At 36.2% G+C, this 72,089-nt stretch overlaps 3 protein-coding genes and 1 long non-coding RNA gene across 5 annotated transcripts; 3 read left to right on the top strand and 1 right to left on the bottom strand.

Annotated features, from left to right (window-relative positions):
- The first annotated feature begins 28,612 nt into the window (after window positions 1-28,612).
- LOC139848357 (uncharacterized) lies at window positions 28,613-31,732 on the top strand. 2 transcript variants are annotated; one of them, XR_011759920.1, is made up of 4 exons: window positions 28,613-28,888; window positions 29,194-29,303; window positions 30,018-30,055; window positions 30,962-31,732. It is a non-coding gene; the product is annotated as an uncharacterized lncRNA (long non-coding RNA). The 2 variants fall into 2 exon arrangements; XR_011759919.1 differs by lacking the exon at window positions 30,962-31,732 and having other exon boundaries at window positions 30,018-30,700.
- A 4,623-nt stretch (window positions 31,733-36,355) lies between these two features.
- Window positions 36,356-41,404, top strand: LOC139848051 (pto-interacting protein 1). Its single transcript, XM_071837784.1, has 8 exons — window positions 36,356-36,577; window positions 37,216-37,322; window positions 38,045-38,295; window positions 38,445-38,571; window positions 39,068-39,341; window positions 39,835-39,967; window positions 40,066-40,152; window positions 41,058-41,404. Exons 2-8 carry the CDS (start codon window positions 37,241-37,243, stop codon window positions 41,187-41,189), a joined length of 1,086 nt encoding a protein of 361 aa, XP_071693885.1. The 5' UTR covers window positions 36,356-36,577; window positions 37,216-37,240; the 3' UTR covers window positions 41,190-41,404.
- A 1,357-nt stretch (window positions 41,405-42,761) lies between these two features.
- LOC139848579 (probable receptor-like protein kinase At5g18500) lies at window positions 42,762-45,655 on the bottom strand. Its single transcript, XM_071838305.1, has 7 exons — window positions 45,013-45,655; window positions 44,396-44,500; window positions 44,170-44,292; window positions 43,764-43,934; window positions 43,550-43,679; window positions 43,249-43,461; window positions 42,762-43,155 (listed from the first exon to the last, which is right to left on the bottom strand). Exons 1-7 carry the CDS (start codon window positions 45,633-45,635, stop codon window positions 43,069-43,071), a joined length of 1,452 nt encoding a protein of 483 aa, XP_071694406.1. The 5' UTR covers window positions 45,636-45,655; the 3' UTR covers window positions 42,762-43,068.
- A 3,431-nt stretch (window positions 45,656-49,086) lies between these two features.
- On the top strand, window positions 49,087-51,114 carry LOC139848777 (uncharacterized). Its single transcript, XM_071838475.1, has 3 exons — window positions 49,087-49,548; window positions 49,621-50,020; window positions 51,005-51,114. The coding sequence occupies exons 1-3, from the start codon at window positions 49,120-49,122 to the stop codon at window positions 51,112-51,114; spliced, it is 939 nt and encodes a 312-aa protein (XP_071694576.1). The 5' UTR covers window positions 49,087-49,119.
- The last annotated feature ends 20,975 nt before the right edge of the window (window positions 51,115-72,089 follow it).

Here is a 72,089-nt window from a genome sequence, read left to right as displayed (position 1 = left end):
AATCCCTAAGAAAATGATATTTAACACCTATGTGTTTAGTCTTTGAATGTTGCACAGGATTCTTAATAATTGCAATAGCAGCAGTATTATCAATACAAAGAGGAGAGAAAGAGATTCTTAGTCCGTAATCGCGAAGTTGTTGTTGAATCCAAACAACTTGCGAACAGCAACTAGCAGCAGCGATATATTCAGCTTCACACATGGAAAGCGCAACTGCAGTTTGTTTCTTGCATTGCCAGGTCACCAGCCTTTCATCTAAAAATTTACATCCTCCTGATGTAGATTTGTTGTTGATTTTGCAACCTGCATAGTCTGAATCACTATATGCTACAAGATCAAACTTGTCTTCGTTCAAATACTAGATGCCGAGATTTGGAGAATGTAACAGATAACGAAGAATTCTTTTGGGAGCTGTAAGATGAACTGTATTCGGATTAACTTGATAACGAGCACACAGACATGTTGCGAACATAATATTCGGCCTAGATGCAGTGAGATACATGAACGATCCGATGATTGCTCGATAGTATGTAGGATCAACAGGCTCCCCTTCACAATCTAATGAAATACCATGATTCACAGCTAGCGGGGTTGACACAGGACGTTCTTGAGTCATACCGAAACGTTCGAGTATATCATTTACATACTTTGCTTGATGAATAAAAATTCCATATCAGTATGTTCGACTTGCAAACCAAGAGAGTAGTGTAAGAGACCCAATTTGCTCATTTCGAATTCATCCTTCATAACCTGCTCGAACTCATCGACGAGTTCCTGCTTAGTAGAACAGAAAATAATGTCGTCTACATAGATCCGGACCAAAATGATATCATCATCTTTAACCTTCGTGAACAGAGTACAATCTACCGTGCCCATTTGATAACTTTTTTCGATCAGATAACTAGACAAACGTCCATACCAAGCTCTTGGGGCTTGATGTAAACCATATAGGGCTCTTCGTAAATGGTAAACTTTGTCAGGATGAAGATAATCTTCAAAACTCGGTGGTTGATTGACATATACTCTTTCATTTAGCTTGCCATAAAGAAATGCACTCTTGACATCCATTTGAAACACTTTGAACTTCATAAATGAAGCAAAAGTCAAGAAAATGCGAATAGCTTGCAATCTGACAACAGGAGCAAAAACTTCATCATAATCGAATTCAGGATCTTGTTGATAACCTTTAGCAACTAATCTTGCTTTGTTACGGATAACATTGCCATCTTCGTTAAACTTGCACTTCCAAACCCATTTGAGAACAATTACTTTAGCACCATGCGGCTTAGTAACTAGCTTCCAAATATCTAAACGATGGAATTGCTGAATCTCTTCTTGCATTGCCATGACCCAATCAACATGCTTCAAGGCTTCCTTTATTGTCTTTGGCTCTATTCTAGAAATATGACATGAGTACTCGTAGTATGCAGCAGCAGCTGTCATATGAGTATCAACTTGACTATCAAACTGAACTTGCCTTCTTGTTCTAACACATGCATTTGGATCTCCAATAATATTCTCTCTAGGATGAGCAACTGTAGTTCTGGGAACTGGTTGTGCGGGAACAGGTATCTTAGGTTGTAAGTTTGTAGTATCACCAATATCTTCATGATTATCAGAACTCTCACTTGAAATATCAGATCCGCAGGTATCGTACACTGGATCAACGTCTTGATCTGAATCTTGAACTGGTTCATCGACAGTGGGTAATGGAGTTAGAGTTGGAGTTGGAGTAGGTGCAGATACTTCTGGTTCATTTTATAAATCAAACAACATTTGTAACTCAACTTCATTCTCCGTCTGATCTGGAGCAAGATTAAATGAGTCAATCAGCTCATCATAGTTATAAATCCAAGGATAACTTTTCGGAGCATTCTTCATATGATTCCTCTGGACATCAACTTCAGACCATTCTTCAACACATCTTGTCTCATTGTTGAAAACTCGCTTGTTAGGAGAACTATACCCAAGAAATACTCCAGTAACCACTTTTGAATCAAACTTACTTCCTGATTTTCTTTTCAAGATGGTACACGGTGCACCAAATAGTTCTAGATGCTTCAAAGATGGTTTTCTCCCATGCAATAGCTCATAGCAAGTTTTACCCAGTCGTTTAACAGTCAAAACTCGATTCATAGTGTAACACGCATTTGCAACAACTTCACTCCAAAAATGAACAGGTAACGATGAATCTACTAGCATTGTTCTAGCTGTCTCGATCAATACTCTATTCTTTCTTTCAGCAACACCATTCATCTGAGGAGCGTATGCAGAACTGAACTGCATATTGATACCTTTTTCAATACAGAAATCTGCAAGATACTGATTCTTGAATTCTGTACCATTGTCGCAACCAATCTTTCTTACTTTTAAATTAAAACCTGTCTCTAATCGATTGATTAGCACTTTCAAGTTTTCAAAAGTATCGGACTTCTCTTTCAAAAACATTACCCAAGAAAATCTTGAATAATCATCAGTTTCAACTAGACAATACTTACTTCCATCAATGCTTTCAAAATGAATTAGACCGAAAAGATCCATATGTAACAATTCAAGTAGAGCAGAGATTGGATTATACTTCACCAGCTTATGAGCTTTCTTGCTCTGCTTACCCTTCTTACACGGAACACATTTTCCTGGAATCTGAAAAGATCGAAGATCAACACCTTCTACAAGATTGTTTTGGACAAGGTGATTCATTTTCCAAAAACTTAAATGACCCATGCGTTTGTGCCAAGTAATAGAATCTTGTTCAGTCGCTTTAGAAACAAAAGCTTGATGATGTTCAGCAGTTGAAGTAGCAACATTCATATCTAGCATATATAAAACAGCTTGTCTAGGAGCCTTCATTAAAATAATTTCTGGAGGAATCACAAACTCTGGTTTCAAGATGTAGCTGAATTCATCATCAAATGCTACATTGAAAGATTTTTCACAGATTTGTGAAACCGACAACAAATTGTTTGCAAGCTCTTGACAATAGTTCACTTTGTCGAAACTGACTTTTTCATTCTTCAATAAACCTTGAGCTGAAATGTGACCTCCTTTATCTCCAGCAAAAGCTACATAACCTCCCTTAATTGGGTATACATTCGAAAGAAGAGATAGCTGTCCAGTCATATGTCTCGAAGTGCCACTATCCACTATCCAGGTGTTGTTTGCAGGTACCCTGTAACAACCCGGAATTTTCCAACGTTTATTCATTAATAATTATTATTAATACATGCATTTTAATGAATGTATTTTTATACCATTACTTGTTATCGTATTTGACTTTGCATGTCCCGACTCGTCTTTGTCACACACGTACTTTTTACAAATAATATTTTCGAATATTATTTACATTCATGATTAATTATTATTAATCATTTTAATTAACTAATGCATGTGGTTAATTACATGGGCTTGGTTTATTTAATTGCATACTTACTTGGACTTGGGCCTTTATTATTGGAAATGGACTTGGAAGCCCACCCTACTCTCTTAATGGACTTGTAAGCCCATGCTTTATGCTAGTATTACATTAAGATGAGACTTAGATTAATTAGTGAATGAGGAATCTAGTTACTTGTATACTTACACCATTTTCCAACACCATTTAACTTTATTACCACTCTAAGCTATCACCACCTCCCCATGTATGAAAGAGATTTTGATCCCTTCCTTTTTTTGGCTCTTGGCCGTGAACTTCAAAGGGGAGGAGGGAGGTTTTGTTTTCAATCTTTGACTACTTATATACTAGTATTCTCTCACATTTACACACACATACTTGCACACTTTCATTTTTCTCTCATTTTCTCTCTACTTTGTAAGTAACAAGGCTTTAGTTTCTCTCTTTTTCTTCCTCTAAAAACCACCACCATCATCATTAAATTACTTTTTCTTTGTTGTTGTTTAATTACTTGTAGTTGTTTGTTGTTGTTAAGGATCAAGTTCTCTAACTTGTATCTTCATGTAATCTTGGTTACTTTCATCTTTTGTTTGTAAAGAACCAAGAACAAGAACCTAAACTTTCTAGTTTATGGTTCTACACTTAATGTTTTAAAAGAAATAAAGTTCATGAGTTTTAAAATCATACTTGTGTTCATGTTAGTAAACTTGAGGTTTACTTTCTTAAAGATCAAAGCCTTGGCTTGAATCTTTCTAAGTTTGAACAACCATGAACTTATTACTTGTAGATTTAATTTATTTCTTCATTTCATTTATTTAAAGTTGTGATGTTGTTAAATTGGTCAAGTATTACTAGTTAACCTTGATCTCATATTTCTTAAAACTAAAAGTTTACTTTATAAGTTCAAGAACATGGAAGTATAACTTTCTAGTTATAACTTCATATACTTATGTTGGATCTAAGTTTCTATAACTTAAGGTCTTCTAATTTTGTTGTAAATAAGAGCTTACAAGCTTACATACATTTTTCAAGTTGATAATCTAAGTTTCATAACTTATGGTTTCATTAAAGTGTAGATCCAAGTTTTGTAACTTAGGATCTAACTTAAGAACACTAGATCTAGACTTTCTAGTCTAGGATCTTTAAGATCTAGCTAAGATCTAAGTTCTACAACTTAAGATCTTGATTATTTAGTTTACTTTCAAGTTTGTAGCTTAATATTACTTTTGTAACTCATGTATGTGTCGGATCTAAGATCTTGATGTAACTTTAGTTTATCAAACTACATACAACACTTAAATGAGTTGTGCTACTTATCTTAGACTTACACTAGTGTTATTATGGTCAAACCTTGGTTAAGATGATGCAAACCCATCAACGAGTTGTACACTTTAAGCTATACGCATCAAGGATGAGAACCGTGATGAGCTTCAAGCACCAAGAACCCACTGGAACACCTTTACTTCCTGTTTCTGGAACTTATTAAACTACCTGGGCTACTATAAAGTTGATTATCAGTTAGTTCAGTTCTATTAGATGATCTTCCATTTAGACCTCATCTTAATCCGAGTTACGGTTTAGGATCTATGGCCTCCCGAAAGTCACTACACCCTATTATCGTTGTGCTGAAATTTCTGACATACTCGCACTTACATTGTCACCACGGTCAAACAAAGATGATTTTGGTTCTGGAAATTGGTCAGCCTCTAGGGGACTCATATACAGAGCCATGGCCACTGGTCTCACCTCATTTGAGTTTGTATAGAGGTCGTGGCGACTGAACGAAGTCAGCATTTATTTCAAACCCTAGTCTTGACTTAAAACTTACTTTACACTTTTGTTTAATGATGAATGATGATGGTACTTAAGACCTAATTTACATACTTTTAAACCTTTGGGAACGATTTACTGACTTAGTAACTTTTGACTTAGGTTGAGGACCTTCCGGACCAACCATTTGCTTACTATTTCCCGCGTATCGACTTTTACTACTTTCCACTGTGAGTTATAGCATCCCTTTTTACTTTAACTATTTTGAGAACTGAGAATACATGCGCATTTTACGTTTTACATACTAGGCACGAGTACTTAAACTTTATATATGTGTGGGTTATACAACGGCATAAACTTTCCCCTTAGCTCGGTAACGTTTAGTCATTGGTCTTTGAACCGGTAAACGCAAATCTTAGATATGGATCCATAGGATTTGACATCCCCACTCGGGCTAGTAGCGCTAGCATTTAACGGGTGTTTAATACTTCGTAAACATACTCACTCGCCAAGTATACTTTTAGGGGGTGATAAACGTTAAGTTAGTTACCAAGTGCCCACGGTTATACATATACTTTTCATACTGTTTTGAAACGTTGTTGAAGCACTGAAATCTCGTGGCCTACCTTACATTACTCTTATACTTAAACTATAGCTCACCAACCTTTGTGTTGACATTTTTAAGCATGTTTTTCTCAGGTGCTTAAGGTTTGCTTGCTTCCGCTGTACTAGTCATGATTTGTAGACACCCGCTGCGCTTATTAGAGATGTCACCGCATGAAATGTTTATTTTGCATTCAAACAATATTACTTTTGAAACGATGTATTTGTAATGACCCATGGGTCACGTACTATTATTGCTTGCTATTCATAGAAGCATACTTTTGGTTGTTAAATATTTGACGTTGGTTAAGACGTCACCTATATTCATGAATGAAAACTTATTTTGAAACCGCATATAGTATTTGACCTTGTAATGATCCTGTTGTTGATGATTCGTACACGATAGTTTTGTACGGGGCATCACATTTCTTATCAGAGCATTGGTTGTAGGGAATTAGTTTGCATTAGTGAGTCAAGACCCGACCGAGTAGGATTCACTAATAGGACTAATCTACAACTTGCTAGTTTACTTGTTTCTAAGGAATTTGCTGCATGCTGCTGCTTACTTTTACTGCTATATGCCGTATGCTACTACATGATTTCACTACTGCATGCTATTATCTGTTTTTGATTGCATGTTACTTATCGTTATTGCCATGCTAATTACTGTTATAGATGATCTAGACTGTCGTAGTTACTTTGCCTAATATGTGCTTGCTTTATGACTTACTGACATGGAAAAAGTTATTTTTCCTTGTTCAAATGTCGGATATTCCACCTGTTATCATTTTGGAGAGTGACTCAGACTCATCCGCCACCTCGCATGCCATTGTTGCCGATTCTCAGATCCCGTCGTCGACACCCTCCAGTGACTCAGGCGTTTCGTCCTCTGAAGCCAGTAGCCATGCACCCGACCCAGTAGTCACCTTAGACGGAGCCGAGGACCTACAGGAGATTCCAGCTCCACTTATCCTAGGACCCTCGGAGCCACAGCACCATCCCGGTGGTGCTGTGATTCCCGCGGAACTTGGGGAAGGTCCGGTCCGTAATGAGCATAACCATTGGTGCCAACGCCTTCCTGACAGACGTCTCGTGCCGATCCAGCCTTTCAGATACCGACTGATGATAGCCGGCTGAGCAGAGCCACCCATGCAACCACCCCCAGGTGATTCCGATGACTCATCCTCTGATGACTCCAGTGACGAGGATTCCGACGAGGATCCCGAGGAAGCACCCGTGCAGCCACCCTCTACCCCGCCGAAGAAGCGGTATCGTTTCGACGGTACTGTTATTCCTGGGGTTAACGGGGGGAGATCTTCTGTTAACGCACATGGATTGAGGACTAGAGTTACCGCCCGTAAGCGGCTTGTGCCGTATCCTGCTGATCCCTTCATCCGTAAGCCTTACCGCTATGCACCATCTACTTCTGGAGCCGGACCATCTGCACTACCAGCACCACCTGTACCGACTGCACCGCCTACCCTACCATCTCCCTCTGTCGAGGAAATGACGAGGGAAGTGGAGATCCTCCGTGCTCGGGTTACTGAGCTCGAGGACCGGATGTCCCACGTAATGGACATCCTACACCCACCATCACCATAGGACATTTGTATTAGATTTCATTATGTAATCTCATTTGTAGTTTCATGTATTACTTATGTACTGTACGAACATATGCGGATGTATGCAACTTATTATTAATGAATGGAACTTTATGTTGTTTAATCTTTGTACGGTGTTCTATTTACGTTACTGTATGATGACTTTGTGGTATCTGTATCTATTTGCGTTACTTAATTAGCATGTGTTGTGTTGATTCCATGCTAGATACCATATACTGTATTATTACTATTTGAATACTGGATTTTGACTTGAGTCAAAATTTTTGTTTAGAACATCATTGGCCAACGGAAGATCAACGCCAACCGCAGTACATATCGAGGAAATGATCGCTGAACGTGTGGCCGCAGCTTTAGCGGAAAGGAACCCCCAAGCTCCACCAGTTAACCAACCCATTCGTAATGGGTGCACATACAAAGAGTTTCAAAGCTGCAAGCCCCATAACTTTAGTGGTACTGAGGGGCCGGTTGGTCTCACTAGGTGGTTTGAGAAATTAGAATCTGTGTTCCGTGTTAGTAACTGCTCAGAGACGTACAAAACCAAGTATGCCTCGTGTACGCTGTCAGACGACGCACTAACCTGGTGGAACACACTGGCTCAAGCAAAGGGTATTGACGAGGCGTATGCTACCCCATGGGAGGAATTCAAAGGGGCCATGATTGAAGAGTATTGCCCTAGGACAGAGATCCAGAAGATGGAGATTGAGTTTGGGTAGTTGAAGGTTGTGGGAAACGATCTCGATGGTTACAACCGTAGGTATCTATAATTAGCCCTGATGTGTCCTACCATGGTTACCTTGGAGTTTAAGCGCATGGAAAGGTACTTGTGGGGACTTCCTAAGTCTATTAAGGGAAATGTCACCTCATCTAAACCACCAAACGTCCCGGAAGCAATGCGCATGGCACACACCTTAATGAACCAAATTATCAGCGATGAACCGGAGAAGGCAAAATCCGAATCAGGGGTTAGCAGTGATAAGCGTAAGTAGGACAACAACAAAGGGAGAGCCTATGATCAAACCCCCGCAAAGAGGCACAACGATGGGAGGAACCCAACCCGAACACTGGCTCAAACCCCAACTACAAGGGTACTCTACCACAGTGCAAGAGGTGCTACAAGCACCATACCGGGTACTGTAATGTTGTCTGTGAAAAGTACAAAAGGACCGGACATATTGGCAAGGACTGCAAGATCACCACCATGACTGGGAAGCCGAACCCTACTGGACCGAGAAAGTGCTACGAATGCGGACAAACGAGCCACTTCAGAAATGAGTGTCCCAATAAGCAAAAGGACGGTGGACCACCGCGTGGCAGAGCTTTCAATGTAAAGGCAAGGGATGCTCGTGAGAACCGCGACTTGGTCACAGGTATATTCACTATCAACAATCTATTAGCTTCTGTCCTATTTGATACTGGTGCCGATAGAAGTTATGTATGTAGACACTTTTGCTCTAAGAAAAATTGGTCGTTAGTTCCTTTAAAGGAGAGTATGCTTGTAGAAGTAGCCAATGGAAAACTTGAGAAAGTTGACCAAATTAGCCGAGGAGCTATTATCAACATAGCTGGTGTGGATTTCGAGATTGACTTAATACCCATTAAATTGGGAAGCTTTGATGTTATTGTCGGTATGGACTGGTTGACCAAGATAAGGGCCGACATTATTTGTGGAGATAAAACTCTTCGTATACCACACGGATACGGTGAGCCACTGATTATTTAAGGAGAGAGATGTAGCTCAAAACTGAATCTCATTAGTTGCATGAAAGCGCAAAAGATCATGAAGAAAGGACGTCTTGCTGTTTTAGCACATGTGAAAGCATTAGAAACCGAAGTGAAGAGCGTGGATGATGTACGAATTGTGAACGAATTTTCCGATGTCTTTCCGGAAGAATTGCCTGGATTACTGCCACCGAGAGCAGTGGAGTTTCAGATCGATTTAGTGCCAGGAGCTGCACCTGTAGCTCGCACACCTTATCGACTCGCACCTTCCGAGATGCAAGAGTTGCAGAGCCAATTACAAGAACTGCTAGACCGAGGATTTATCCAACCTAGTTTCTCGCCTTGGGGCGCACCTGTTTTATTTGTGAAGAAGAAGGATGGATCCTTCCGCATGTGTATCGACTACCGTGAACTCAACAAATTGACGATCAAGAATCGGTATCCTCTCCCTCGAATTGACGATCTTTTTGATCAACTACAAGGATCAAGCGTTTACTCTAAGATCGATTTGCGATCCGGTTATCACCAGTTGAGGGTGAAAGAGAGCGATGTGATGAAGACTGCATTCAGGACTCTTTATGGTCATTATGAGTTTCTCGTGATGCCATTCGGTTTAACCAACGCACGTGCCGTGTTTATGGATCTCATGAATCGTGTCTGCAAGCCATACCTGGATAAGTTCGTTATCGTCTTCATAGATGATATCCTCATCTACTCCAAAAGCGAAGAAGAACATGAGCAACATCTTCGTCTAGTGCTTGAACTCTTGAGACAAGAGCAACTTTACGCCAAATTCTCCAAGTGTGAGTTTTGGTTGAAGGAAGTCCAATTTCTGGGTCACGTTGTGAGTGATCAAGGTATCAAGGTTGATGCCGCAAAGATCGAAGCTATCAGCAAGTGGGAAACTCCCACTACTCCAACTCATATTCGCCAATTTTTAGGTCTCGCTGGTTACTACCGAAGATTTATTGAAGGTTTCTCTCTAATTGCACGTCCTTTGACTGCGCTGACTCACAAAGAGAAGAAGTTCATTTGGGAACCCGAACAGGAATCTGCATTTCAAACCTTGAAGAAGAAGTTAACCACCTCACCTATCTTATCACTTCCTGAAGGCAGTGACGATTTCGTCGTTTATTGCGATGCTTCGAAAAGTGGTTTTGGTTGTGTACTGATGCATCGCACAAAGGTTATCGCTTACGCCTCCCGACAACTGAAGATTCACGAGCGAAATTACACAACGCACGATCTCGAGCTTGGAGCCGTTGTCTTTGCATTAAAACTGTGGAGACACTATCTTTATGGAACTAAGAGCACTATTTTCACCGATCATAAAAGCCTTCAACACATCTTTGATCAGAAGCAACTGAATATGAGACAGCGTCGATGGATCGAGACGGTGAACGACTATGATTATCAACTTCGTTATCACCCTGGCAAGGCCAATGTTGTAGCTGACACTTTGAGCCGAAAGGAGAGGATGGCACCTCTTCGTGTTCGGGAACTGAACATCACCATTCATTCGAACCTCAAAAGCCAGATCCGAGCAGCCCAAGATGAGGCTCTTAAGGAGGAGAATATATCTCATGAATACTTGAACATTCTCGTTTCTCGATTTGAAGTTAAGGAGACTGGACTCCGATGCTATACCGGAAGAATTTGGGTACCTCGTTATGGAGATCTACGGAACCTTATATTAGATGAAGCCCACAAGTCGAGATATTCAATTCATCCAGGAGCCGGTAAAATGTACCACAATCTTAAGGAACAGTATTGGTGGCCGAATCTTAAGAAGGATGTTGCAACTTATGTCGGTAAGTGTTTGACTTGCTCAAAAGTTAAGACCGAACATCAGAAACCTTCTGGGTTACTTCAACAACCGTAAATCCCGTAATGGAAGTGGGAAAGGATAACAATGGATTTCATTACGAAACTACCAAAGACGGTGGGCGGATACGATACCATCTGGGTTATCGTTGATCGTCTTACCAAATCTGCACACTTTTCAGCCATGAAGGAAACAGATACGATGGAAAGACTCACTCAACTATACATCAAAGAGGTTGTATCTCGTCATGGTGTGCCCTTATCGATCATCTCAGATCGCGATCCCCGTTTTGCTTCCAGATTTTGGCATTCTTTGCAAGAAGCCTTGGGAACACGTCTCGACATGAGCACTGCATATCACCCATAGTCCGATGGACAAAGCAAACGTACGATTCAGACTTTGGAGGACATGTTGCATGCATGTGTCATTGATTTTGGAAAGGCCTGGGAAAGGCATTTGCCGCTAGCCGAATTCTCTTACAACAACAGTTATCATTCGAGTATTAATGCCGCACCTTTTGAAGCGCTGTATGGCCGCAAGTGCCTATCTCCTATTTGTTGGGCCGAAGTAGGCGAAACGCAAATCACCGGACCCGAGATAGTCCATGAAATAACTGAGAAGATTGTCCAAATTCAAGTGAGACTCAAGACGGCCCGTGATCGCCAAAAGAGTTATGCCGACCATAAACGTAAAGACTTTGAATTCAACGTGGGTGACCGTGTAATGTTGAAGGTCGCGCCTTGGAAAGGTGTGATCCATTTTGGAAAGCGCGGAAAGTTAAACCCGCAATACAGTGGTCCTTTCGAAATCTTAGAGCTTGTTGGACCCGTTGCTTACCGTCTGGATCTTCCAACTCAATTGAGCTCAGTTCATCCTACTTTTCATGTATCGAATTTGAAGAAGTGTCTTGCTAAACCGGAACATGTCATACCACTGGAAGAACTTACGATTGATGACAAACTCCACTTTATGGAAGAACCTGTCGAAATTATGGACCGTGAGGTCAAAACTTTGAAACACAACAAGATTCCGATCGTCCGAGTACGATGGAATGCCAAACGAGGACCTGAGTTTACCTGGGAACGAGAGGATTAAATGATGCAGAAGTATCCTCACCTTTTCCCGACTCCTCCATCTACCTCAGCTTAAAATTTCAGGACGAAATTTTCTTTAACAGGTGGGTAATGTAACAACCCGGAATTTTCCAACGTTTATTCATTAATAATTATTATTAATACATGCGTTTTAATGAATGTATTTTTATACATTTACTTGTTATCGTATTTGACTTTGCATGTCCCGACTCGTCTTTGTGACACACGTACTTTTCACGAATAATATTTTCGAATATTATTTACATTCATGATTAATTATTATTAATCATTTTAATTAACTAATGCATGTGGTTAATTACATGGGCTTGATTTATTTAATTGCATACTTACTTGGACTTGGGCCTTTATTATTGAAAATGGACTTGGAAGCCCACCCTACTCTCTTAATGGACTTGTAAGCCCATGTTTTATGCTAGTACTACATTAAGATGAGACTTAGATTAATTAGTGAATGAGGAATCTAGTTACTTGTATACTTACACCATTTTCCAACACCATTTAACTTTATTACCACTCTAAGCTATCACCACCTCCCCATATATGAAAGAGCATTTGATCCCTTCCTTTTTTTGGCTCTTGGCCGTGAACTTCAAAGGGGAGGAGGGAGGTTTTGTTTTCAATTTTTGACTACTTATTTACTAGTATTCTCTCACATTTACACACACATACTTGCACACTTTCATTTTTCTCTCATTTTCTCTCTACTTTGTAAGTAGCAAGTCTTTAGTTTCTCTCTTTTTCTTCCTCTAAATACCGCCACCATCATCATTAAATTACTTGTTCTTTGTTGTTGTTTAATTACTTGTAGTTGTGTGTTGTTGTTAAGGATCAAGTTCTCTAACTTGTATCTTCATGTAATCTTGGTTACTTTCATCTTTTGTTTGTAAAGAACCAAGAACAAGAACCTAAACTTTCTAGTTTATGGTTCTACACTTAATGTTTTAAAAGATATAAAGTTCATGAGTTTTAAAATCATACTTGTGTTCATGTTAGTAAACTTTAGGTTTACTTTCTTAAAGATCAAAGCCTTGGCTTGAATCTTTCTAAGTATGAACAACCATGAACTTATTACTTGTAGATTTAATTTATTTCTCCATTTCATTTATTTAAAGTTGTAATGATGTTAAATTGGTCAAGTATTACTAGTTAACCTTGATCTCATATTTCTTGAAACTAAAAGGTTACTTTATAAGTTCAAGAACATGGAAGTATAACTTTCTAGTTATAACTTCATATACTTATGTTGGATCTAAGTTTCATAACTTATGGTTTCATTAAAGTGTAGATCCAAGTTTTGTAACTTAGGATCTAACTTAAGAACACTAGATCTAGACTTTCTAGTCTAGGAACTTTAAGATCTATCTAAGATCTAAGTTCTACAACTTAAGATCTTGATTATTTAGTTTACTTTCAAGTTTGTAGCTTAATATTACTTTTGTAACTCATGTATGTGTCGGATCTAAGATCTTGATGTAACTTTGGTTCATTAAACTACATACAACACTTAAATGAGTTGTGCTACTTATCTTAGACTTACACTAGTGTTATTATGGTCAAACCTTGGTTAAGATGATGCAAACCCATCAACGAGTTGTACACTTGAAGCTATACGCATCAAGGATGAGAACCGTGATGAGCATCAAGCACCAAGAACCCACCGAAACACATTTACTTACTGTTTCTGGAACTGATCAGACTACCTGGGCTACTGTAAATTTGATTATCATTTAGTTCGGTTCGATTAGATGATCTTCCATTTAGACCTCGTCTTAATCCGAGTTACGGTTTAGGATCTATGGCCTCCCGAAAGTCACTACACCCTATTAACGTTGTGCTGAAATTTCTGACCTACTCGCACTTAAACTGTCACCACGGTCAAACGAAGACGAGTTTGGTTCTGGAAATTGGTCAGCCTCTAGGGGACTCGTATACGGAGCCATGGCCACTGGTCTCACCTCATTTCAGTTTGTATAGAGGTCTTGGCGACTGAACGAAGTCAGACTTTATTTCAAACCCTAGTCTTGACTTAAAACTTACTTTACACTTTTGTTTAATGATGAATGATGATGGTACTTAAGACCTAATTCACATATTTTTAAACCTTTGGGAACGATTTACTGACTTAGTAACTTTTGACTTAGGTTGAGGACCTTCCGGACCAACCACTTGCTTACTATTTCCCGCGTATCGACTTTTACTACTTTCCACTGTGAGTTATAGCATCCCTTTTTACTTTAACTATTTTGGGAACTGAGAATACATGTGCATTTTACATTTTACATACTAGGAACGAGTACTTAAATTTTATATATGTGTGGGTTATACAACGGCATAAACTTTCCCCTTAGCTCGGTAACGTTTAGTCATTGGTCTTTGAACAGGTGAACGCGAATCTTAGATATGGATCCATAGGGTTTGACATCCCCACTCGGGCTAGTAGCGCTAGCATTTAACGGGTGCTTAATACTTCATAAATATACGCACTCACCAAGTGTACTTTTAGGGGGTGATAAACGTTAATTTAGTTACCAAGTGCCCACGGTTATACATATACTTTTCATACTGTTTTGAAACGCTGTTGAAGCACTGAAATCTCGTGGCCTACCTTACATTACTGTTATACTTAAACTATAGCTCACCAACGTTTGTGTTGACGTTTTTAAGCATGTTTTTCTAAGGTGCTTAAGGTTTGCTTGCTTCCGCTGTACTAGTCATGCTTTGTAGACACCCGCTGCACTTATTAGAGATGTCACCGCATGAAATTTTATTTTGCATTCAAACAATATTACTTTTGAAACGATGTATTTGTAACGACCCATGGGTCACGTACTATTATTGCTTGCTATTCATAGAAGCATACTTTTAGCTGTTAAACATTTGACGTTAGTTAAGACGTCACCTATATTCATGAATGCAAACTTATTTTGAAACCGCATATAGTATTTGACCTTGTAATGATCCTGTTGTTGATGATTCGTACACGATGGTTTTGTACGGGGCATCACATACCATGGTTCCCTGCACATCACATTAAGAGAATTAATTGATAATGGGAACCCACGCCCGGACGGCAGTAGGTTGTCCATTAACACCGATAGCTTGAAATTCCATCCATTTCCCGTTTGAGTCCGATGGAATCTCATCATTAGAAATTGGAAACTTAGACAGTTTAGAAGTAGCAATATTGCTCTTCTGGATTTTTACATTTTGCTCATTTTCAGAGCGATTCACTCATGGTCTGGTACGAGAAAAGTATTTTCGACGACTAGCTTCTTGCGAAGGCGATCGTGCCTTTGGTTCAAAAGCTCTACTATGATCACTTGATTTGGCAACTCTTGCCTCAGTATCCTGTTTAGGAACCTTAATCTTTACAGGAGAAATTGACCTATTGAAGTTCTTTCTCTTATACTCTCCATATACAACATTTATCGTATGATTTTTAACACGAACTTCATCATTAACAGGTGAACCTGTTTTATGAGCATAAGATGATCTGTGATCATCATATGTGAGGTCAACCTTCTGTCTGGGTGATCTATATCTTCTAGGAGAATTAGCAGCAATATGTCCAAAAATAGCACAATTAAAACATTGACGAAACTCCCTATGTCCTCTAAATTCATACACATTATTAGAGTTTGAAGATGATGGATCTTGTGTTCTTACAAACACAGGAGAATCATTTGTTTTATTTCTTGGAACAGGCTTAGGTGTAACAGGAGGAACCGGTCTGTTAGCAAATCTAGGATTTCTTAAAATTTTAACAAGACCTTTCGGTGTTCTAACTCTACTTGTCTTAGAGTTATCTCCTAACCCAGTTTTCCTATCTTTCTCATGATCTAGAGCACCTTCAGTAGTATCATCAGAAGTTGTATTCTTAGTTGAACTACATTTTTTATTCTTTTCAACATAATCTTCATAACTAGAAGGGATACAATCTTCTGGTCGACTGTCAACTACGTTTGCATTAACAAATGTGTTCTGAAAAGGAAAGGATGCAGAACTATATCCAATACCCTACCCCTTGGTGTCATTAAGTTCCACCATTAATGCATTCCATTGTGACGTACTTGCCCAACACTTCATTTTAATTGAAATTGCTTCTAAATCAGCTTTAACGCACTCATTTTCTTTCTTTAGTTCATTAATTGTGTCAACACGTTTAATTAAAGCTTGATTTATGTCAAAGTTATAACATTTAAGATCGTGAAGTTGTTTTTTATAAACTTTGATCTGCTCTTTCAACTCATTTTCAACCTTAGTGGTGACATGGTCCGCGTGCCATTTTTCTTTCATCTCCGCATATGCCTTTGTTAAATTATATATTGTTATCTTAGATTCAGCGCATTTAAGACATTCAATAACAGTAGATGGATCAGAAGATACCTGTTGAGTGTTATTTGATGAAGAAGTCTCAGCCATAAATGCAAAGTAATTTGTCTTCTTTCCATCATCGAGCTCATCTTCTGATTCTGACGAGTCTGTAAGGAACTCTGATGTATCAGCATCTTTACCCAAATGAATCTGTTCAAGTCTATCCCAGATATCCTTAGATCTTGTCAAACCAGAAACTTTTTTAAGATCACTTCCTGATAAGCACATCTTTAGTAAGTCAACTGCTTGCTTGTTCAATGCTTCAAAATCAGCTTGATCTACTCCAGTATGATCAGTTTCATTTTCAACCTCTGAGTCTGACTTCTTGTCTGAATCATCAACTTATGTACTTACACTCTCCAGATCTGAACCTTCACCCATAAGAGCTAACATCTCTAATTCAACAGCAAACATTCTACCCCATTCGTCTAGTTCCTTATCAGCATCAACCAATGTCTCTTCACTTTGATCAGCTTCTAGACTTTCTTCAAACACTGAGGTATCACCATATTTATCCTTTCAACTGTTGAAGTAGAACTCCTCTGACGATGTTGGTGAAACACTTCCAGATTCAGGTGTACGAGGAACTGAATCACGTGCCTTCTTGAATTTGTCTTTAACCTGTTTCAAAAATCTTCTCTTTTCGAATTGTTTGAGACAATCTTTCAGCTCTTTCAGCACGAGTAGTAAGCTTCTCAACTAAATTTTGATCAATAACACAATCTGCTTTAGATGCAGTGATCTTTGTCATGTTAGCTTTAGGTTGTTGATCATCTACATTCAATTTGATAGACCAATCATCATCATCTTCATGAATGACAACCAAAGCTTTGTTAGGAGTCTCAGCTATTTCAGCTTCATTTACTTTATCAGTAATGTAGATCCCACGCTTTGTAGTTTGACTCTGAGAACTGTAGTTCTGATTCTTGAACGGATTACGATTACCATGCTTCTTCTGTTTTGTGCACTGTCTTGAAAAATGACCTAATTCTCCACAATTGTAACAAGTAACAGTATTTGTATCAAAACCCAGTTTTGTATCTTTGGTCAGACTGATCGGTTTTCCAGTTCGCTCTTCGTAATCTCTTGCTCTTCTCACAAGATTTGCCATACCCCACATAATATCCATCTTTTCTGCTTCATCTTTATCAAGTTGATGATAATCTTCTGTTGTTAGATGAATGTTACCCACTCGATCATCAAGATAACTATCATAAGAATTAACCAGGCTTGACAGTAAAGCTATATCTTCACTAATCTTTTCTTCCCCAACTTTCCTTATGTTTTCAATCTTAAGTGCAGAAAGAACATCTGATGCAGTCGGTGTAGATGACTCTGTAGTGTTGGAAGTAGGCTGTGATTGAGTATTGAGAGAACATGGTGAAACTTGTGGTGGATACGAAGGTTGTTGAATAGGTGCACTGCTAACATTCAAACCATACATATTCTGATTGTTCGTAGCAAAAGCTGTTTGAAATGGTGCATGAGCTGACTTAGGCGGTGTGTAACCATTTGAACAATACATTTTCGTGTCTTGAACTTATTTTGACCTCTTGACTTCTTTAACAACTCTAATTCTTCTTCCTGAAGTCTTGCAATAAACGAGTTCACTGTAGCAGTAGCAAGTTTTCCACTGGTTTTCATAGTTAATACAAAACTATTCCATTCTAAAGGTAATGCTCCAGCTAGACATGTTACTTTGTCTTTTTCAGCGATTGTCACATCATGCTTGTGTAGTTCAGCTAGCAAATGACGATATCTTTCAACCAATTCCGTAATAGATTCTCCGACTTTCCAGTGAAAACGATCAAACTCAGCTATCAACTCTAAACCTTTTCTAGTTCTGTAAGATGTATTTCCTTCATTAAAAGTACGAAGTGCTTCCCATATCTTGAATGAGTTATCATGACACAAAAATTGATGGAAAATCGGACCATCAAGAGCACTTGTCAAGTTACAGTACATCTTTTTCTCCAAGTTACACTCTTCATGTTCTTCCGAAGGCATATTATGCAACGTATACAATTCATTTGTAACAGGTGAACATGGCCATTGAAATTCGGTTACAATGTACTTCTAAAGCTTCGCGTCCTGACCATCAGACCAAATCTTAAATCTCGACTTCCAAGTGGAATAATTATCCATATTCATTAACCTCGGACATTTCGTACCACTTCCAGATTCACTCTCAGCAAGGAGTAATCGTTGAGTCATATTCGTAATACTCTGAACTAACGGTGCAGCTAACGCATAATTGTTTGAATTAAACATCTTGAAAAAATTTACCAAAGGTAAACCGTGCGGTTCAGAAGATCAACCGTACGTGTGATAGTATCAACCGTACGTGTCACTACTTAAGCGTACGTGTGACTAAACTAATCAAAAGAACCAGTCACCAAACCTCAGACGTGCGAGTCAGGATCACCCGTGTGATTACTCGTACGTGTCACAGTCAACCGTTTGATCACTCGTGTGATCAGACTGTAGTCACTTAAACTAACAAGGTTATGCTAAACCGTGCGTGTGAGTTCACGAGTGATATCAACGGTCTGGTCAACTGCGCGAGTGAGCCAAAAATTTTGGCCCACTCGTATGAGCTGCTGTTCACCCTAATTCACTCAAAAACCCTAGATATTGATGTTAAACCTCAATTTCTTCGTCCACAAGCTGGATTAGCACTAAACTAACATAAACACACTCTCTAATCATAATTACACACGTAAAAATGATTCCTTTTTGATCAAAATCACTCTTAAATTCAAAAACCCAAAATAACAAACTCTTTAATCACCAAAGATCACTAGATGATGTTGAAATCACAACCAAACGCTCTGATACCAATGATGAAACATGACTAGGAACTTCGAAATCAACAGGTTTAATTCACACAAGGCCGGAATTAGTGAATCAAACCATTCTAGTGAATATGTGAAGCTTTTTGGGATTAAATTAGTCAAATCACAACAAGGATTGTGTGATTAGATTAATTCCTAGAGCTATTATTCACCTCTGGAGTGATTTGGGTTGAGAGAGAATCGGATAAGGCTACCAGATCTGAGTGATGTGTGTGTAATGAGAGACTTGACCTAAAATGAAGAACATAACACTTAAAAACCCCTGCTGTTGAGTCAACCGCGCGAGTCAGCTGTCACTCGTACGAGTGATCTGTCTCAGCCGTGCGGGTGATCACTCACTCGTGTATGTATACTCAGATTAGCTTTGTGACTCAGCTCAGCTCAACCGTGCGTATGAGCTTGTCAGCCGTATGAGTGAGACTTCACTCGTACGTCTGACAGGGTCTAATAATGTCAGACATCCTTATCGAGTTCCTACAGTACCTGTAACCACATATAAACACAGATAGGATAATAACGAGCGATCATGGTAGCCGAGCGAGAATATAGGGCCTGTTATCTATTGTTTTTTTAACGATGTCCGTTTCGCATATAGTTAGTGCCGTTGGGTTCGCCTGATTTTTTCGAGTTGAACGGTGGTCTCGAAAAAATTTAACTCGCACCGAGCGAGAAGATATGGCCCGTTAAAAATTCGGGTGGAATTACTTTCTTTTATTTTAATAAAATTACATATTTACGCTTTCTACCCCTATAAAAGTGTAAAATTTAGGGGCCGTTTTGTAAATTGAGCCAAATTTCAGGGACCGTTTATAATGTGAACGCAAACTCAAAACGAAAATTCGGTAAAACTGAAACTACAAATTTTTGGGGGACTTTTACAAATTTTTGGGGGACTTTTAGCATATAGGTATAATATAATTATAATAATAATAATAGAGTTTGCTATAAAAATGAATATTTATATTTTAATAATAATTATTAGTAATGACAAATGTCTCTTAAAATTTTTTAAAAAATTAAAATACAATTATTATATGAAGATTGTACAATATGTTTTAAAGTTTGTACATGTGTTCATGGGGTGTTTTGTAAAAAAAATTGTACAATTTGTTTTAAAGTTTTTACATATGGTCATGATGGTGTTTTATTATAAGATTGTACATAATGCTTCAAATATTGTACATATAATTATGAGGGTGTTTTTACCCTAAGGTTGTACATAATGCTTAAAATATTGTGCATGTGGCCATGTAGTGTTTTATTATAAGGTTGAACCTAATGATTCATATATTATATAATTAAACATGGAAATTCAATTAAAATCCTTTGAGTGGATTTCACATCGGCTCAAGAATAGAAAATTGGAATGGCTTGATTGGCTCTCCAACCCTTTTTTTTGTTGTATAAATTAGTTTGTGTATTGTTGCATACTCTGCAAAGGTATTTATGTTTTGTATGTTACTGTCCCAGAAATAATGTAACTGGGCTAGAACTTCGTGTACTATTGGGCTGCCTAGCTCTTTCGTGGTAATACAATACAATTCTTGTTTCTTGAAAAAAAAATATATAATTAAATATGTTAATATTTTTATTAAATACAATTAATTATTTACATAAAGTACTTATTAAAAAATCATTAGATTCATCATTTACATTCACTTATTAGTACGGAGTATCAATCAATGTATTTTATAAATTTTTCAGTCAAACTTACTTTAAATATGATTCTTTTCAACCCGCTTTAATATGTTTGATAATAATAATTAATACTCCAAGTTACTATGAAAAAAGTAAAATATAAATGTGATCAGTAATGACTCATTATCTCACAATAATAGTACCGCAATACATTTTCTTAGATTTGTGATAGATTAATATATTGTAAATTTTACCTTTTATCTAAAGTAGGTTTGATTAAAATTTATAAAGATTTAAATGATTAAAAATAATAAATAATAATTTTCAAAAGTTATTTTTAGTATACGGATAATTTTTCTTTGGACACATCTCTATCTCTACTATATATAATTACAAACACAAAATAGGTGAATCTTATCTAATAACAACTAATCCTATCCTTCTATTTCTAATTAACCCTTAAATCTAGATTATTAAAATCTCCATATCATGATGATTATGACCTCATAATCTTTAAGTTTAGAAACATTGAGACTAAAAAACCCTTACACATTATGAAAAAAAACGGGATGAAAGATGGGTAGTAGGGGTTCTTCAAACTTCAATTTAGGGTTTACAAATTCACTATCGAAAACCTAGCTTTCTTCCAAAATGCTTGCCACTAATCATGATTTCACCCACAAGGTTGATGATATAGTGGTTTAAAGGTATGTGATTTTGGCATCTCATTTTTGAAATTAGGGTTCTTTGCGGAACAAAAACCATGAACAAGACTCTCAGGTCTACATATGAGAAATCATGGATTTGAGACTAAGAGGTATACGATTTCGAAAGGGTACGTAATTTGTCATCTTCTTTTTCAAATTGGGGGTTTTTTTTTTCTCTTAGATCTCTAATTATTATACAATTTAGGGTTTTGTAAATTCTTTATAACATGTTAGTAATTTATATTGTATAAAAATTGTGCAAAATGTTGGGGATTTTGTTATCAGTTTCCGTTGAGCTTATCACTCAGGGTTCAATCATGCGCTTATTAGAGATGTCACCGCATTAAATGTTTATTTTGCATTCAAACAATATTACTTTTGAAACGATGTAATTGTAACGACCCATGGGTCACTTACTATTATTGCTTGCTATTCATAGAAGCATACTTTTAGTTGTTAAACATTTGACGTTAGTTAAGACGTCACCTATATTCATGAATGCAAACTTATTTTGAAACCGCATATAGTATTTGACCTTGTAATGATCCTGTTGTTGATGATTCGTACACGATAGTTTTGTACGGGGCATCACATACCATGGTTCCCTGCACATCACATTAAGAGAATTAATTGATAATGGGAACCCATGCCCGGACGGCAGTAGGTTGTCCATTAACACCCATAGCTTGAAATTCCATCCATTTCCCGTTTGAGTCCGATGGAATCTCATCATTAGAAATTGGAAACTTAGACAGTTTAGAAGTAGCAATATTGCTCTTCTGGATTTTTACATTTTGCTCATTTTCAGAGCGATTCACTCATGGTCTGGTACGAGAAAAGTATTTTCGACGACTAGCTTCTTGCGAAGGCGATCGTGCCTTTGGTTCAAAAGCTCTACTATGATCACTTGATTTGGCAACTCTTGCCTCAGTATCCTGTTTAGGAACCTTAATCTTCACAGGAGAAATTGACCTATTGAAGTTCTTTCTCTTATACTCTCCATATACAACATTTATCGTATGATTTTTAACACGAACTTCATCATTAACAGGTGAACCTGTTTTATGAGCATAAGATGATCTGTGATCATCATATGTGAGGTCAACCTTCTGTCTGGGTGATCTATATCTTCTAGGAGAATTAGCAGCAATATGTCCAAAAATAGCACAATTAAAACATTGACGAAACTCCCTATGTCCTCTAAATTCATACACATTATTAGAGTTTGAAGATGATGGATCTTGTGTTCTTACAAACACAGGAGAATCATTTGTTTTATTTCTTGGAACAGGCTTAGGTGTAACAGGAGGAACCGGTCTGTTAGCAAATCTAGGATTTCATAAAATTTTAACAAGACCTTTCGGTGTTCTAACTCTACTTGTCTTAGAGTTATCTCCTAACCCAGTTTTCCTATCTTCCTCATGATCTAGAGCACCTTCAGTAGTATCATCAGAAGTTGTATTCTTAGTTGAACTACATTTTTTATTCTTTTCAGCATAATCTTCATAACTAGGAGGGATACAATCTTCTGGTCGACCGTCAACTACGTTTGCATTAACAAATGTGTTCTGAAAAGGAAAGGATGCAGAACTATATCCAATACCCTACCCCTTGGTGTCATTAAGTTCCACCATTAATGCATTCCATTGTGACGTACTTGCCCAACACTTCATTTTAATTGAAATTGCTTCTAAATCAGCTTTAACACACTCATTTTCTTTCTTTAGTTCATTAATTGTGTCAACACGTTTAATTAAAGTTTGATTTATGTCAAAGTTATAACATTTAAGATCGTGAAGTTGTTTTTTATAAACTTTGATCTGCTCTTTCAACTCATTTTCAACCTTAGTGGTCACATGGTCCGCGTGCCATTTTTCTTTCATCTCCGCATATGCCTTTGTTAAATTATATATTGTTATCTTAGATTCAGTGCATTTAAGACATTCAATAACAGTAGATGGATCAAAAGATACCTGTTGAGTGTTATTTGATGAAGAAGTCTCAGCCATAAATGCAAAGTAATTTGTCTTCTTTCCATCATCGAGCTCATCTTCTGATTCTGACGAGTCTGTAAGGAACTCTGATGTATCAGCATCTTTACCTAAATGAATCTGTTCAAGTCTATCCCAGATATCCTTAGCTCTTGTCAAACTAGAAACCTTTTTAAGATCACTTCCTGATAAGCACATCTTTAGTAAGTCAACTGCTTGCTTGTTCAATGCTTCAAAATCAACTTGATCTACTCCAGTATGATCAGTTTCATTTTCAACCTCTGAGTCTGACTTCTTGTCTGAATCATCAACTTATGTACTTACACTCTCAAGATCTGAACCTTCACCCATAAGAGCTAACATCTCTAATTCAACAGCAAACATTCTACCCCATTCGTCTAGTTCCTTATCAGCATCAACCAATGTCTCTTCACTTTGATCAGCTTCTAGACTTTCTTCAAACACTGAGGTATCACCATATTTATCCTTTCAACTGTTGAAGTAGAACTCATCTGACAATGTTGGTGAAACACTTCCAGATTCAGGTGTACGAGGAACTGAATCACGTGCCTTCTTGAATTTGTCTTTAACCTGTTTCAAAAATCTTCTCTTTTTGAATTGTTTGAGACAATCTTTCAGCTCTTTCAGCACGAGTAGTAAGCTTCTCAACTAAATTTTGATCAATAACACAATCTGCTTTAGATTCAGTGATCTTTGCCATGTTAGCTTTAGGTTGTTGATCATCTACATTCAATTTGATAGACCAATCATCATCATCTTCATGAATGACAACCAAAGCTTTGTTAGGAGTCTCAGCTATTTCAGCTTCATTTACTTTAACAGTAATGTAGATCCCACGCTTTGTAGTTTGACTCTGAGAACTGTAGTTCTGATTCATGAACAGATTACGATTACCATGCTTCTTCTGTTTTGTGCACTGTCTTGAAAAATGACCTAATTCTCCACAATTGTAACAAGTAACAGTATTTGTATCAAAACCCAGTTTTGTATCTTTGGTCAGACTGATCGGTTTTCCAGTTCGCTCTTCGTAATCTCTTGCTCTTCTCACAAGATTTGCCATACCCCACATAATATCCATCTTTTCTGCTTCATCTTTATCAAGTTGATGATAATCTTCTGTTGTTAGATGAATGTTACCCACTCGATCATCAAGATAACTATCATAAGAATTAACCAGGCTTGACAGTAAAGCTATATCTTCACTAATCTTTTCTTCCCCAACTTTCCTTATGTTTTCAATCTTAAGTGCAGAAAGAACATCTGATGCAGTCGGTGTAGATGACTCTGTAGTGTTGGAAGTAGGCTGTGATTGAGTATTGAGAGAACATGGTGAAACTTGTGGTGGATACGAAGGTTGTTGAATAGGTGCACTGCTAACATTCAAACCATACATATTCTGATTGTTCGTAGCAAAAGCTGTTTGAAATGGTGCATGAGCTGACTTAGGCGGTGTGTAACCATTTGAACAATACATTTTCGTGTCTTGAACTTATTTAGACCTCTTGACTTCTTTAACAACTCTAATTCTTCTTCCTGAAGTCTTGCAATAAATGAGTTCACTGTAGCAGTAGCAAGTTTTCCACTGGTTTTCATAGTTAATACAAAACCATTCCATTCTAAAGGTAATGCTCCAGCTAGACATGTTACTTTGTCTTTTTCAGGGATTGTCACATCATGCTTGTGTAGTTCAGCTAGCAAATGACGATATCTTTCAACCAATTCCGTAATAGATTCTCCGACTTTCCAGTGAAAACGATCAAACTTAGCTTTCAACTCTAAACCTTTTCTAGTTCTGTAAGATGTATTTCCTTCATTAAAAGTACGAAGTGCTTCCCATATCTTGAATGAGTTATCATGACACAGAAATTGATGGAAAATCGGACCATCAAGAGCACTTGTCAAGTTACAGTACATCTTTTTCTCCAAGTTATACTCTTCATGTTCTTCCGAAGGCATATTATGCAACGTATACAATTCATTTGTAACAGGTGAACGTGGCCATTGAAATTCGGTTTCAATGTACTTCTAAAGCTTCGTGTCCTGACCATCAGACCAAATCTTAAATCTCGACTTCCAAGTGGAATAATTATCCATATTCATTAACCTCGGACATTTCGTACCACTTCCAAATTCACTCTCAGCAAGGAGTAATCGTTGAGTCATATTCGTAATACTCTGAACTAACGGTGCAGCTAACGCATAAATGTTTGAATTAAACATCTTGAAAAAATTTACCAAAGGTAAACCGTGCGGTTCAGAAGATCAACCGTACGTGTGATAGTATCAACCGTACGTGTCACTACTTAAGCGTACGTGTGACTAAACTAATCAAAAGAACCAGTCACCAAACCTCAGACGTGCGAGTCAGGATCACCCGTGTGATTACTCGTACGTGTCACAGTCAATCGTTTGATCACTCGTGTGATCAGACTGTAGTCACTTAAACTAACAAGGTTATGCTAAACCGTGCGTGTGAGTTCACGAGTGATATCAACGATCTGGTCAACCGCGCGAGTGAGCCAAAAATTTTGGCCCACTCGTATGAGCTGTTGTTCACCCTAATTCACTCAAAAACCCTAGATATTGATGTTAAACCTCAATTTCTTCGTCCACAAGCTGGATTAGCACTAAACTAACATAAACACACTCTCTAATCATAATTACACACGTAAAAATGATTCCTTTTTGATCAAAATCACTCTTAAATTCAAAAACCCAAAATAACAAACTCTTTAATCACCAAAAATCACTAGATGATGTTGAAATCACAACCAAACGCTCTGATACCAATGATGAAACATGACTAGGAACTTCGAAATCAACAGGTTTAATTCACACAAGGCCGGAATTAGTGAATCAAACCATTCTAGTGAATATGTGAAGCTTTTTGGGATTAAATTAGTCAAATCACAACAAGAATTGTGTGATTAGATTAATGCCTAGAGCTATTATTCACCTCTGGAGTGATTTGGATTGAGAGAGAATCGGATAAGGCTACCAGATCTGAGTGATGTGTGTGTAATGAGAGGCTTGACCTAAAATGAAGAACATAACACTTAAAAACCCCTGCTGTTGAGTCAACCGCACGAGTCAGCTATCACTCGTACGAGTGTTCTGTCTCAGCCGTGCGGGTGATCACTCACTCGTGTATGTATACTCAGATTAGCTTTGTGACTCGGCTCAGCTCAACCGTGCGTATGAGCTTGTCAGCCGTATGAGTGAGACTTCACTCGTACGTCTGACAGGGTCTAATAATGTCAGACATCCTTATCGAGTTCCTACAGTACCTGTAACCACATATAAACACAGATAGGATAATAACGAGCGATCATGGTAGCCGAGCGAGAATATAGGGCCTGTTATCTAGTGTTTTTTTAACGATGTCCGTTTCGCATATAGTTAGTGCCGTTGGGTTCGCCTGATTTTTTCAAGTTGAACGGTGGTCTCGAAAAAATTTAACTCGCACCGAGCGAGAAGATAGGGCCCGTTAAAAATTCGGGTGGAATTAGTTTCTTTTATTTTAATAAAATTACATATTTACGCTTTCTACCCCTGTAAAAGTGTAAAATTGAGGGGCCGTTTTATAAATTGAGCCAAATTTCAGGGACCGTTTATAATGTGAACGCAAACTCAAAACGACAATTCGGTAAAACTGAAACTACAAATTTTTGGGGGACTTTTACAAATTTTTGGGGGACTTTTAGCATATAGGTATAATATAATTATAATAATAGAGTTTGCTATAAAAATGAATATTTATATTTTAATAATAATTATTAGTAATGACAAATGTCTCTTAAAATTTTTTAAAAAATTAAAATACAATTATTATATGAAGGTTGTACAATATGTTTTAAAGTTTGTACATGTGTTCATGGGGTGTTTTGTAAAAAAAATTGTACAATTTGTTTTAAAGTTTTTACATATGGTCATGATGGTGTTTTATTATAAGGTTGTACATAATGCTTCAAATATTGTACATATAATTATGAGGGTGTTTTTACCCTAAGGTTGTACATAATGCTTAAAATATTGTACATATGGCCATGTAGTGTTTTATTATAAGGTTGAACCTAATGATTCATATATTATATAATTAAACATGGAAATTCAATTAAAATCCTTTGAGTGGATTTCACATCGGCTCAAGAATAGAAAATTGGAATGGCTTGATTGGCTCTCTAACCCTTTTTTTTGGTTGTATAAATTAGTTTGTGTATTGTTGCATACTCTGCAAAGGTCTTTATGTTTTGTATGTTACTGTCCCAGAAATAATGTAACTGGGCTAGAACTTCGTGTACTATTGGGCTGCCTAGCTCTTTCGTGGTAATACAATTCTTGTTTCTTGAAAAAAATATATAATTAAATATGTTAATATTTTTATTAAATACAATTAATTATTTACATAAAGTACTTATTAAAAAATCATTAGATTCATCATTTACATTCACTTATTAGTACGGAGTATCAATCAATGTATTTTATAAATTTTTCAGTCAAACTTACTTTAAATATGATTCTTTTCAACCCGCTTTAATATGTTTGATAATAATTAATACTCCAAGTTACTATGAAAAAAGTAAAATATAAATGTGATCAGTAATGACTCATTATCTCACAATAATAGTACCGCGATACATTTTCTTAGATTTGTGATAGATTAATAAATTGTAAATTTTACCTTTTATCTAAAGTAGGTTTGATTAAAATTTATAAAGATTTAAATGATTAAAAGTAATAAATAATAATTTTCAAAAGTTATTTTTAGTATACGGATAATTTTTCTTTGGACACATCTCTACTTCTCTACTATATATAATTACAAACACAAAATAGGTGAATCTTATCTAATAACAACTAATCCTAGTCTTCTATTTCTAATTAACCCTTAAATCTAGATTATTAAAATCTCCGTACGATGATTATGACCCCATAATCTTTAAATTTAGCAAACTAAAATACCCTTACACATTATGAAAAAAAAAAACGGGATGAAAGATGGGTAGCAGGGGTTCTTCAAACTTCAATTTAGGGTTTACAAATTCACTATCGAAAACCTAGCTTTCTTCCAAAATGCTTGCCACTAATCATGATTTCACCCACAAGGTTGATGATATAGTGGTTTAAAGGTATGTGATTTTGGCATCTCATTTTTGAAATTAGGGTTCTTTGCGGAACAAAAACCATGAACAAGACTCTCAAGTCTACATATGAGAAATCATGGATTTGAGACTAAGAGGTATACGATTTCGAAAGGGTACGTAATTTGTCATCTTCTTTTTCAAATTGGGGTTTTTTTTTTCTCTCTTAGATCTCTAATTATTATACAATTTAGGGTTTTGTAAATTCTTTATAACATGTTAGTAATTTATATTGTATAAAAATTGTGCAAAATGTTGGGGATTTTGTTATCAGTTTCCGTTGAGCTTATCACTCAGGGTTCAATCATGGTCACATTTTAAAAGTTCTTATATTTTTGAATTTCTATTATTTAACCTTTTATTGCTGATTGTTGTTCATGCTAATTGTAAGTATACATTTTCTCTTGTGATGTCTTAATAGGATTCAACTGTGAATAGGCAGCTAGTATTGCTACACTTGGCTATTGAATGAGATGTTGTAATTTATAGGGCGTCAATCGATTGTGCTCCAATGGTGTCAATATCTTCAAGGTCTGTTATCTAATCTTAGATATGGATTACAGATTTCATTATGAATAGTTTTAGGTAAAAGAGCTAAGGGCGAAAATTTTGACCCATTTACTACATTATACAGTTGTATGTGGGTCATGTTTTCGCCTCAAAAGGTAGAAATCAAAATTTATTAAGGTAAATAGGCCAAGCAGCTGAGAACTATTCAAAGTCTTTTATTCGGCCTACAACTAAATAAATACTGACAATAGACTTTTATTTAGTGCAATAATGTTGTGTTGTTAATTGCAATTAACTCACTTTGTTATTCTATTGAATGTAAACAAAAAACTTTGAACGTGCCTTTGTTTTGTATAATGATATTTAACATTATGAGTTTTGTAGGTAGAAAAAGTGAGTTGTGCATCTTCTTTACCTAGCTGTCAAAACCAAAGCCCATTGGATGAAAAAATATGTGTAAATCTGTACAACTCATTCATCGCATTACGTTTCGTATATAACAAAACCATCACCTATCATGCAAAAATACTATTATATCCTTTATACACCGAACTAATTCCCATATTATACAAATTCTTAGTTATAAAACGCAACAATTCAATAGCAGAAAATAAAAACCTTCACGGTGAACCTCGAGTTCTAAACCCTAATTCTGAAACAGTTGTATTAATACCCTGTTCACCAAATAATATTATTGGCATTAAATTTGTTTTTTATCCGATCATCTTTTTCCAGGTTGCTAAGGAAGTACTTATGATGTTACATATTTTCAGGTTTGTATTTTATTCGATATTGTGTATACATGTGTATGATTTTTTATTAAATTTGTTACTTGAGTTTATAATTTGTTTAATGAAGCTATATCTGATATGGTGGAATGGGTCTCAGGATTCACAGGTATTACCTTTATGATAGCTTAACCTAACCATGACATAAAACTTAAGGATCCAACACAATAAATAAAGTGTAATAAGTATGTCTACATAGTGTTTGTACATAAGATGTACGGAGTATATAAAAGTGATAAAAATAGCTTCCATTTTTAAGATGTTAAAAATTTATTAATTAAACAAAGTTGAGTACCTGACACTTGACACTGTAATACTCTAATGATTCCATTTAGTATGTTATGATTATTTGAACATGTATAACATATTATAGTTATCGACGTGGAGCAGAGGACAGCATGGTGTAGAGAATATGTCACACAATAGTCAAACATTTATCTTTTTGCACTGCTGATTTATTATTAATTGTAGGCTAGGTGTACCATAATTTGCCATAGTTGTGAAAGTATCCGTGTCGATCACTATTGTATTTTAACTCTAAAGAACTATGTCTATTTTTTAGACCATACTTCTGCTTTTGTGATATCGTCAATGATTACATGTTTGGAATGGTTTGGTAATGGGTCAAAAGTGCAGAATTTATATAGTTTGGACTGAAACGTATTATACCTTTATCTGTTTGGAAAGTTCTGGTTGGCCGTTGGCACCGTTTTGTCCATATATAACAATATTGATTTACTTAAAGTTAATATTGATAAATGAACTATAGGATTACAGTAATGATTCATATCTCTTACTAAAAGCAATATACATGTTTGTTTTTATATTCATGTCAACAAAATATAACCACGTTGTTTTAGAATCTTCAATCTATTTGTTGCGTTGTTGCAGGATGTGGAACGGTTTGGTATCGCTAATTTGTTCGACCTTCCAAGAAGATCAACTTTACGTAGCTATTTAATCTTCAATTATCAACCAATACAAAATGTTTGTATCTTATACGAGTAGTAAATATGAATTTTTTGGTCATATATATGCACCCACTATCAACTATCGCCAAAAATGATCTCTTTGAGCAATGTGAAATGAGTTCTTAATTAAATGGATGATACTGCGCTACATCTATTAAAGCTAATTTGAACACCAAAAATGGTCCCTTGAGCAAGGTGAAAAGGGATTTGAAGTTCTTGACGTGTTAATAAGATAGAAGGTATGAAACCTCACACCATTGATGGTAGTCTGTCAACCTCTCTTCTCTTTTTATATATTAAAGGAAAAAAAAAAGCAGAAATATCTAACCATCATATTCAAATGAAATTTACACATTAAAGAAAATACACGATTAAGAGAATAATGTGTCTGACAAGTATGATAGGTATTATTGATGGCAGCTACTGCTTTTAGGTATCTCAAAAAACACGAGAAAGCATATATGGTGTCCGATGCTTTCTTACAAAAGGATTATGTAGACGAAAATATGTTGCCTGCTATATATCGCGTCATCACTAATGTCTACATTATGCTTGAGAAGTAAGGATTTCTTAGGTTATACGAGGATTATTCAATGATTGTGTGTGCTCGGTTTGTTAAAACATGAGATTAAATAGATAATTCTTTAAATTCTTACAGTTTACTTTACTGCTAAATGGGTTTATTCATTACTGAGCCGAGTTTATTTTTTATTCTCTATCTTTTTTGGATTCGGTTTTGTACCACATGATAAAGAAATATATGGACCAAAACATATTTGTACGGTTGTACCACATAGAAAATATATACGTATAAGAATCCGGAAGACAGCTTACAAAGTTGATTCCTTTTGTTGCTTCAAAAATTACAGCCTTTGTTATAGAAACGATGCCTGACCATGTTTCTTATGCAGCCTTTGTTAATTCAAGAGGTGATGTTCAAGTGATCTTAGCCACATATAAAGTTGAAAGTCTTGGATGTTAAGTTGTAAGCTTTTAGTTTTTCTTATCATATTTTGTTGACAATTTTCCCTCATTTGAACCAACGAAGCATTGCTTCAATGGTACCGCGGTTACACTTGTGTACTCGCAGGGCTAGAGGTCTCGGGTTCGAACCTCGTCACCCGCTCTAGGAATTGAAACATTATTCCTTGAAGGTGGCCCAAAGGGAAGGTTTTACCGACCCGCTCCGGGACTAAGATCCGGCCCGCCTGCCCCTCGGGATGGTTTAAGGGTCGGATCCTCAGAGTGTGGTTCGAGTTTCCTGCCCGAAAGCGCGTGTGTGTGCAAATGATGACTAGGCTTCGGTCCGGACTGATGCAAGCTTTCCTTTCAAAAAAAAAAAAAAAAAAAATTTTCCCTCATTTGAATCATCTACAGTTTGAAAGGCAATGATTTTTGGGTGAGCGGGTCACTTGAAATGGTATTAAGTTTCCATGGCACCAAAGTAAGTTCTTTCAAGTGATGTTATTTCACCTAAATAAAGATATAAACAAATTATATGGGGTTACCCGGTTGTAAGTACCAGTAAATCATTATACTTTTTTTTTTAGCTCATCTATAACTTCGTTTGCAACGAGTACCCCGTCTAAAATATATCTACCACCGATGTAAGCACTTTGTTCTACACCGATCACTTTATGAATGACTTTTGCTAGCCGAGAGGAAAGAACTTTTGAGATTATTTTGTACACACTTCCAATTAAGCTTATAGGTCGAAAGTCTTTTAGACCAAGAGGATTATCGTTTTTTGGAATTAGCGTAATGAAGGAGGCGTTGCATCCATTTGAGATCTCCATACGGTGCCAGAACCAATCGAATATTTTGAGGACGTCCTCTTTTATCAACCACCAAAATTTTTTGAAAAATTTAAGATTGAACCCATCGGGTCCAGGTGCTTTTGAACTACCGCAGTTTTTGATGGCGTTCCATATTTCTTCTTCTTCAAATATGTTTTCGAGCATGTTGATGTCTTCTGGAAAGATACGTCTGATGTCAAAATTAAAAGTGCCATGATCATCATCTTCAAGTTTGAATATGTTCGAGAAATATCCAAGCACTTCGTCTTTGATCTGTTGCGGATTATCTGTCCAAATCCCATTTACTTGCAACCCCCGAATCGTATTCTTATTCGCTCTTCTTTTAACAAAATTATGGAAGTATTTCGAATTTTCGTCGCCTTCCAACGCCCATTTAATCTTTGCTTTCTGTTTCATCATATTGGCTTGGATTTTTTCCTTTTCGAGCCATATCTTTTTTTCATCCAACCACTCCATTCTTTCGTTTTCTGTTAGAACTCTAGAATCTGCCAAAGTTTCCCATTTGCTCACTGCCTTTGAGTGCTTGTTAATTTCTTCTTCGAGATTTTCAAATTTTGATCCTTGGATCTTTAATTCGAGTTTCACTTTTTTTAGCTTATTCCGCATGTTGCAATCAGGCCTGTTGTTGGTTTCATTTGACGCCCATATATTTTCTACTTTTTCATCTATGCCGTCAATCTTAAGCCATTCGTTGAACACCCGGATTGGCTTCGGACCAAAATCATTCCTACCGTTTCTCAAGATGATCGGGGCGTGATCAGAAAGTTTACGTTCGAGAACAGTGGCTGAAAGATCAGGCCAACTCTCGATGAATTCTTCTGAGACTAGAAACCTATCTAGTTTGCTGAACTTGATCCCATTATCACAAATCCGAGTGTATTTTTTTCCCCCGAGGGGGATATCAATTAGGCCCGTTTTGTTGATAAATTCATTGAATCTGTGAGCCCAGTTGTTGTTGAATACCGAATTGAGTCGATCATCTTGACGTCTAACTTCATTAAAATCACCGCATATTACCCATGGCATATTACCGTAGCACATTACTTGTTCCAAGTTATTCCAGAAGCGAATTTTCTTACTTGTGGAGTGAGGTCCATATACGTTAATGATTGCCACCTCGGAACTTATACCTTCTATGTTACCTTTGATAGCAATGAAAAATTCACCTTCGATTGCCTCGTTGACTTTCAAGATCGTAGGGTCCCATATGAGAATCAGGCCCCCCGAAAAACCAATAGCATTTTTCTGAACATACGCGTAAGAGTTTGAACCCCAAAAATATTCTAGGAAGGATTCATCGATCTCACCACATCGTGTTTCCTGTAAAGCCATAATCCAAGGGTTTTCCTTCCGACGAAGATCTCTAAGCCATTTTAACTTACCGGATTTTTTTACACCTCTAATGTTTAGTGATAGAATAATCATAAAAACAGTAGATACGATAGTGAGAAGTGTGGAGGAAGTTACCTCTTGGAAGTCCAATGGACTCCAATCTTTTCTCCGAATTCATTGACATCCTTGCTATTGAACAAGTTGCTTGATTCCAGTGAGTTTGATTTCGAGGATCCTTTAGAATTTTTTGGTTTGGGTTTGGTAACTTTGATTCTGAAGTTGTTTCCAGTTGCTTTGGGTTTGGTACCTTGATTGTTGTTGGTCTGTGATTTCTGTTTCGATCTTGCAAGTTGTTTGAACTTTTGCATTTTTGAGGTATAAGTAACTATAGGTGTATTGGATATTATTTTGGTTTTGGTGATTGAAATTGTTTTGTTTTTGGATTGTGATGTGATAATTGGAACTGCTATGTTTTTGTTTCTTGCCTGGTTTAAGTTATTGGTTTTCAGGTTTGGTGGAAGTTCGACAGTAGGTAGGATTTGGTTTGGTTCGATATGCTCAGCGAAAGGAATAGTGGAAGTGTTATTAACAGGGTCTGTGTCCGTGGTTTCTTCGATAAACAAGGAGTCTAAGATTGGGGATTGGTTGCTTTCGGGCGACGGATTGAGATGAGTTGTCGGGTGGCATGACAGATGAGTTGTGGTTTCAAGGACACTTTTTGATAAATTATCACTGCTTTTTTGATTAGGTTTCGGATTTGATGGCGATAAAGGGGAAGAAATCGGAACTTCAGGAAGGTTAAATGGTTTGATTGGAGAATGTTTGTTAATGGATCGGATACATGGTGTGTTAATGGGTTCGGTTGTCATAGGTTTAGGGGTAGTGTTGGGCTCTGAAGGGTTGGGCAATGGTGTAGTGGAATTAGGAGAAGTGTTGGGCTTTGGTGAATTGGGATTGGTGAAGATGGACTTGGGTGAGCTAGATTTAGAAGTAGTAATGGGCTTAGGTGTATGTACATCAGTGGGTGTGGGTGAGTTGACCCGACAGTTGGAATGTTGTGGGATGTTAATCATTTTTTGTGGGGTGGTGTGTTGGCCATTATTAAAGTTATGTAGGTTTTTTGTGGGAGACAAGGCATGGTTATTGTCAGAGAATAATGTACCTTTTTCCATGCGTTTGCTTTACTACATTAGATTAGATACCAAAATGTTAATAGATTAGATCAGATGATTTTATTATATTTAACTTCGGCATTACATCTTTCAACGTTATTTTCTAATGTAAAAATATGATCTATTTATTTCAATGAATGTTCTAATGCCATTTATTTTAATTTCTTGCAGGTAGATATATTACACGCTATTTTACCTTTAAGGAGATTTATAGTATACTCACAATAAAACAAACAACTTTCGCTATGTATACAATTTATCGACATGTTAAGAGATTATAATAATGGAGTAATCTGTGTGAAGAAGTTGCACGAGTTTAATTTTTTTCCTAGTATTATGATTTTCAACTTTGTGTTATTTGTTTTATTTCAGGTTATAACTTGCATTATTATCAGTAATTAATTCGTCCCTAAAACAATCTCGCGAATTCGCAGGACTTAAACTAGTATGAATATAATAACATAAATACTTATAAGGGTATGAATGTATTACTTCCTATAATTTAAATCAAACAAAATTCCACCACATATTATGATGTATTCGCCAATTATACCAGTGGCAGATTCCAATTAATACTATATACACTTGAAGAATATATTAACAATATAAATCATATGTTAGTTGACAATTAAATATTGCATTTGTTGTCATATACGGTATACCATTTGGGTATTTCATTTTTTTATTTATAACATATGAAATATTAATATAAAATATGTATGTTTCTTGTGGTTCTGTTTCGAGATTAATATAATGCTTGCTATTCAAAATAATAATAATAATACTCCGTATTTGGTTACAAACAATATGCCATTTTTGGATGTTATTTAAGAGTAATACAAATACTTGGTCTAAAGTCTAATAGAAACCTTTCAAGAATATTTCAACTTAAGATTAAGATATTAAGATTAAGATTTAATTTAAGATAAAAATTAAAAAAAGACTATAAATATAAAAACGAGTGAAAATCAACCCACCATTTGTTCACCCAATTTTCTTCCATTTGCATGCTTTGTCTATCCTACGCGCTTTCCTCACCCGGTGCACATTAGAAATCTTGCATATCAATTATCTATACAGCGCCTAATACACAGTCTGTTCTCACATTTTTTTTTTCTTTTCTTCAGTTTACTCCTAAAGTTCCTTTCTTTTTGTACTTTCAAGCAACCCCATCTTCTTGATTTCAACCCACCTGCAAAAAAGTTAAGATCTTTGGTGAGTTATTTGTGTTTTACTTGAATAGTCCTTTTCTTTCTTTAATTTTAGTTATGCCCTTTCGGATTTTTATACTAATTAGATCTTTCAATTGTATAATTTTAAGTTCGTTGATTATGTGGTAATTAATTAATAATAAATTAGGATCATTTTTTGTAAGGATAAGAGTTGATCTATAGTTGTTTGTAAGTAGATCAAGGAAATTTTGAAATTACTTAGTCAACTATATGTTTAAATTTGCATAGAAAAAAATGACTTTTTTATCGTTTTTTCTAGCGCTCTTGATTATGTACTTGTTTATATTACTCTATATTTTGATGAATACTAAGTAATTTTTTGTAATTTGTGATTATGTTTTGAATTATGTCTATTGCTGACTAAACCATGTTTTTTTAGTGGTCTATATAATATAGAAATTTACATAGTTGGGCATTTTTTTTAGTTTTATTTGGTTTCTATTCTGTGCCACTAAAAATGTGAAATTATACAATTTTTTTTTTCATTAGATGCTTTTGATGTCAGTTTCTGTCATGCTTAATATCAACATAATTAATGAAATATATGGTTCAATTCATGAGTAACTACTTATAAAATGATTTAGTCAGACTATTAAAAAACAAAAACATGATTTTTTGCAGACATTTTTAGGTGAAGAAGGTGATAATGAGTTGCTTTAACTGTTGTGGAGAAGATGATATGCATAAGTCATACGATAATGGACCATACATGACGAATAATGCAGCAGGTGATTTTTATTGCTACCTTTAGCTAGTTTGTTGTGTGCATATGTAACTCATAATTAACACATTCACACTATCGCCATCTAATTGTTGGTTATGTGCATTTGAGCACTAAATGTTACTTTTGTGTTCTAACTTTATGTTTATTTTTTTCCGAATAGTGTCAGTCTTGTGTATAAATCCATCATATTGTGATTTGCATCTTGTTTGTTTGACCACAAGACCCGTCTCAAGTTAATTACTTTTTTTTGGTAACGGAAACCCCCTATGAATGAGCACATTGGCTCCCTCATGGCAGGTAAACTTTGGACATCGGGAACTCAGGCGTCACCCGGATGCCGGGTAAAGCACCTTTCACTGTAATTCCCTTAGGTTGATCTAGCTTAGCCAAGGATCGAACCCGAGACTTGCAGCTTCACTAGGAGTCCTGGTGGCCACTTGAGCTATACCCAAGTGGTTTCAAGTTAATTACTTTATTGAACCATCATAATGTTGAAGTCTGAAGATTGACCCCTTTAGACAAATTGTAAAAATGTGAACGCATTACGCTTAAAAAGAAACGAAAAGAAACGCATATTAAAGTGTCAAAAAGCACTTGTACTGATAAAAGCACTTGTACTGATAAGTAACAAAGTTTGAGTGTGGTCAAAAAGTCAATCACTTGTTGATTATCATAAAAGTAGGACATTTTAATTTAGGGAACTTACTAGAAAGAATATGGGTTCAGGAAATAATGCAGGTTATCGTGCCACAGAGGCTGCACCAAAGGACACTCAAGCTGTGGCCATTCAACCTATTGCGGTCCCCGCTCTTCAAGTGGATGAATTGAAAGAAATAACCGATAACTTTGGTACAAAATCCCTTATTGGAGAGGGGTCATATGGGCGGGTATACCATGGTGTCTTGCGAAGTGGGCAGGCAGCGGCTATCAAAAAGTTAGATTCCAGTAAGCAACCAGACCAAGAATTTTTGGCTCAGGTAATTTGTTTAATTACTCATAAAGAAATAGTAAATTAATTACTCCGTACATCTCATGGACCTAAATTTTGGGCAATGATGTAAGTAAGGTTAGATGCTAATAGGTATTTAGACTCGGGTTTTTAATAGTTTGAGGTATATCATGGCAGGTTTCTATGGTATCGAGGCTTAAACATGATAATGTCGTTGGGTTACTCGGGTATTGTATCGATGGTGGTTTGAGAGTGCTAGCTTATGAGTTTGCTTCCAATGGATCTCTTCATGATATTCTTCATGGTAAGTCTATCAAGGGTGTGTTTGTTTACTTCTTAATTGAATGGTTCAACACTGAGTGTTGAACCATTTAACATTCAGCGCATTAGCGCATTTGTTTCTGACCTCTGAATGACATGATACTGAATGGTCAATGCTAAACCATTCAGAGTTGAAACACTCTCTTAACTGTTAAGCACATATTTTTTTTTGTAATATTATCCTTCAACTAAACACTTATCAAACAACTAGCTTGGATTTTTTATTCATGTAATAGGTTAATAGCGTAATTCTACCTCATTCGTGTTGTTAATTTAGAATAATTATCTAATGAGTTATTGTCATTTAGAATCTTTGAATCATTCAGGCCATTCAATGCTTACTCAATTTGTTTTTTATCAAACGCAACCTACATTTTTCACTATAGTTGCTAGTATAATATTAGAAGTACAATTAAATTTTGGCTATTAGTAGTTTACGTCAAAAGTAAAGTATTTTTTTTTTTTTTGTATGAGTACAGGAAGAAAAGGTGTTAAAGGTGCACAACCGGGCCCAGTTCTATCATGGTCTCAGAGAGTAAAAATTGCAGTTGGTGCAGCAAAAGGACTCGAGTACTTGCATGAAAAGGCACAACCTCATATTATTCATCGTGATATAAAATCTAGTAATTTACTGTTATTCGATGATGATGTTGCTAAGATTGCTGATTTTGATTTATCGAACCAAGCACCTGACATGGCAGCACGCCTTCATTCGACTCGTGTTCTTGGTACCTTCGGTTATCATGCACCTGAGTATGTTTTTACTTGAATTGTGTATTTTTTAAGGTTATGTTTTTTCATTTAAAATACATATTGATATTGATATTGATTATAGATCCATAATGGGAAAACAGTCAACTACTTGTTGGAAATATTCAGTTACATTACCTACTTTTTTGTTGAACACGGTTACTCAATCATATGCTTCATTCATATATGTTGCTTAATCTATTATAGAAACAAGCCTAACATGATGAACTAATTTTCAACCTTAAAATTAATATATCCTCTTTAGGAAAATGTTGATATCCACATTAGTTTTAATATGTGAAATGATTGGGTTGAACCTACATGACTACATGTTGGTACTTTTTAATTTTGTTTTATAAGATTAACTAAATGGAAGTATGTAATAATGTGACAATATATCTTCTTTTATAAGGTATAAATTAAAATTAAATTAAATTAAATATTATATATAATTTTTTTATGGGCTTTTATCATAAATTTGACCTTGTTTCGACAGATATGCGATGACTGGGCAGTTGAGTTCAAAAAGTGACGTTTACAGCTTCGGAGTAGTTCTTCTAGAACTGTTGACTGGCCGAAAGCCAGTTGACCACACTTTACCTCGTGGTCAGCAGAGTCTTGTTACATGGGTACACTACATTCTTACTTCTTTTTTTTTTTTTTTTTTTTTTTTTTTTTTTTTTTTTTCTAATCCAAAATAATCACTAATAACCTATTATTATATCAGGCAACACCTAAACTCAGTGAAGATAAGGTGAAACAGTGCGTTGACACTAGATTGAACGGTGAATACCCTCCCAAGGCAGTTGCAAAGGTACTTTTAAACAACATGTGGCTTCGTTTAATTTTGTTTTGGTTTGATTAATTAATTGAAATTTATGGCGCATTTGATTACCCCTTAATTGAATGGTTCAACGCTGAATACACGCCCAACCCGTTGACACTAGATTCAGCGTTGAATGCTGAACATTCAACATTCATCGTGTTTGTTTCTGACCATTCAATATTTATCCGTGTTAAACCATTCAAAGTTAAAATACGTACGTAACCATTAAACACATTAATTTTATGTACTATCCTCTTTAAATTATATCATATACACTCATCAAACAACCACGGCTCTATTGAGTCGACAGCAATCGTCGATTTATTGGCTATTTGACTCACTCTCAGAGCCTAAATTAAATTCCAGGCAGGAGTTAAAACCCCACGGAAGTTTGATTCTACCATTTTCATGGCGTCTAATTATTTTTATTTTATTATTTTTATTTTTTAAAAACTTTTTCCTACTTAAAGGTCGGAGGTCCTCTCGGAAGCAATCTCTTTATCCGTCGAATAGAGAGAGGGATGACTTTCTCTACTTTTGAGAGTGTTTCACTCTGGGTGGAGAAATGACTTGTCTTTATTCTCGGATAGGGGAAAGATTGTCTACATCTCACCTCCCCATACACCACCCATATGGTATTGAGTTTTATTGTTGTTGTACTCATCAAACAACTATAATATGTTTTTCATTCACGAAAAAGGTTGGTAAAACTTTACGTCATTCACGTTGTTCATTCAAAATGATTATCAAACAATTATTGTCATTCAGAATTATGTTCATTCAGAACCTTCTGAGTCATTATCATTCAGTGCTTAATTATTATGTTATATCAAATGCATCCTTAATTTTGTTATATAAGTGAGGTAGTAATGTTTGGATTGTAATGATGATAGATGGCAGCAGTTGCAGCTTTGTGTGTGCAATACGAAGCAGATTTCAGGCCAAACATGAGCATTGTCGTTAAAGCGTTGCAGCCGTTGTTGAATGCTCGTCCTGGACCTCAAACAGAAACACCGCACATGTAAATTCACCGTTTAGCACTGGGCGTCTACTACTGCTTAATTGTTTAGCAGATATTTATTTATGTTTGTTGTCAGCAAATACACATTTTTTTTGTGACTTTTTGTATCGGAGAAAAAGGTTCTACTGTATTATTTTGTTGGTAATTTGTGGTCGTAAATAGTGAAGGGATTTAGGTGCAAAGAAACTTTATGTACGCGGCAGAAACAAATTAAATTGCGTTATGGAAATGTGTTTTCATTGTAAGATGAAATGAATACTACTGTATTTGTTTCGGGAATTGATATTTTCACCCTCATAACACTGCAATTTTGCATAGTATACTTGTATAGTACAGGTAGCTAATGTATAATTGTTGTGGATTTATCAATTTTAATGGTGAAAATATCATCTTATTTGTGTTCTGGTTTATATATCCCTACAAGATGACACACTTTTCGACGCAAAAGTTAACAGAAGGTGCTTGGATTTTTTACATTAAGCAGTAAATTGAGAGTACGAGTATTTATATTTGGATATATATATGCATTTTAATTGTGGTATACACTTCATTTCCGACCTTTTCTCTAGTCATATTCAAGATACGTAAAAATTGAGGTTTGAACTCTTATAGAAATAAGGTCGTTTTCCAAAGAAAAACGCCCTCAACAAGAATACAAAAGAAATGGGGAAATGGAAGCTCGCGCTTAGAAAACAAACCTCTAAAACAAAAAGATTATCTATAAACGAGTCTTATCTGACAACCAAAAAAAATCTTAAAACAAATTAAACAAATCTAACTAATCCAACATCCAAACTAAGCAATCTAAATAGAAATCACCAAATTGAGGTTTGAACTTGAAATATCTTGTAAGGATGTAATAAATATCGTTGTTTACAACATATAAGATGTCAACGAAAAGAAATTATTTATTAAGTAAATGTTTTTAAACACAATACAATTAATCTCTTAAGCATTATACCTTATGATAGTTCTCCACTAATTAGTACCACTTCATGATAATGCAGTTTGGTACGGATTTGGCTGGATTAGAACTAAATCAACTAAATTGCATAATTGAATTGTCTGTGACTTTATTAACCATAATAATAATAAATCATAATTAAATTAAATTAATTATATTTAAAACATTAATACAGGTCTCTTTACACATTATAAATGTGTGTACAGTCCTTATCAATGTTGGTGCAGTTGCTCTATCTGAATACTTGAAAACAGCCTATGTCACTATTAAAAAAACTACATAACCCTTGAGTTGAGGTCATACCTAACATAAAAGAATACCCTCACCAAATCAATATAACAATCAAATTAATAATAATCAAGACTCTAGATTAAAGAAGAAAAAGTCAGTGGTCAAAAAGTCAGCACATCTATAAGTTAATATAGCATTGCTTCATATGAAATTTTAATCAAAATACAATTGCTTAGTTTGTACTATTGTTCTTAAAGTTTTTACCTATAAAACCAGATTGCTGCAAATACACTGCAAACTAGATCAAGTAACTTAAAAGAACAAGCAATGACTATAAAAACACCAACAAAAAAAAAATTCAAATATCATATTCATACTCATACGTATATAAGAATCCATTGATCTTTCTTAATAGAATGAAACTGCATCCAAAATCGGTTAAAAGAGCTACTTCAAAAATCTATGGTCATACTCGTACCAATCTAGTATTGATCATACCCATAAAAAAGAAACTGTACACACCAGTAATCATCATCATCTACATGTAAATAGAAAAAAGAAAAAGAAAAAAAGATAGTGTATTTTGTATTAAATTGCCCGCATCTTCGATTTCATGAATGCTATAATAACTAACTTCTGCACTTCGTTTTTGTACTGTGTCGGTTGAGTTGGTTGATGACATCAGATTTTATCGGGTTCCCTTTTCTGCATCAGAGTTCTCGGTTTGTGACTCGGGTTCTGTAGGATTGGCTTGACTCTTACGACGCCTTCGACCCTAAGGTTAACCAGTATCCAGTATTATTAAAGCTGAGGTGGCAATTTTAACCCATATGCTTGTAAATAAGTAAATTGGAGTTAAATAACTAACCTCTCTTGTCAACGGATACTCCTCGGATTCAAGCATGCGCACGACCTCACCCATTGTAAGCCTCTTCTCAGAATCAGGGTCAACACATCTTAAAGCGGTCAAGAGAGCCCGTTTGAGTGCGGTTCTAGATGGTTTGGTACCAATGTTCGGGTCAACAACTTCTTCTGACCGTCTATTTCCAACCATCATTTTAAGCCAATCCACCAGATTCACCTAAAAATCAGAACATCAAAAAATTAAATCCACTTCCAAAATTATTCACAAAATCAATAAAATACAGACGTAGAGTAAATATACATACCTCGTCTGCTGGACGACCATAATCCACCGGATCTCGTCCTGTAATTGCTTCTAACAGCAGAACTCCAAAACTATAAACGTCGCTCTTCTCATTAAGAAGCCCACTATTTGCATATTCTGGAGCTACGTATCTATACAAAATCAAAACTTACATAATGTTATTAACGCAGTTTGTAAACAAATTGTTAAAACTTTTCTTATAATTATTTACTTACCCAAAGGTACCCATGACTCTGGTTGTGATATGACTTTTTCCAGCACCCAATAACTTGGCAAGTCCAAAATCAGAAAGTTTGGCATTAAACTCGTCGTCTAATAATATATTGCTCGACTTGATATCTCGGTGCACCACTTTTGGCTCAATAGCCTCATGTAAGTACGAAAGCCTGCATAACCTTGCACCATAAGAAATTGGCAAAAAGCTCGATATTTTTTTTGGAACAGCACACACACACACACACACACACACACACACACATCCTTTTTGTGCACGACGGGACTCGAACTCACAAACCTAATGAGTTCCATTGATAGCGCTAGAAGCCCTTTGGTAAAATAAATTCGATAAATTTATATTACCTAGTACCCTAATAGACATCTGTCAAAAAGAGTGACACTTACGCTTTCGCAGTACCAAGTATAACTTTCATACGCGCCTCCCAAGTAAGATACCCATGCTGGCGCATAGCACCATGAAGCCATTGCTCTAAATTACCGTTGTTCACGTACTCATACACCAACAACCTAATTGTTTATTCATAAAAAAATAAAAATTAAACCGTGTGCTGGTTACTTTATACAGATTTATGTAAAGTGTAAACCAACAGACATATAATAATAAGGTTACCTATGAGTTCCTTCGATACAATAACCAAGAAGTCTAACTAGATTTTTATGACGAACATGACCAATCGCTTCAACTTCAACTTGAAACTCCTTCTCCGCTTGTCCACTACAATCCAAACACAGAAATTCACATAACAAATGATAACGGAATAAAGCATCGCATTAACGTAATCAAGGTTGCAAAACTCGTTATTCAGGGAGTAATCCCTCGAGACTTTGGAGGGACGAATCGGCAATTCAGGGATTAACCGGATCGGAGTTTTTATACATTTAAATAATAAATTTCAAAATTATGTGTAATTATAGAAGAAAACCATAAACAAAAACATAAAGTTTAACATAATTGTCTGGAAACATACATATAATCGTCTATTTTGTTAAAAAACTCTAAAATTCTGGTTTATATTCATGTTAAAATGTTGAGCAATTTTGACTTTGACCAACAAATCCGATTTTTGACCCATTAACCGACGTTGACAGATTAGTTAAACGGATTTCAGAATATTGGAACAGACTCTTTTTAAGAAGAAGTAACTGGGAATTAGTGCATAGTAATCGGGGTTTTCGACAATAGTGAATGTAATTACAAATGCAATGAGTAACGTAACAAAAACTTACACGTTATTGAAAATCTTCTTAACAGCCACAGGAGAGCCATTAACAAGTTGACCACGATACACGACCCCATAACCACCTTCACCGACAACATTATCCTTCGAAAAACGGTTTGTCGCCATTTCAAGATCACGCAACGTAAACCAATGACCCCAACCAAGGTGCGAAAACTCAGGTAAACCAGATAACGGTGAGCCGCCAGTCATAGGATGTGAGCCCGAGTCGGGGGCCGATTCTTCTTTGTCTAAATTGTTAAACGATCCCGATTGACTACTATTATCACCGTTTCTACTCTTATCGACACTATAGCGCGTTAAAAGTTTGTCTGAATCTTTATCTTTGTCACTGAATTTATCCCATAAAGAGTGAGAATTTGCATTTTGACCCATGAATGTATTAGCTGAATTTTGGTCAACTCTTATGTCTTTGATCTCTGCTGATACTACAGTCGGTTTGTGCGTAACTGGGAGTCGATTGTTTCGGCTTTTCGATTTCTTTCTAGTAAAAGTGTAACACCAAAGTAATGAAAGGACAACAACAATGGCTAATGCAACAAATATTGCTATAAGATGCCATACTTCAAGATTTAAAGCTGTTTTCTCAGTCATTTCTTTCTTGAGACCCATTTCGTGTGTATTTGTAAAAAAAAAAAATCTGAAAATTGATAAACAATAAATATGTGAGAATTATAAAGAATTAATTTTTAAATCTGGTTAAAGGAACTTATAAGGCCTTGTACACAATTATTTTGATTCCATATAATGTAATTTGGAAATTGTAGAAACATTATTAAGAAGACAAGTACCATGACCTGGTATCAAGGTTATTAACTTCTTTAATTCATAAGCTCATAAAAGATACACACATCAACAAATTAATTTTGTAATACAGAAAAATAATATGTGGCTACAATTATTTCATGCTCTGATCCCACAAAAAAAAAGTACCTTTAGATCTTAAAAAGTGATTTGAAAGCAAAAATCTTATTGGACTATTTAACATATGATTGTGTAGAAATTAACCACCAAATGATTTGTTGCCCAATCTTCAAATGAAAAAAGATTCATAATTTTTGAAAATCAGAATGATCCATTTTGAGATTAAATAATAATTTACTAATATGATTGTAAATTTTCTGACTTTTTAAGACAGAACACTCAAAAAAGGTGGAAGAACAAAGCACCCCTTCAAATTAGAGTAAATCTCAAACAATGTAGATGCTATAAGTTGGTAGAGATTAGAATTACCATCTCTTAAAGCAACCAATAAGATATGGATTCATGTGTTCACACACTACACAATTTTAGATCTTTAATGGTAAAAAAATAAAAATATGTAAACTTAAATGCATAATAATATCAAGAATTTCAAAAGGTATGAAACAAAGAATGAACATTTATTGTAGATGTTACCTGAATGTGAAGATGTTTGGAGAGAAAAACAACTCAAATAAACCACCTTTTTAATTGTGTTTACTCTCCAAACAAACAAATGAACAAGAGTCTAAACCCTAGATCTCTTATAAAGCCAAATTGGGTATAAACCCATATGGAGATGAATCACAAAACCAAAATGTGGGAATTATAATTTGCCCAAAAGGGTATCTTTATATATGAATAACTTCAACAGATCCCTTAATATAAGAAAATATTGGAATTCAAGAATTAAAAAAGGTAACTTTTTTTGAAGTTGAAGGGAATTGTTGCAGAGAAAAACACAACTATTCACATGGAATTATGTGAAAATGAGTAGTGGGGGGAGATAATAAGAAGGCATGGACTCATCAGTAGTAGGTGATGTATACATATCTTATATCTATCTATCTATTTCCACGTAATAATCAAGCAAAATAAAAATTTATATAAATATAAAAGATAGTAGAACACAAGCATCAAAATAATAAAAATTGAACCTTTTTCCTATATATCTTCTTGGGTTTTATAAAAATCGAGTCTTTGAAGGCTAGTGTAACCGAATTGGGTATACAATTACTTCTCTCAAAGTATTTTGTGAATTATATTTCGTCAAAAAGCACAAGCTTTAAATGAAAAAAAAAAAAGTTTATTAAATAATTAATTAATTATGGTTTAGGAGACAAGTGTATAATAATAATAATAATCGGTGAGCTTAAAGGAAAAGTTTAACTGTTTAATTAACTATTGGAAGGTTGTGACTTGTGAAAGGTCAAATGAACAGACTGGATCATATTAATCACCACATTTTTCCTTTAAAAACAAAGTCTAAACTCCGAGAACAAAATAATACCCACCCTAGGCTTTATTTTAGCAAAGAACAAAAAAAGAAAAGTTATAAATATTTGAAGTGAATACATATTTAAAATGGAATTGATATTACTGGTATATAAAGATTTTAAATGGATAAATGAACAAAGATGGAATTGTTATGTTAAAATGGATATTGAAAATTAAATGTAAAGTGTAAAGAGTATATTTTAAAAAATTGTTTGATTTGGGAAGTTAAATGTACTGTGTTTTGAAAGTCTACTTTAAATGATCTTGAGTTGTGTGAAATTTTGAATTTCTGTTATAAAATAATACTCCGTATTATCCAAATTATGATGATTTTAAAAAATTATTTTTTATTGAAGTGAGTAATTTTGGTGGGGTGCATTAGTCAAGGAAATAGATCGGAAACCATTGCCAGTTTTGTAGGGTAAGACTTAAATACCCTTGGCTGATAATGTTAAACGGGGAAATGGGTTGGGTTCGCTTAGCTAGCTGAGCTTGGAGGAAAACTTGGGAGTGGGCTTAAAAAATAAGTAAAAAGACAATAATAGCTTCGTATGTCTAAAATTAGGGATTATCACCAAAATACCCTTTTTTTTAAGCTTGTTGACTGACAGCCCTAAAAAAAAAAAGTTTGACAATTTGCCCTCGCAAGGCGCAAGACACCTTGCGTCTTTGCGACCTTGCGTCTTTGCGATCTTGCGACCATGCGACCTTGCGTTACTGACAAACGCAACAAAGAGACTTGCGTCCTTGCGTATTGCGTCTTGCGTCTTGCGACTTGCGTCTTACGTCTTATCCCGATAAGATTTTCATGATTTCGTGGATAAGATTTTGTACAATTTTTGTACTATTACGGATAACTTTTTCAATTCATATAAGGTATTACCAGCTCTATTTTCACTTCATTTCCACCATTTCAACATAAATCATATAATTTCAAGCGTCATTAAGGTAACTTTCTTTGTTTTAAATAATGAGTTTTAGTGATAATGAAACATTTGTTATTCATATATGTTGTGGTGGTTCTTTTCAATTTATTAATAACTTACCTATGTATTTGCCTCTAGATTGTTTTAGAACACGATTAAAACTCCCAGTTGCTCCCCAAAAACTAATTACTCGAAGAATATTGTTAAAAAATGTTCTTAGAAAAATTAATTTGCCACCTAATGCTCCTGTTTCAATGAGATATGTTGTCGATAATCTTGTTTTTGATATTACTGATGATTATGAAGACTTTCGTGATTTTCTACAACATGCAATATCAAATGCTCCTATTAATATTTACATTGTCGACAAAGTTACAATGCATCAACTCCCAGAAAACTTACAGTCAGTGCAAATCCTACCAATACACAATGTCCATCAAAACCTACCAACACACGATGTCCAACAAAACCTACCAACAAACGAGGAGAGCACAAACCTTCACACACCCAATTTGGAAGAAGCACGACCTGAAGTACCACCTCCAAACACAGAAGAGTTTGATTTCTTCAACTATGGAGTTGAGAACGTATGTAAAATTAAAAAAACAGATCACCCTTTTGAATCAGTTGTCGCGTCTAGTGCTTCGGAGGAAGAAAATGACAGAGAAGATCAAGATGAAGATGAAAATGAAGAAGAGGAAGAAAAAAATGATGTATTCTGGAATATGCCACTTTTATTGAGTGAGCATGACCAAGAGACTGAATCTACGAGCCAAATAACAACCAGTTATAGAGCATCCGATTTGATTAAAGTTCGACAAACTTTTTTAAACAAGGATGATTTTGTAAACCATCTATATACAAAATGTCTTGAAGAAAACTTCCAAATTAAGCCTGTAAAGTCTGACAAATCTCGATTCACTGCTAAATGCATGTTGCCAAATTGTGAGTGGAAATGTAGTGCATACAAAATACGCCACACTGACAACTTCATCGTAAAGAAATTGCATGACGTACACACATGCTCACGTACCCAAATTATGGGAAATAATAAACATGCTTCCAAAAAGGTGTTAGGAAGTATTCTGATGGAATCGTTCAAAGCTGCAAATCGAGACTATAATCCAAAAGATATACGTGATGATGTTGGCAACCGTTTTCGGGTGAGCATTTCTTACAATCAAGCATGGAGAGCCAAGTGTCATGCAATAGAGATGCTTCGTGGCAGTATGGATGACTCGTTCCGAATGCTTCCCATTTATCTTCATAACATTAAGATTCATAACCCAGGAAGCATGACAAATGTGGTGACTGACAATGAAAATAGATTCGTGATGTGTTACATGTCCTTTGGCGCAGTTGTAAGTATCACTCATCCTACAATTGTTTTATCTTAAACTAATAGCAATCTCATTTGATTTGTTTGCGTGCAGATTCGATCATTTGTCCAAAATGTTCGCCCTATTATCATCGTTGATGGTGCACATTTGAAAGCTGGATACTTGGGTACAAATTTAGTCGCTGTTGCAATGGATGCCAATAACGGAATTTTGCCATTGGCTTATGGAATTGGTGAAGGCGAGACAAACGAGGTTTGGTCATGGTTTTTTGGCAATCTAAGAGATCATTTAGAGAGTTGTGGTATGAGTAATCGTATGTCAGAGATTACCTTTATTTCTGATCGTGCTCCTTCAATAGCACATGGTATTTCAAATGTGTTTCCTGAAGCCTTTCACTCTTTTTGCGCACGTCATCTATTCATGAACATAAAAACGATGTCCAACAAATTCAAATATTTTGAATGGCACTATTGGAAAATGGTTAAGGCTTATCGTTTGTCAGATTTTCAAGATCATGTTAGTGTATTTCAACGAAGATTAAAAGCGTCTCATAAGTATCTAAATGACGTTGGTTTCAACAAATGGTCCAGAAGTCATGCTGGTCATGTTAGGTATGCATACCTTACTAGCAACAGTGTAGAGTCTATTAACGCTCTATCCAAACATGCTCGCAAACTACCAGTTTGCATGTTATTGGAATTTTTTCGCGCTTCTATACAGGATTGGTTTTTCAAACATCACAACAAAGCAGTTAGTCTCACTTCAACGGTTACTCCATATGTTGAACGTAAATTAGGTAAGAGGACGAACAAATCAAGAAGATGGCAAGCATTTCCATCGACAAACAATCTAATAGAGGTGTGTGATGGAAGGAAAAACGGCCTCGTTAATCTAGAAGATAGAACATGTACATGTGGGCAATGGCAATTATCAGGCATACCTTGCGGACATGTATTGGCAGCAGCACGACTCTTCGGAGTGGAAGATGTTACATGTTATGTATCACATTGGTTCTTGTCTCAAACTTATATAAATACATATTCCGAACACATCCTTCCTTTGCCCCATCGATCCGAATGGTCCGATCCAGGGCCTAAGATCTTGAAAATCGTAAAGCCCCCAATTCAAAAGAAAAGAGCACCTGGACGCCCAAAAAGTACCGATCGGATTCCATCTCAAGGTGAAGAAACTGAAAAGAAAGTAAGAACATGTACTCGTTGCAAGCAAGCAGGTCATAACCGAACAACATGTAGCGCTTCTTATGACCTAACCGGTGAATCTACTTCTCAGAGGGTTAAAAAAACAGCCTCAAAATCAAAGTCAAAGTCGAAAGAGAAAGTCGAACCTTCGCAAGCTTATCAGTCTCAATTTTATCAAACGTACGATTTAGACCAGAATTAGGGGACCAGAATTAGTTGCTTGTTTATCAGTCTCAGTTTGTTGTTTATCAGTCTCAGTTTGTTTTTATGTTTATCAGTCTCAGTTAGTTGTTTAAATATGTGTCATAGATTGACCTACATACAGACGCAAGAACGCAAGAAAAATCTTGCGTATGTCATCAAACACACGCAAATACGCAAACAATAACTTGCGTCTGTCTTTAAAAAAGACGCAACTTTTCAAACAATACCTTGCGTATGTCATGAAACATACGCAAGCACGCAAACATCAACTTGCGTATATCTTTTAAAGAGACGCAAGGACGCAAACATAACCTTGCGTAAGTCTTCAAACATACGCAAGAACGCAAACAAAACCTTGCGTAAGCCATTTAAAGAGACGCAAGGACGCAAACAACACCTTGCGTCTGTCAAAAAACCAGAAGCAAGGACGCAAAAAAGGCCTTGCGTCTGTCCCAGATTATTTACATACAAAAATTACATGTTTTACCTAAAAACTGTATAATAATTACATCTACAAGTTAACTAATTAACAACCTTTGGGTCCTCTGGGTCCTCTGGTGGTGGTGGTTCCTGTGTATCAAAGCGTGCACGGAAGAATGTTCTTACCATTCGAATTCTATAGTCCTTAGCAGCCTTTTTAGGGTCTCCAATGTAGTCAATCTGATCCCAACCAAAAACTATCCTCTCCATATGAAGGCAGACCCAAACACCACAATCACCATGGCCACCACTCTGTATTGGCACATACGGTGCATCCTCGATCATCAACTCTACATCTTCTCTGTTCTCATAATAGTCAACAATTTGTGAGTCCTGCTTCTTGTTAAAGTAATCAATAGCCTTCAAATATAACGGCAAGTTGTCTGATAAGTTTTTGAAGACAGCCTCGAGTTGACCTTTTTTCAAACAACCCTTTAAACTATCATAGACTAATACTCTCTGTTCATCTAAGTTCAAAGTGAGTAGTATAAAATATTCAGGATCTGAAAAATGTACTGGAATCAAAATCTGCAACAAAAGAAACATAAAAAGTCAATAAGGAAGGACGCAAGGTTGACCTTGCGAGACACGAAAGGACGCAAGGTAGACCTTGCGTCAGGCGCAAGGACGCAAGGTCTACCTTGCGGGTGGACGCATGGACGCAAATTTTACTTTGCGTCCATAATGAAGACGCAAGGTTAATCTTGCGAGGGTCGCAAGGACGCAAGAGAGAGTTTGCGAACGGACGCAAGGGCGCAAGATTTGTCTTGCGCCTATTACAGTTTACTCAAAATGTATAGTTTATATAAAAAAAAAGGACTAACCTTATCACATTCAGCCCAGGATGGATAAAGGTCATCACTACCATCCCCAAGACCAATCAAATACATATAATCTGGGGGATTGAATTTAATGATCCCCTCTGCTTCAGGATTAGATGTATCCCCCTTCTCCTCCTCATTTTGAGTGTCATCATCATAAAAGGACTTGAATTTCTCCAGTTGATTGAGGAAACCCAATGGCATAATCGTCTATCGAGAACTACATGTATAATCTGCAATCGAAAACTGAGGACTCGAGGACATCTGGCTAGCTCGGGGCAGAAACCTCTGCCGAAATCTCAACAGGAAGGTAGCCCATCCATCAATATGCTATAATCAGATCAAGTTGATTATGAATGTTATAAAGCTAAAAACAAAACAAAACAAAACATGCATAAGTTTATAATTATTAACAAACTTACTATGTTTTCCAAATAACCAGAAAATGCAATTCCCAATAAACGTTTCCAAAACTCAGTATCAAGGAAGAGGAAGGTTTCATTTTGGAAAATGAACATGCAACGCGTATCTTGCTTATTGAGGATTAGTGATTTCAAATCTTTTGCTGGCCCAACATGCTTCCTTTGATCTCTTCCTTTCCTTTATCTGAAAAAAAAAAATAGTAATAAAGACGCAAAGACGCAAGAATTGTCTTGCGTCGGTGTAATGCAAACGCAAATACGCAATATAGGTCTTGCGTCCATCAGTGAAGTATACGCAAAGACGCAAGGTAATCCTTGCGTCCAACAATGAAGAAGACGCAAAGACGCAAGGTGATCCTTGCGTCATTCACTAACCTCATGCTGGTCTGCTTGTTTTTCTGCTTCATTAACCAATGGCAAATCAACTCCTTGCTCAATCTCCTCAGACACCGAGCCACGTTCTCATCTTGTTTATCAACAGCTTTTTCAGCCCCTTTTTCAGTAGGCTTTTCAGTTTCCATTGGCAACACATTCTCAGCTTCTTTAGTCCCTTGATAAGAAACTTTCAGCCTTTTTACTCTAGAAGCTACTTCGTCAGACAACTGTATATAATCTATGAGTCAGCAAACATACGCAAGGACGCAAGATATATCTTGCGTATACCAAGACGCAAAACGCAAGGTCTTATAAACATCAGGCGCAAGGACGCAAGGAAAACCTTGCGTCTGGTGAATGTTACAGACATACCTTCTCCAATGGTTTTCTGTAGCCCGGTGTTGTGAAAGGGGAATTTAAAAAATGAGTGGGCCTTCTTTCTCTTTTCCCACGTCTAACAACCCTCGGAGATGTATCATTGTCAGAGAAAGATCAAGGATCCACATATGCATCCTCGTTATCAACATACTATAATGAACAAAACGCAAAAAATAAGAAAAGTAGCCATACGCAAGGTCGCAAGTAAGTCCTTGCGTCTGAGTTAGAGACGCAAGTACAACCTGCGCCTAAATTACAATAAAGACGCAAGGACGCAAGATGGTCTTGCGTCTGATATAACATCAGGCGCAAGGACGCAAGTAAAACCTTGCGCCAACATAACAGGCAAGACGCAAGGTCGCAAAAAAAAATGCGCCTAGTTTACCTGATGTTCCCGGTGTTCCTGTTCTTTCAAACGTTTTTCATGATCATCAAGCTTCTTTTTACAATCAGCCAACTCCTTTTCTTGATCATCCACCCTCTTAGTCAACATATTAACCATACGCAACAATTCCTGCAAATTGTTGCCTTTTTGTGTTGGATGAGGGTCCGAGGTCTGCTCTGACTCCTCCTGCAATAATTCCTTCAAACTGCCACCCAACTCCTCTTCAACTTGATTATCATCTTGTGTATTTTTCTCGTCTTCAACAACATCACCTTGAAAGTAAGAGGAACTCTAGATCCACCATCGACAACCTCTCTCTGTCTCAGATGGGTGCAGGGAACGAAAAGGTCTTTTTCTCTTCGGACAATCATCCTGAAATGAAGTTATATTAGTAAAAACAAAAGGACGCAAGGACGCAAAAGTCATTTTGCGTCTAGACGCAAGAACGCAAAGATCATCTTGCGAGTAGACGCAAGGACGCAAGAGTAAACTTGCGACACACGCAAGGACGCAAGCATGATTCTTGCGCCTGTAACAAGTATAACCCAGGGTTCACACGCAAGGACGCAAGGATATCCTTGTGACACACGCAAGGACGCAAGGTGTATCTTGCGTCCTCATGCGACACACAAAACTGCTCTGTTAAAACAGAAACTGCTGTATATACACTATATAAAAAGCTCTTGGAGATATTAACTAACCATTATATGTAGAAGTTTTAGGTAGTCAGACACTGTAAAGGTTTCAGCAGATGAACGCTTCCAAAATAATGCTCTTGGTACTCCATCCTTATCAGTTTTGGTTGCAAAACTCTTAATGGTACGACGGTATGCCTCGAGGATCCAAATCTTAAATGCCCACATAAAACCAGCCAAAGTGTAAGCCTTTCCACCCCCACTCTCTAATTGGCTTTCTCGAACCTCAAAACCTTCGCTCACCGCTGAGTAAATAGCATCCCAAATACGAGACCCCCATGGGTACGCGTTCACCTTATTGAAATCTTCAACCAACCATAGAAACTGTTTACTAACCACATGTTGCCCCTGCTTCCCCATAAACGCTCTCTCTACGATCAAAATTATAGCTAGTCGAACAATATCATCGTCACTAACCTTGGGAACCTTTACATCACCTTGTTTTTTGATAAGGATGTTTTGTATATCACTAACCAAAATGTTGCTGGCATCGGGACGTTCTGGAAAACAAAGTCGTCTAATGGGTGCGGTCTTTGATTCATAATTTCGAGGGATGTAATGTGCCATGTCCGTCCGGCTACCAAACATAAAGCCGGTGACGAAACAAAATTCACGCCGACCAAATCTAATCATAAAATTAGGAGAAAAATGAAACCATATATCTTGTTGCTCTTCAGGGTACTTACTAGCATCTAATTTTGCTGAACGCTCACATTTCCGTTGGAGCATGGCATGTACTAGGCCAGGATCATTACCCGTGTATGAAAGATCTAACCAGGGACCAAAGCATGTACTTCTAAATAATTTTTCTTGCCTCTCAGTCAACATTTTCTTGACCTGAGGAATCACGGTCAACATATTCTTCATGGTCAATTTACCTTCCACATAGCCCTGTAAAAGTCAGAAGAACAACAGAAGAAAATCACATAGACGCAAGCAAGCAAGACAGAGATTGCGTACAAGGCCGCAAGGACGCAAGGTTAACCTTGCGTAACAGATGTGCAAGACGCAAGGACGCAAGGTTAACCTTGCGTAACTTATGATCAAGACGCAAGGACGCAAGGGTTACCTTGCGTGCACATGCAAAGGTAAAATTATAGCAAACGTAAGGTCGCAAATATCACCTTGCGTACATTGTGAGGCATACGCAAGGACGCAAGGATTGTCTTGCGTCTACATAGCAACAGAGTTACACAACTTGAATCTAGCAAAAATTCCTGGGTATCGTACGCAATCTCAATAATATACAATCAAAAACACAAAATACAAACAAATTTCGTTGACACATTTTTTCGAACAGTTGGCGTGCAAAGAGTGCAAAAACTTTGTTTTAGCACATAAATCTAAGCACTATGAAGTAGATCGAATAATATAACATAGATCTAAGAAATCTAACCTGTTCTTGAGACATAGTGAACGATGATGGTGATTCGATGATGTTGGTGGCGTAGAAGCTCGCTTGTACTCGGGAAGATCGAAGATGGAAGGATGAAGAAGATCTAGTAACGATGAAGATGTGAGGAGGATGACGTGAGGATGATGATGAAGATTTTGCGAGTGATTTGCGAGTGTTTGGATCTTGCGAATGACGAGCGAAAGGGCACCAGAGAGGAGTTTGCGTATGTGTGTGGGAACAGTGAACGCAAACTGATCATTTAACTAGTTCTTTTACTGCTACACGCAAGGTCGCAACGACGCAAGGTCGCAAGGACGCAAGCTGTCTTGCGCCTTGCGAGGGCAAATTGTCAAACTTTTTTTTTAGGGCTGTCAGTCAACAAGCTTAAAAAAAAAGGGCATTTTGGTGATAATCCCCTAAAATTAACCCTTGTCATTGTTCAAATTGACTATGACAATTAAATATAGTTAAAACAAGATCCTGATCGGCCCGTGCGTAGTGACAGGGCATTCCGGGTTGCATTTCATAGTTAACGTAGCGTTATTTATATATAAAAGCAGGATTGCAGTTGTACCTGAGTGGTAGTGGCCTGCCTCTAACACACTTGAGGTCAGGAGTTCGACTCCACTCCAGGGCAACAATTAATGAAATTCTATCCCTGCCATGTAAGGATCCACCCATGGCACATTTCCCACATTGTGTTGGGGGGGAGTAAAGGGGAGGGGGGTTTTACTTGGCCGTGCCTTTGGATCGGTTTAAGGTTTCCTCCCGGGCAGCGATAGGGGGCGGGTTAATATCACTGCATCGGCATAGTCGAAATGGGAGATGATCGCAACGGGTAGTTAATTCCCCCTCGGGTGATCCCAAATTCGCTGTTCTAAAAAAATTTATATATAAAAGTGAAAACGGCTCATGTATTAAGCCATGTTTTAGATGTCGGTGTGTTTAGGGTTTTTTAAAAAGGTGTCCGTTTCACGTATAGTTAGTTGCGTTGTGTTCATAAAATTATTCTGAGTTGAACGGTGGTGCCGGAAAAATTTAACACTCGGCGAGCGGGAAGATACGGTTCGATAAAAATTGTGGTGAAGTTGGGTTGAGGTTTTTTAATAGAATAATGATTTGACTATTTTTACTCTTGAAAAAAGTGTAGTTTGGATTATAGTTGAGGGGCCGGTTTTATAAATTTGGTTTGGGATGTCGTTTTCATCCTCATGAGACGACCTAAACTTGCTACACAAATAGTATATGTATAATAAAATAATAATAATAATAATAAAATAATAATAATAATAATAATAATAATAAAATAATAATAATAATAATAATAATAATAATAATAATAATAATAATAATAATAATAATAATAATAATAATAATAATAATTTGTCGGGCCAGCTTCACTTGGCTAATAAGATAAAAAAAATGCAGGGGACGGAATGGTTATTATTGTACAAAATGATATGTTTCTCATTAAATATTTGACTAATTTTATGCTTAACAAGATTGTTAAAAAAACTAAGTTAAACCAACTAAATCTGCATAATTTAATTTTTTTAAATTCAAATCAGCCTTGCTTAAGATCCTCTAAAAAGCATGGGAGCCAAAAGACAGTCATGCTCTTCTAACTCTACTGGACGAATGGAATTTTTTCAAATCTATTGGCTCAATAATAGCTTCACTGATATGGCTAAAACGGACGGTTTATTTTAGTGCGATGTCGTTAGGTCGCTAAAGGTCAATTCAGGATATCAACAAGGGATGAATGTTTAATTTATATGTGCTGGGCCTAAATCTATTATCCTTCCTATGGGTTAGCAAGGACAATTATGATCTAGGGTCGTTCCTTGAGCGGTCGAATTGAAACGGAGTTTATTCAGGTAATTTAGAGATTAAGATGAGGGTTTGTACACAATTCAGTATCCAAGACAAGTGGCCAGGTACACCTTGTGTGGAGAGGCAGGATCTTTTTGGTCCCAATAAATTGACGACTGTTCAGAAAATCAACAACCAAGTCCAACAGGTTTATTCATAGACACCACTTTATCCGGAATATCAAATTGTGTAAAGGCGATAGCTGGGTTGATATAGTTTATAATTGTAATTGAGATATTAAAGAAATATAATTAAAATAACAAAACTAAAATAAGCTAGCTAACATGCAATAGTTAAGGACAGAGAAGACGTGGTTCACCATGATTTAAGATAACGAAGTGTCGGGATGATTATGAGACACTCCTTGGATAGATATACCTCAGTGTGAACACTAGATTCCCTACTAAGCGATTTCCCGATTAGCATGTCACGAGAAACTAGGCTTTGAAGATTCTGATCGGATGGACTATGCTCAACTTCCCGACGCTTTATCCGGTTTAGGAATATAAGCGGCCCATCTTGGATGCAATGCATACCTTGGGCGCACGAATAAAGTAGCATAGCCATATATATAATATCCAACCTTTCTTAACACCTTAGTGTATCACCCAAGTGAGTGGTTATGATTGTGTTTCGAATTCCTTTCTGTCAATGGTTTGGTAAAATCTAAGGGTTTGTAGACAAATTAGAACTTCTGATAGTTCTCAGTCATCCTTAAAGATTTATAAGCTTAGTTTGTATTGTAGTGCGTTAAATTTCATTTATAATTTAAATCAGCCCCTTACTTAAATCTACTCAATAAATTCCTTAGTTATCCACCATGTACTACACTTATAGTGGTTCCATAGCTTCTAACCTTGACCATGCTCAAGTGGTCCTATAGTACATCAACATTGTACTCTACTGTTGGACAGTATTTCCTTGAGTCTTATACTCTTGACCAATGTCTTGATATGGTCCTATGATAATTCTCCATGTACTTTATAGTATTTCCGATGGGTTCATACCTTGACCAATGTATAAACACAGATAATTAAGTACCCTTATAATGTCGACTTTATAAAAGGTTTTAATCACGTTTATTGGTTGAAGGACGATAATAACGAGGTTTAATATCATAGACAGAAAGTAATTACGAAACGATAATCCTCACTAACATTACTAAATCATGGCAAACAATTAAAAAATTACTCACACATCATGGTAATAAGCATTTCAATCATTAATAAATCACAAACATCAAACAAGAACATTATGACGAGGGTAAAAACGTGAATTTTTAACCGATATCAAATATCCCTCACTTAGACTTTGCTTGTCCTCAAGCAAACTAATCATTTATTTTGAGTTCAAGGATACTTCTGAGGTTTTCGTTCTATATGTCAAGTGGATTGTTCTTTATTATAAGAGCAAAATCATACAAACCGTCTTCTAAAAGGGTAGAAACTATCTCTGCAAGCATGAAGGGAGGTTACATGACTTTGACTTCCTTACACGGGTCACTCAAATCACTCAAGTGTTTGGGGTTCCCTATAAATCTATTAAATGAATTCGCTCATAGCCAGTTATGTTGCAAGTATTATCATAGGCTTGACCAAGAATCAAGTCTCCACTGGTTAGATAAGGACGTCACTGATTTTCTCCCTAATCATTATTTCAAGAGGAAGAGCGGGTTTAAAGGTTGGTTTACGGAGAAAGGTGAAAGTTTTAATATGGAGAAAAGGATGATTTTCGAATTATTGAGATATAGAGAGATTCGATAGATTTCGATTTCAATGAGGATATACTTTTTCTAGGAAAGATGGTACCCTATTTTTGTTGAAGTGTTCCTTTAGAGGGCGCTGAGTTTCAGCGAAGACTTTGCTTCTTTTCTGCAATCCTCATAGGTCACAATTTTCATTTTCTTGGGGGATCTATGCCTTTATTTGAAGACTTTTCTCTTCTTTTTTGAGACTTTGCTCAAAAACTTTTTTTTTTTTTTTTTTGTATATCTCATCTTCATAAATTTGTCTATTTCTTCTTGTGCTGAAACAACCCAACCCGTATTCAACACGACCAAATTTTTTTTTTTTAAATAAATAAACCATTAACGCTCGATTAGATGATTACATAGCGTGAAACGTCCCCTTTCAACCCATTAAGCAATATTACAAGTTAAATGTTTACAAATAAGGCACAAAGGCCCTTAATTGAATGTAATACAAGTTCGACCCGTTAAAAATGATAGTTTTAATCCAAGCAACACTTGAGCATGGTTTGGGGCTAAACTACCCAAAACACTAGGCCGACTTCAAAAAAAGCTTCACCAAGCATCCAACAAGGGGTAACTAGTGCCCAACAACCCCCTTCCCCTTCTCCGCACCTGCATCTAAAAAGATAAACAATGAGAGGGGTAAGCTAATGCTTAGTGAGTGCAATAAGTATACACGTGCATATATAATATACCTACTTGCAACCACGTACACACATACCACAAACATACTAGCAATGTAATATTAGCATACGAACTCCAAATATTAAGCTAACAACCTCCAATACCGCAACTAGTATAAACAATAACATATACTCCAAAATATAATATGCTACACTACAATACATGCACAACTATATGGTTAACTATACACGCGTCATGGTGCTACCGGCTCCGTAGTTCACACCATACGTAATGCTATGACGCTACCGGCTCCATGGTTCACATCACTACGCATTCGAGTCATACTATTTTATAGTGCTACCGGCTCCATGGTTCACATCACTACACATTCAAGTCATACTCTTTTATAGTGCTACTGGCTCCATGGTTCACACTTCGGTGTTACCGGCTCCGTGGTTCACACCTCATTTTATAGTGCTACCGGCTCCATGGTTCACACTTTGATGTTACCGGCTCCATGATTCACATCAGTACACGTACCATGATGCCACCGGCTCCGTGGTTCACATCATAGCACACTCGCACACACTATGGCACTTTCAGCTCTGTGGATCATGCCATAGCATACAAATAAATATACTATATACATACATGCATAAATATCCCACTCACCTTAACGCCAAGGTGATGATTAAAGTCCGCAAGCTTCAAAGCAAGTACCTAATTCATTAAGTACACACTTAATACATAAACTAGTTGGACTAGACACCAACATTTAACACTTGAGCATTTAATGACCCGATTGCAATAAATGACTCATTTACACCAAACCGCTCATCAATGACCAAGACTCATCATAAATCACTAAAAGCTAGTGATTATAGTCTAATATCAACAACCAACACCATTTAGGGTATTTTCATACCCATCTTGCCCAAACTAGGTCAACATTATCCATTTGACCCATTTTAACACTTAGACTTACAAATTTGGTCAAACTTAACCCATTAACAAATCCTTCATCATTTAACAAGTGTATTAGTGACTAACAACACAATTAACTCTTACAAATTCTCAATTTACATGACCAAACCCTGTATTAACACCATTAGGGTTTTCCTTACACCAAATTAACCCAAATTCACCCATTAAATCCCCAAATGGGTCTTACAAGTCTCAAATGACCAAACCCTAGCCATAAATTGAAATGTCCCGTTCTTATTGATTAAAAACGTTCCATATTAATTGATTTCGTTGCGAAGTTTTGACCTCTATATGAGACGTTTTTCAAAGACTGCATTCATTTTAAAACAAACCATAACCTTTATTTCATCAATAAAGGTTTAAAAAGCTTTTACGTAGATTATCAAATAATGATAATCTAAAATATCCTGTTTACACACGACTATTACATAATGGTTTACAATACAAATATGTTACAACGATATAAGTTTCTTGAATGCAGTTTTTACACAATATCATACAAGCATGGACTCCAAATCTTGTCCTTATTTAAGTATGCGACAGCGGAAGCTCTTAATAATCACCTGAGAATAAACATGCTTAAAACGTCAACAAAAATGTTGGTGAGTTATAGGTTTAACCTATATATATCAAATCGTAACAATAGACCATAAGATTTCATATTTCAATATACATCCCATACATAGAGATAAAAATCATTCATATGGTGAACACCTGGTAACCGACATTAACAAGATGCATATATAAGAATATCCCCATCCCTCCGGACACCCTTCGGATATGATATAAATTTTGAAGTACTAAAGCATCCATTACTTTGGATGGGGTTTGTTAGGCCCAATAGATCTATCTTTAGGATTCACGTCAATTAGGGTGTCTGTTCCCTAATTCTTAGATTACCAGACTTAATAAAAAAGGGCATATTCGATTTCGATAATTCAACCATAGAATGTAGTTTCACGTACTTGTGTCTATTTTGTAAATCATTTATAAAACCTGCATGTATTTTCATCCCAAAAATATTAGATTTTAAAAGTGGGACTATAACTCACTTTCACAGATTTTTACTTCGTCGGGAAGTAAGACTTGGCCACTGGTCGATTCACGAACCTATAACAAATATGTACATATATATCAAAGTATGTTCAAAATATATTTACAACACTTTTAATACATTTTGATGTTTTAAGTTTATTAAGTCAGCTGTCCTCGTTAGTAACCTACAACTAGTTGTCCACAGTTAGATGTACAGAAATAAATCGATATATATATATTATCTTGAATCAATCCACGACCCAGTGTATACTCGTCTCAGGCTAGATCACAACTCAAAGTATATATATTTTTGGAATCAACCTCAACCCTGTATAGCTAACTCCCACATTACTGCATATAGAGTGTCTATGGTTGTTCCAAATAATATATACACATGGGTCGATATGATATGTCAAAACATTTACATACGTGTCTATGGTATCCCAAGATTACATAATATATTAGAATACATGTATAATACAATATAAGTTAGCTAGGATATGATTAATATAGATTTGTTACCAATTTTCACATTGCTACAACAAGAAAAATTATCCAATCTTGTTTTACCCATAACTTCTTCGTTTTAAATCCGTTTTGAGTGAATCAAATTGCTATGATTTCATATTGAACTATATTTTATGAATCTAAACAAAAAATTTATAGGTTTATGGTCGGAAATATAAGTTACAAGTCATTTTTGTAAGAGGTAGTCATTTCAGTCGAAAGAACGACGTCTTGATGACCATTTTGAAAAAATACTTCCACTTTGAGTTTAACCATGATTTTTGGATATAGTTTCATGTTCATAAGAAAAATAATTTTCCCAGAAGAACAACTTTTAAATCAAATTTTATCATAGTTTTTAACTAACTAACCCAAAACAGCCCGCGGTGTTACTACGACGGCGTAAATCCAGTTTTACGGTGTTTTTCGTGTTTCCAGGTTTTAAATCATTAAGTTAGCATATCATATAGATATATAACATGTGTTTAGTTGATTTTAAAAGTCAAGTTAGAAGGATTAACTTTTGTTTGCGAACAAGTTTAGAATTAACTAAACTATGTTCTAGTGATTACAAGTTTAAACCTTCGAATAAGATAGCTTTATATGTATGAATCGAATGATGTTATGAACATCATTACTACCTCAAGTTTTCTGAATAAATCTACTGGAAATGAGAAAAATGGATCTAGCTTCAAAGGATCCTTGGATGGCTTGAAAGTTCTTGAAGCAGAATCATGACACGAAAACAGTTCAAGTAAGATTTTCACTCGAAATAAGGTTGTTATAGTTATAGAAATTGAATCAAAGTTTGAATATGAGTATTACCTTGTATTAGAAAGATATTTTACTATAAATAAGAAAGATTTCTTGAGGTTGGATGATCACTCTACAAGATTGGAAGTAAGCTAGCAAACTTGGAAGTATTCTTGATTTTATGAAACTAGAACTTGTAGAATTTATGAAGAACACTTAGAACTTGAAGATAGAACTCGAGAGAGATCAATTAGATGAAGAAAATTGAAGAATGAAAGTGTTTGTAGGTGTTTTTGGTCGTTGGTGTATGGATTAGATATAAAGGATATGTAATTTTGTTTTCATGTAAATAAGTCATGAATGATTACTCATATTTTTGTAATTTTATGAGATATTTCATGCTAGTTGCCAAATGATGGTTCCCACATGTGTTAGGTGACTTAAATGGGCTGCTAAGAGCTGATCATTGGAGTGTATATACCAATAGTACATACATCTAAAAGCTGTGTATTGTACGAGTACGAATACGGGTGCATACGAGTAGAATTGTTGATGAAACTGAACGAGGATGTAATTGTAAGCATTTTTGTTAAGTAGAAGTATTTTGATAAGTGTCTTGAAATCTTTCAAAAGTGTAAGAATACATATTAAAACACTACATGTATATACATTTTAACTGAGTCGTTAAGTCATCGTTAGTCGTTACATGTAAATGTTGTTTTGAAACCTTTAGGTTAACGATCTTGTTAAATGTTGTTAACCCAATGTTTATAATATCAAATGAGATTTTAAATTATTATATTATCATGATATTATGATGTACGAATATCTCTTAATATGATCTATATACATTAAATGTCGTTACAACGATAATCGTTACATATATGTCTCGTTTCAAAATCATTAAGTTAGTAGTCTTATTTTACATATGTAGTTCATTGTTAATACACTTAATGATATATTTACTTATCATTTAACATAATTAACCAAGTGTATCAATATCTTAATATGATTCATATGTACCTAGTAAGACGTTATAACGATAATCGTTATATATATCGTTTTCGAGTTTCTTAATTTAATAGTCTCATTTTTATGTATATAACTCATTGTTAAAATACCTAATGAGATACATACTTATAATAAAATCATGTTAATTATATATATAACCATATATATGTCATCGTATAGTTTTTAAAAGTTTTAACGTTCGTGAATCACCGGTCAACTTGGGTGGTCATTTGTCTATATGAAACCTATTCCAATTAATCAAGTCTTAATAAGTTTGATTGCTTAACATGTTGGAAACACTTAATCATGTAAATATCAATTTCATTTAATATATATAAACATGGAAAAGTTCAGGTCACTACAGTACATACCCGTTAAATAAATTTCGTCCCGAAATTTTAAGCTGTTGAAAGTGTTGACGAATCTTCTAGAAATAGATGCGGGTATTTCTTCTTCATCTGATCTTCACGCTCCCAGGTGAACTCGGGTCCTCTACGAGCATTCCATCGAACCTTAACAATCGGTATCTTGTTTTGTTTAAGTCTCTTAACCTCACGATCCATTATTTCGACGGGTTCTTCAATGAATTGAAGTTTTTCATTGATTTGGATTTCGTCCAACGGAATAGTGAGATCTTCTTTAGCAAAACATTTCTTCAAATTTAAGACGTGGACAGTGTTATGTACAGCCGCGAGTTGTTGAGGTAGCTCCAGTTGGTAAGCTACTGGTCCGACACGATCTATAATCTTGAATGGTCCAATGTACCTTGGATTTAGTTTCCCCCGTTTACCAAATCGAACAACGCCTTTCCAAGGTGAAACCTTAAGCATGACCATTTCTCCAATTTCAAACTCTATATCTTTTCTTTTACTGTCCGCGTAGCTCTTTTGTCGACTCTGGGCGGTTTTCAATCTTTGTTGAATTTGGATGATTTTCTCTGTAGTTTCTTGTATTATCTTCGGACCCGTAATCTGTCTATCCCCCACTTTATTCCAACAAATCGGAGACCTGCACTTTCTACCATAAAGTGCCTCAAACGGCGCCATCTCAATACTAGAATGATAACTGTTGTTGTAGGAAAATTCTGCTAACGGTAGGTGTCGATCCCAACTATTTTCGAAATCAATAACACATGCTCGTAGCATGTCTTCAAGCGTTTGTATCGTCCTTTCACTCTGCCCATCAGTTTGTGAATGATAGGCAGTACTCATGCCTAGACGAGTTCCTAATGCTTGCTGTAATGTCTGCCAGAATCTTGAAATAAATCTGCCATCCCTATCAGAGATAATAGAGATTGGTATTCCATGTCTGGAGATGACTTCCTTCAAATACAGTCGTGCTAACTTATCCATCTTGTCATCTTCTCTTATTGGCAGGAAGTGTGCTGATTTGGTGAGACAATCAACTATTACCCAAATAGTATCAAAACCACTTGCAGTCCTTGGCAATTTAGTGATGAAATCCATGGTAATGTTTTCCCATTTCCATTCCGGGATTTCGGGTTGTTGAAGTAGACCTGATAGTTTCTGATGCTCAGCTTTGACCTTAGAAAACGTCAAACATTCTCCTACGTATTTAGCAACATCGGCTTTCATACCCGGCCACCAAAAATGTTTCTTGAGATCCTTGTACATCTTCCCCGTTCCAGGATGTATTGAGTATCTGGTTTTATGAGCTTCTCTAAGTACCATTTCTATCATATCTCCAAATTTTGGTACCCAAATCCTTTCAGCCCTATACCGGGTTCCATCTTCCCGAATATTAAGATGCTTCTCCGATCTTTTGGGTATTTCATCCTTTAAATTTCCCTCTTTTAAAAATCCTTGTTGCGCCTCCTTTATTTGAGTAGTAAGGTTATTGTGAATCATTATATTCATAGATTTTACTCGAATGGGTTCTCTGTCCTTCCTGCTCAAGGCGTCGGCTACCACATTTGCCTTCCCCGGGTGGTAACGAATCTCAAAGTCGTAATCATTCAACAATTCAATCCATCTACGCTGCCTCATATTCAGTTGTTTCTGATTAAATATGTGTTGAAGACTTTTGTGGTCGGTATATATAATACTTTTGACCCCATATAAATAGTGCCTCCAAGTCTTTAATGCAAAAACAACCATGCCTAATTCCAAATCATGCGTCGTATAATTTTGTTCGTGAATCTTCAATTGTCTAGACGCATAAGCAATCACCTTCGTTTGTTGCATTAATACACAACCGAGACCTTGCTTTGATGCGTCACAATAAATCACAAAATCATCATTCCCTTCAGGCAATGACAATATAGGTGCCGTAGTTAGCTTTTTCTTCAATAACTGAAACGCTTTCTCTTGTTCATCCTTCCATTCAAATTTCTTCCCTTTATGCGTTAATGCAGTCAAGGGTTTTGCTATTATGGAAAAGTCTTGGATGAACCTTCTATAGTAACCAGCTAGTCCTAAAAACTGGCGTATGTGTTTCGGATTTTTCGGGGTTTCCCACTTTTCAACAGTTTCTATCTTTGCCGGATCCACCTTAATACCTTCTTTGTTCACTATGTGACCGAGGAATTGAACTTCTTCCAACCAAAATACACACTTTGAAAATTTAGCGTACAATTCTTCCTTCCTCAATACTTCTAACACCTTTCTCAAATGTTCACCGTGTTCTTGGTCATTCTTTGAGTAAATAAGTATGTCATCAATGAAAACAATGACAAACTTGTCAAGGTATGGTCCACACACTCGGTTCATAAGGTCCATGAACACAGCTGGTGCATATGTTAAACCAAACGGCATGACCATAAACTCGTAATGACCGTAACGTGTTCTGAAAGCAGTATTTGGAATATCATCTCTTTCATCCGCATTTGGTGATACCCGAAACGTAAGTCAATCTTTGAATAAACAGACGAGCCTTGTAGTTGATCAAATAAGTCGTCGATTCTCGGTAGTGGGTAGCGGTTCTTGATGGTAAGTTTGTTCAACTCTCGGTAGTCGATACACAACCTGAATGTACCATCTTTCTTCTTGACAAACAAAACAGGAGCTCCCCACGGTGATGTGCTTGGTCGAATGAAACCACACTCTAAAAGTTCTTGTAATTGGCTTTGCAGTTCTTTCATCTCGCTGGGTGCGAGTCTGTAAGGAGCACGAGCTATTGGTGCAGCTCCTGGTACAAGATCTATTTGAAATTCAACGGATCGATGTGGGGGTAATCCCGGTAATTCTTTCGGAAATACATCGGGAAATTCTTTTGCGACGGGAACATCATTGATGCTCTTTTCTTCAGTTTGTACTTTCTCAACGTGTGCTAGAACAGCATAGCAACCTTTTCTTATTAGTTTTTGTGCCTTCAAATTACTAATAAGATGTAGCTTCGTGTTGCCCTTTTCTCCGTACACCATTAAGGGTTTTCCTTTTTCTCGTATAATGCGAATTGCATTTTTGTAACAAATGATCTCTGCTTTCACTTCTTTCAACCAGTCCATACCGATTATCACATCAAAACTCCCTAACTCTACTGGTATCAAGTCAATCTTAAATGTTTCGCTAACCAGTTTAATTTCTCGATTCCGACATATATTATCTGCTGAAATTAATTTACCATTTGCTAATTCGAGTAAAAATTTACTATCCAAAGGCATCAATGGACAACTTAATTTAGCACAAAAATCTCTACTCATATAGCTTCTATCCGCACCCGAATCAAATAAAACGTAAGCAGATTTATTGTCAATAAGAAACGTACCCGTAACAAGCTCCGGGTCTTCCTGTGCCTCTGCCGCATTAATATTGAAAACTCTTCCGCGGCCTTGTCCATTCGTGTTCTCCTGGTTCGGGCAATTTCTAATAATGTGGCCCGGTTTTCCACATTTATAACAAACTACATTGGCATAACTTGCTCCGACACTACTTGCTCCGCCATTACTCGTTCCGACACCATTTGTTCCTTTCATTCTGTTAACCCCTGGTCCGTAGACCTCACACTTTGCCGCGCTATGACCATTTCTTTTACACTTGTTGCAAAATTTGGTGCAGAACCCGGAGTGATACTTTTCACACCTTTGGCATAGCTGCTTCTGATTGTTGTTGTTGTTGTTGCGGTTATTATTGTTGTTAAGATGATTGTTGTTGTTGCGATTGATGTTGCGATTGTTAGGATAGTTGTTGCGATTATTGTTGTAATTGCTGTTGTTATTGTATTGGTGATTCTTATCACCGTTTTCCTCCCACTTTCTTTTGACTTGCTTCACATTGGCCTCTTCAGCAGTCTGTTCTTTAATTCTTTCTTCAATCTGGTTCACTAGTTTGTGAGCCATTCTACATGCCTGTTGTATGGAGGCGGGCTCGTGTGAACTTATATCTTCTTGGATTCTTTCCGGTAATCCTTTCACAAACGCGTCGATCTCTCTTCCTCATCTTCGAACGCTCCCGGACACAATAGGCATAATTCTGTGAATCGTCTTTTGTACGTGGTAATATCAAATCCTTGGGTTCGTAACCCTCTAAGTTTTGTCTTGAGCTTATTGACCTCGGTTCCGGGATGGTACTTCTCGTTTATCAAGTGCTTGAATGCTGACCACGGTAGTGCGTAAGCATCATCTTGTCCCACTTGCTCTAGATAGGTATTCCACCATGTTAACGCAGAACCTGTGAAGGTATGCGTAGCGTACTTCACTTTGTCCTCTTCAGTACACTTACTTATGGCAAACACCGATTCGACCTTTTCGGTCCACTGTTTCAATCCGATCGGTCCTTCGGTTCCATCAAATTCCAAAGGTTTGCAGGCAGTGAATTCTTTGTAGGTGCATCCTACACGATTTCCTGTACTGCTAGATCCAAGGTTATTGTTGGTATGTAGCGCGGCCTGTACTGCGGCTATGTTTGAAGCAAGAAAGGCACAAAATTCCTCTTCACTCATATTCAAGGTGTGCGAGTAGTCGGTGCCATTTCCTTCAAAATAGTCAAATGAAACGAGTTAATCATATAGAATATCAAGAGTAGTCAATAGTATTTCGTAGCGTAATATGAACTTATTTATAAAAGCTCTTTCTTCATATTAGCGTTTTATACTCTTTAATTCGGGTAGTACCTACCCGTTAAGTTCATACTTAGTAGCTAACATACCATTTCAACTACTACAATTCTATATGAAAAACTAATCACAAAAAAATATATCATATTAAAACCTTTATACAATAACTTGCAAACTTACAATACCGCTTTTTTTTTACATATAGCATGAAATATAGCACATAAAACTTTGATACAAAGTAGTTGCGAAGATAATTCTAGTTAATAAATAAGGCGTTCAGCAAAGGCAATAAAGACACGTAATTCATACGTCCAGAAACAAGTCATGCATTCTGGTTTTACTAATACCACTTCCCATCCTTGGTTTTGTGGAACATAACCGTTGTGACCGATAGTAAGACAATGTGTTGTAACGTCGTCAAAAGGATGAAGGTTACGTAATGACCAACAGTCTCGTAATAACCTAAAAACCTCATTTCTTACCCCAATTACCGACTCCGTCACTTGTGGGAACGTTTTGTTTAATAGTTGTAGCCCGATGTTCTTTTTCTCACTTTGGTGAGAAGCGAACATTACTAACCCGTAAGCATAACATGCTTCTTTATGTTGCATGTTAGCCGCTTTTTCTAAATCATGAAGTCCTATATTCGGATACATTAAGTCAAAATAATTTCTTAACCCGTTGCGTAAAATAGCATTTGGGTTCCCCGCAATATATGCGTCAAAGTAAACACATCGTAGCTTATGGGTTTCCCAATGTGATATCCCCCATCTTTCAAACGAAAGCCTTTTATAAACCAAGGCATTCTTGGAACGTTCTTCGAATGTCTTACAAACTGATTTTGCCATAAATAGTTGTGCCGAGGAATTCTGACCGACTCTAGACAAGATTTCATCAATCATGTCTCCGGGTAAGTCTTCTAAAATATTGGGTTGTCTATCCATTTTGTGTTTTTATACTGTAAAATAGACAAGAGTTAGATTCATAAAAGATACTTATTAATACAAGCAATTTTTACATATATCGTAAAGCATAAGCACACTATATTACATATATTACACCGCACAAATACAATTATCTTATTCCGACTCACTCGTTTCTTCTTTTTTGAACTTGGTTCTTTTTGCTAAGTTTTTAGGGATATATGATGTTCCCCTAATACGAGCCATCGTTTTCCACATTGGTCTAGAAAAACCTGGTGGTTTAGAGGTTCCCGGGTTATTGTTACAACTTAAGAAATACGGGTGTTGACGATACATATAAAGTTCATCGGGGTTGGAATCAGATTTCTCTATTTTTATGCCCTTTCCCTTATTGTTCTCTTTTGCCTTTTTAAATTCAGTTGGGGTAATTTCTATAACATCATCGGAATTCTCGTCGGGATCCGATTCATCGGAGAATTGGTAATCCTCCCAATATTTTGCTTCCTTGGCGGAAACACCGTTGACCATAATTAACCTTGGTCGGTTGGTTGAGGATTTTCTTTTACTTAACCGTTTTATTATTTCCCCCACCGGTTCTATTTCTTCTTCCGGTTCCTCCTCCTCCGGTTCCGATTATTCTTCCGGTTCCGATTCTTCTTCCGGTTCCTCTTCGGGAACTTGTGAATCAGTCCACGAATCATTCCAAATTACATTTGACTCTTCATTATTATTAGGTGAGTCAATGGGACTTGTATTAGAGGTAGACATCTATCACATAATATCAAACACATTAAGAGATTAATATATCACATAATATTCACATGTTAAAAAATATATAGTTTCCAACAAAATTTGTTAAGCAATCATTTTTCAAGTAAACACGGTCGAAGTCCAGACTCACTAATGCATCCTAACAAACTCGATAAGACACACTAATGCAAATTCTGGTTCTCTAAGACCAACGCTCGGATACCAACTGAAATTTCCCGTTCTTATTGATTAAAAACGTTCCATATTAATTGATTTCATTGCGAAGTTTTGACCTCTATATGAGACGTTTTTCAAAGACTGCATTCATTTTAAAACAAACCATAACCTTTATTTCATCAATAAAGGTTTAAAAAGCTTTACGTAGATTATCAAATAATGAGAATCTAAAATATCCTGTTTACACACGACTATTACATAATGGTTTACAATACAAATATGTTACAACGAAATAAGTTTCTTGAATGCAGTTTTTACATAATATCATACAAGCATGGACTCCAAATCTTGTCCTTATTTAAGTATGCGACAGCGGAAGCTCTTAATAATCACCTGAGAATAAACATGCTTAAAACGTCAACAAAAATGTTGGTGAGTTATAGGTTTTACCTATATATATCAAATCGTAACAATAGACCACAAGATTTCATATTTCAATATACATCCCATACATAGAGATAAAAATCATTCATATGGTGAACACCTGGTAACCGACATTAACAAGATGCATATATAAGAATATCCCCATCATTCCGGGACACCCTTCGGATATGATATAAATTTCGAAGTACTAAAGCATCCGGTACTTTAGATGGGGTTTGTTAGGCCCAATAGATCTATCTTTAGGATTCACGTCAATTAGGGTGTCTGTTCCCTAATTCTTAGGTTACCAGACTTAATAAAAAGGGGCATATTTGATTTCGATAATTCAACCATAGAATGTAGTTTCACGTACTTGTGTCTATTT

Source organism: Rutidosis leptorrhynchoides, chromosome 5 (assembly GCF_046630445.1).
Source record: "Rutidosis leptorrhynchoides isolate AG116_Rl617_1_P2 chromosome 5, CSIRO_AGI_Rlap_v1, whole genome shotgun sequence".
In the NCBI taxonomy this organism is placed as follows: domain Eukaryota; kingdom Viridiplantae; phylum Streptophyta; class Magnoliopsida; order Asterales; family Asteraceae; genus Rutidosis; species Rutidosis leptorrhynchoides.
This window is presented reverse-complemented; position numbering and strand designations above follow the sequence as displayed.

What these genes read in the sequence shown, in the direction of transcription:
- LOC139848777 (XM_071838475.1), top strand. Translation starts at nt 49,120, where the DNA reads ATGTTGCCAAATTGTGAGTGGAAATGTAGTGCATACAAAATACGCCAC. An exon ending in ACATGTCCTTTGGCGCAGTT is followed by an intron (nt 49,549 to 49,620) that starts GTAAGTATCACT and finishes GTTTGCGTGCAG; the next exon opens with ATTCGATCATTTGTCCAAAA. An exon ending in GAAAATGGTTAAGGCTTATC is followed by an intron (nt 50,021 to 51,004) that starts GTTTGTCAGATT and finishes TATGTTTATCAG; the next exon opens with TCTCAGTTAGTTGTTTAAAT.
- LOC139848051 (XM_071837784.1), top strand. Translation starts at nt 37,241, where the DNA reads ATGAGTTGCTTTAACTGTTGTGGAGAAGATGATATGCATAAGTCATAC. An exon ending in TTCGGTTATCATGCACCTGA is followed by an intron (nt 39,342 to 39,834) that starts GTATGTTTTTAC and finishes TTGTTTCGACAG; the next exon opens with ATATGCGATGACTGGGCAGT. An exon ending in CTCCCAAGGCAGTTGCAAAG is followed by an intron (nt 40,153 to 41,057) that starts GTACTTTTAAAC and finishes TAATGATGATAG; the next exon opens with ATGGCAGCAGTTGCAGCTTT.
- LOC139848579 (XM_071838305.1), bottom strand. Translation starts at nt 45,635, where the DNA reads ATGGGTCTCAAGAAAGAAATGACTGAGAAAACAGCTTTAAATCTTGAA. An exon ending in ATACTTGGTACTGCGAAAGC is followed by an intron (nt 43,935 to 44,169) that starts GTAAGTGTCACT and finishes AAGGTTATGCAG; the next exon opens with GCTTTCGTACTTACATGAGG. An exon ending in AGTATCCGTTGACAAGAGAG is followed by an intron (nt 43,156 to 43,248) that starts GTTAGTTATTTA and finishes GGTTAACCTTAG; the next exon opens with GGTCGAAGGCGTCGTAAGAG.